At 43.3% G+C, this 62,011-nt stretch overlaps 6 protein-coding genes across 11 annotated transcripts in view; 2 read left to right on the top strand and 4 right to left on the bottom strand.

The window, feature by feature from the left end:
• Positions 1 to 6,017: 6,017 nt before the first annotated feature.
• Positions 6,018 to 11,539, bottom strand: ube2m (ubiquitin conjugating enzyme E2 M). Of its 3 annotated transcripts, none has more exons than XM_079484562.1 (7): positions 11,407 to 11,539; positions 10,895 to 11,104; positions 9,630 to 9,724; positions 8,918 to 8,956; positions 8,422 to 8,525; positions 8,018 to 8,081; positions 6,018 to 7,250 (listed from the first exon to the last, which is right to left on the bottom strand). In XM_079484562.1, exons 2-7 carry the CDS (start codon positions 11,007 to 11,009, stop codon positions 7,110 to 7,112), a joined length of 558 nt encoding a protein of 185 aa, XP_079340688.1. In that variant the 5' UTR covers positions 11,010 to 11,104; positions 11,407 to 11,539; the 3' UTR covers positions 6,018 to 7,109. The 3 variants fall into 3 exon arrangements, with proteins under 3 accessions (XP_079340688.1, XP_079340687.1, XP_079340689.1); XM_079484563.1 differs by having other exon boundaries at positions 6,144 to 7,250; positions 10,895 to 11,021; positions 11,407 to 11,521; XM_079484561.1 differs by lacking the exon at positions 11,407 to 11,539 and having other exon boundaries at positions 10,895 to 11,404.
• Positions 11,540 to 11,572: 33 nt separating this feature from the next.
• fbxl19 (F-box and leucine rich repeat protein 19) lies at positions 11,573 to 30,265 on the top strand. 2 transcript variants are annotated; one of them, XM_079484560.1, is made up of 11 exons: positions 11,573 to 12,291; positions 13,968 to 14,153; positions 14,374 to 14,517; positions 14,591 to 14,677; positions 14,791 to 14,973; positions 15,938 to 15,970; positions 16,050 to 17,206; positions 18,399 to 18,562; positions 18,649 to 18,813; positions 25,685 to 25,906; positions 28,700 to 30,265. In XM_079484560.1, the coding sequence occupies exons 2-11, from the start codon at positions 13,983 to 13,985 to the stop codon at positions 28,855 to 28,857; spliced, it is 2,484 nt and encodes an 827-aa protein (XP_079340686.1). In that variant the 5' UTR covers positions 11,573 to 12,291; positions 13,968 to 13,982; the 3' UTR covers positions 28,858 to 30,265. The 2 variants fall into 2 exon arrangements, with proteins under 2 accessions (XP_079340686.1, XP_079340685.1); XM_079484559.1 differs by lacking the exon at positions 11,573 to 12,291 and having other exon boundaries at positions 13,777 to 14,153.
• A 1,136-nt stretch (positions 30,266 to 31,401) lies between these two features.
• On the bottom strand, positions 31,402 to 38,100 carry btr30 (bloodthirsty-related gene family, member 30). Its single transcript, XM_079484092.1, has 10 exons — positions 37,975 to 38,100; positions 36,000 to 36,618; positions 35,493 to 35,588; positions 34,930 to 35,163; positions 34,488 to 34,653; positions 34,142 to 34,216; positions 34,033 to 34,053; positions 33,666 to 33,692; positions 32,124 to 32,299; positions 31,402 to 32,028 (listed from the first exon to the last, which is right to left on the bottom strand). The coding sequence occupies exons 2-10, from the start codon at positions 36,615 to 36,617 to the stop codon at positions 31,669 to 31,671; spliced, it is 1,773 nt and encodes a 590-aa protein (XP_079340218.1). The 5' UTR covers position 36,618; positions 37,975 to 38,100; the 3' UTR covers positions 31,402 to 31,668.
• Positions 38,101 to 41,010: 2,910 nt separating this feature from the next.
• On the bottom strand, positions 41,011 to 42,792 carry LOC306910149 (nucleoside diphosphate kinase A 1). Its single transcript, XM_079484456.1, has 5 exons — positions 42,703 to 42,792; positions 41,847 to 41,979; positions 41,586 to 41,687; positions 41,392 to 41,504; positions 41,011 to 41,243 (listed from the first exon to the last, which is right to left on the bottom strand). The coding sequence occupies exons 2-5, from the start codon at positions 41,973 to 41,975 to the stop codon at positions 41,126 to 41,128; spliced, it is 462 nt and encodes a 153-aa protein (XP_079340582.1). The 5' UTR covers positions 41,976 to 41,979; positions 42,703 to 42,792; the 3' UTR covers positions 41,011 to 41,125.
• Positions 42,793 to 44,732: 1,940 nt separating this feature from the next.
• Positions 44,733 to 52,386, top strand: utp18 (UTP18 small subunit processome component). Of its 3 annotated transcripts, none has more exons than XM_079484454.1 (14): positions 45,575 to 45,900; positions 45,998 to 46,122; positions 46,258 to 46,353; positions 46,420 to 46,487; positions 46,578 to 46,660; positions 46,778 to 46,903; positions 47,008 to 47,182; positions 48,003 to 48,103; positions 48,610 to 48,700; positions 48,799 to 48,922; positions 49,317 to 49,491; positions 51,813 to 51,955; positions 52,068 to 52,101; positions 52,206 to 52,386. In XM_079484454.1, the coding sequence occupies exons 1-13, from the start codon at positions 45,694 to 45,696 to the stop codon at positions 52,090 to 52,092; spliced, it is 1,539 nt and encodes a 512-aa protein (XP_079340580.1). In that variant the 5' UTR covers positions 45,575 to 45,693; the 3' UTR covers positions 52,093 to 52,101; positions 52,206 to 52,386. The 3 variants fall into 3 exon arrangements, with proteins under 3 accessions (XP_079340579.1, XP_079340580.1, XP_079340581.1); XM_079484455.1 differs by having other exon boundaries at positions 52,203 to 52,386; XM_079484453.1 differs by lacking the exon at positions 52,206 to 52,386 and having other exon boundaries at positions 44,733 to 45,900; positions 52,068 to 52,183.
• Positions 52,387 to 61,201: 8,815 nt separating this feature from the next.
• The window catches only part of LOC306910532 (tripartite motif-containing protein 16-like), a 19,839-nt gene continuing 19,029 nt past the window's right edge, over positions 61,202 to 62,011 (bottom strand). The window contains exon 6 of the mRNA XM_079485120.1: positions 61,202 to 62,011. This exon is cut by the window's right edge and continues 229 nt beyond it. Within this exon, the coding sequence (XP_079341246.1) occupies positions 61,714 to 62,011 (298 nt within the window). The 3' untranslated portion in view covers positions 61,202 to 61,713.

Genomic DNA, 62,011 nt, shown 5'->3' with positions numbered 1-62,011 from the left:
CAAACTTAAGTGTAAAGTTGTCCTCCAGTCTTTTCTTTGCTTATTTATTCATTGTTATTCAAAGATATTTCACAGATTGTTTGACCTTGGTCCCCTGGTTAGGCCTGTTTTTTCCTCCTCCAATGGAGTTTTGGGTTCCTCGCCACCGTTTGTATACTGTTTAACACTGTTTTCCTGGCCGGGGGGGCTGCTTGAATTTTAAAGCTTTATTTCATTAACACTGCATATAGGAATTTATAGTCTGTGTGACGGCCGCACACGAGCGGTAATATGGATGTACCCAAAACACGCACACACATGCATACATTTACACGAAGGACATTCATTTCAGAGTAAGCTTTATTGTGAACTTCTTTTATTCATTTTCATTTGTTTCAGTATGATAGCCACATGAAACACAACATCATATTCATTCATTCATCATTTATTGTTCTGGTTTGAAGTGCACAAAAAATTAGTTGCGTTGTATCTGTTATTTATATCTGTTTTCTAGTTTGAGTTTGAGTTTAAGTTTACCGGTGATCGACATGATCCGCTGCAGCCGCATCCTGGTGTGACGGTAAACTAGAGTCCGGCAGGAACACCGCATTTAGCTTTTTGGTTCCTTCCGGACGTACCATTCACTGGGAGTGGCCCGGGGAGGAGGAAGGAACCTTAATGTATTTATTTCGTGATTTAGTTAGTTGTACATTTATGATATTTGTTTACATGTAGCTTCCTCTACTTTATTTACCATATATCTCTGTTTGATTTTGATTTATGTAGGGTTATATGTTGTGTGTGTGTAAAGTTAAATTGTTCCCCCTCTTAATTAGTAATGGGCCCATCCTTTCCTTTATAAACTGTTGCTTTGTTCATTTGATCTGGGACCCGTTTCAGAAAGCAGGCTTAGTGCAAACTCAAAGTAAATTAACCCCAAGAAAACGGGATACTCTGGGTTTTCAGTTTCAGAACGCGAGGTATATCAAACCCGTGACCGCGGGGTAAGTGAAGCCCGTTTCAGAAATCAAGGTATCTTATACTTAGAGTGAGTAACCATAGTAACCTACTCTGTGAACCTAACCTGGTCTGGAGCAGGTTTTATTCCACTAACCCGAGGTTTGTTACAATCTCCGCCCCTTTTAGAAGCGCGAGCGGTGTTGAAATTGCCTTCGCCGTTTGTTTTTTCATTTCTTTTCCTTAATCGCGCACAAGTTCGTAACACAGACATTAAATGTCCGTTTATTCAGGAACCCGTAGACGAGGAAGCTGCATTCATTCAGAGAGAGTTACATTTACGTCGGGAGAGTATATATGGTGAAGCCACGTTTGGATGTTTTATCATATCCGGAGGATTCTTTATTTGAGCGGCACAGTTTTTCTTTACAGTCCATTAAATATATTTTCCTGTGAGAGCCATCAAAGAGGAGTTTCATAGGATTGCAGGTGAATGGTGAACGTCTTTCTGAATAAGCTGATCAAATAAATGTGCTCTTGCTGCCGACTCTAATAATTCAAATACCCTTTAGGATTTCCCAATGTGATTGGGTGCACATTTAAAAGGTCTCACTCGCCCCGTTCTGTTCTGGCTTCGAACTGCCATCGGTCAGAACGAGAGACGGGCGCTCTAACCACGAGCCTAACGACCGCAGTCCATATTGCGTCTGTCGCTAGAGCATCTCTAGCTGGCCTCCGTTACACATAGCTGGAGCAGGGGCAAGCATGGCCAGTTTTTTGTCTTCTACAGCCACAGTGCTCGGTTCTCATATACTCAAAACTTTCAAGGCCAGTTTATTAAATATATCAAACATTTCCCAGTCAGGCATTCTACTACCAAGAGCATTTAAACTCATCGGACTGAATGATGTTTTTATATTTTATTCTCAGCTGCTGCCATGTTCTTTTTATTGCAGAAGGATTGCACCTACATGACAAAAAATCGTAGGTATATATGTTTATATATACATATATATATATAGTGCCTCCAATTCGACTGGCGAGAAATAAACGGAGCGCTTTTTGTCACGTGGCGTTGCCATGGTGAATCGTGTTATCTTCGCTCAATTGATGATGGCTTTTTAAAGCCGCGATGAACACGAGTAACCTCGAGTAAAGTTACTCAGAGTGGATTGAACTCATTGAAACCAGCTGTTCTGAAACAGAAAACTCAGAGTAGAGATTATCTGAGTAAATCAACTCAGAGTTCATATTTTAACTCAGGGTTGCTTGAACCTCCTTATTGAAACGGGTCCCTGGTCAGTTTAAGTTGTGTTTGTTTGGTTTTGTCTAACCGCTTTGATCTCATTTTCTGTTTGGTTATATTATTTTGTTGTAAGAAATTTATGTGTAAAGTTATTTTTGATTCTTGGGTTCAAATAAAGACGTTTTTTTGTACCAAGCTTGTGTTCCTTGTGCTTGGCTTCTCGGTCTGTCTGATATTTGACCTGTGTTTTGACTTGCATACCCTTACGTGTTTATTTTGTATAGTTGCTTTGTAACAATGAAAATAGTTAAAAGCACTATATAAATAAAGCTGACTTGAGCTTAATTCCGTTGATAAGGGTTTTGTTGGAATCATGTACAGGTAGTATTTCACTCTTGTCTGTGTTAATGAGGAGTTCTGAAGCTAGATGTCATGATGCACATTGTGCTTGTTTGAGATTCACCTTGGCTCGCCTGAAAAGAAGACGAGAGAAGGCAGAGGAGTGAAAAACAGTGCCGGACATAATCGACAGCAATGAAAGAGAACACTCGACAGTGAGAGATATAAACATATATAAGACAAACTCTATCAGACATGTTAAGGCTGTAAGAAAGAGTTTTGATCTTTTCTTTGACAATTGAATACTTAAACATATCAGAACCTCCTATTTAAGGTTTCCAGTTTATCCCAGAAATCAAAGAAGTACATTTAAAACTGTATGTGATATTTATCCTTCTGGAGAGTTCCTTTATTGTGTCACTTCTGTAACTCATTTCCAGAACGCACAGAGCATATTTTTATTTAATTCCTGGACAAAGTGCAATAACTGTGGTTAAATGTCATTTATACTGTTTATAGTATTTAAGAATTCTTTGGGACAACATTAAAAAATGCTGTCAAAAGCAAATAATAAAAAGCTGGACTTATTCAATAATATAAATTAAATGTATTGTTTTGAATTGATTAATATGAATATCATATTTTTTCTTTCTATTGTATTATCTTTTATTACTGTATCCTCTCTTAAAACGGATGTTTTTGAATGTAAACTGTATAGCGTCTTGTTTTGAAATGTTTTTCTCATGCTTGAATATAAAAGCGCTTTTTATCGCAGGTGAAATCGCTTCAATTGAACAGCTGATTATGAGGACATTATGATTCACATATAAATCACTTCAGATAATGGACTTATGGAACACTGAAGATATCAGCTGACATGAGCGTTTGAGCCGTGTCGTCATCGAGTCGTTTCCCATCGTGCTTTTCATCATCGGAGTCGAGAGGAGGCCACGTATGGATATGGAAGGCAATTTAGGCAGAAATGTCTTTAGACGTATGGAAGGCCATTTAGGCAGAAATGTCTTTAGACGTAACGTGTACAGACGCTATAACGCGTGGACGCGTTATTGCGCCTAAAGACGTAATTTCGTGTACAGACGTTAGACGCGTCGATGCGTTATTGCTTGTAGACGCGTAAACCCACAACTTCCGCTGTCAAACTAAGTCACATCAAGAAACGTAGCCCTTACCATATTTCATTTTAGCTACACTTTCCCTTTGACTCTTTTTATTTTGCTTAAAAGCATGGCGAAAATACAGTTTAATATTATTATATAAATAATTAAATTTATAATTACTAAACATAGTGTTTTGTGGAAAAAACTCTGTTTTGTGTACTGGTTAACCAATATCATATGCTGCATTTAGTTTGCATTTCAAAACATATATTTTAACAAAACATATTATTCACACTGCAAAACTGCGTACTGAGCCCCTTTCTCTACTCCCTTTTCACGCTCGACTGCAGGCCTGTGAACGGATCTAACTCCTTCATCAAGTTTGCAGACGATACAACGGTGATTGGTCTCATCAGCAACAACGATGAGACTGCATACAGGGAGGAGGTCCGGCACCTGGCCACATGGTGTTTAGACAACAACCTGCTCCTTAACACCTCCAAGACAAACGAGATCATCGTGGACTTCAGGAAGGCGAAAGGAGGCACACACGGGTCCACATTAATGGAATGGCTGTTGAACGTGTTTCCAGTTTTAAGTTCCTGAAGACTCCCATTTCGGAGGACCTGTCCTGGACCACCAACACCTCATGCCTGGTCAAGAAGGCTCACCAGCGTCTCTTCTTTCTGAGGACACTGAAGAAGAACCAACTCTCTTCAACTATCCTGGTGAACTTCTATCGCTGCACGATAGAGAGCATCCTGACCAACTGTGTCACAGTCTGGTACGGGAACTGTTCTGTTGCTGAGCGCAAGGCACTGCAGCGGGTGGTGAAAACAGCCCAGCACATCACAGGGACTACACTTTCTCCCATTGAGGACATCCAGAAGAAACGCTGTCTGCGTCGAGCTCCCAGCATTCTCAAGGACTCCTCTCACCCCGCTCATAGACTGTTTACTCTCCTGCCTTCCAGTAGGCGCTTCCGGTGCCTCCGGACAAGAACCAGCAGAATAAGAAACAGCTTTTTTCCCAGAGCTGTTTCATTATTGAACTCTGCCCCCCACTGATTCCACTACCTCTCTTACCTTTAACTCCAAGCTGCTATAACATTGTTTACATTGCACTACAGGGCTGCATGCATGACTGAACTGTACACACCAGTACTTCATGTTATCTGCTCTACTGGACTGTTTACACACGCACAGCATCATTTGCACTCTATACTGCTCACTTGCACACCAGGAATATTTAACTGAATGCTCATTTGCACTAATGGACCACTTCCATAACTGCACTAACCTATCTACTGCACTGTAACTCTATTAACTGCATCTAGTCATCTACTGCACTATAACTTCAACAACTGCATTAACTCACCTATTGCACTGCAACTTTAACAGCTAATGTCAATAATCTATGCACACTTAATCACTTGCACTATTGTCTAGTCTAAATTATTATCTGTTCATAGCCACCTGTACATTAATGTTCATAGTGTTAATGTTCATAGTATATATTCATCTGTATATATTGTTCATAGTACAAACCTACTGTCATATTTTCATAGAACATACCTACTGTAAAATATTTTCATAGTCCATGCCCACTGTATAATATTTTATCAATATTGTATTCTGTATTTATTCAAACTGTATATCCTGCACTTGCTAATGTCACTTCTGAGACCTAAACTACATTTCGTTACACTGTACATGTATATGTGTAATGACAATAAAGTTGAATCTAATCTAATCTAAGTGGGAACACTGAGGAGTAGCAGATCACTTGGCTGTTAAGGGGAAAAAACCTCCACATTATCTGACATGCAAAGATGTACACATTCTTGAAAAACGCGTCTGCAATTGTTAAGAAAATTTGGCAAAGACATTGCTTCTCCTTGTCTACTTCTACCGCTTGTATATTGAAATGCTCTCCTTTTCCTTGTCCTAAAATTACGTATTGCTGACGTACCCGGAACTAGGACCATGTTGCAATGCCACGCATAAGGGCACGTCACGTTTAAATGCATTATTCATGAATGACACGTGGCTACGTGAACGATGACGTCACGGCTATATGTTTAATCAATTTTATGCAAATCATTCCGTTTTGGGGCTTACCATTGGCTAAACCAAAACATCTGTACGTGAAATTACGTCTTTAGACCCAATAACGCGTCTGTACACGTTACGTCTAAAGACATTTCTGCCTAAATGGCCTTCCATAGCCGCGGTCAGGCTCGTCGCGAGAGTTTTGGCACACGTCAGCATGACATCAGAGCAAGGCGGAAGTAACTCGGACACTTTTCTAACCGGCATGCATCGTGCGCTGATCGATTCTCAATCAAGCCTATTGTTACGATATCATTCATGTGTCTTGATGGTTTTCTTAGGACTGCACTTAATAAACATATCGTTATGTGAGCTTATCTAGAAGCTACGTTTGACTTAATATTTCTCAGGAAGCTTAGCTTTTAAAGTTCAACAGTGAATATATAGTATATTGCACAAAATATTATCCATCCGATCAAGTAACACACAAATTGCACAGCGCAATGTTTTCTCAAAACAAAGGTCTTGATGTAGCGACACTTTGGTCAACTCATAGTTGTATAAGTCAGATAAAACATTTTATTGATTTGAAACAATCCGCTGTTGTCGTTTACACTAATCTTAAAATGCAGGCATTCAAGTCAATATTTTATTTAACATAATTCATATTGCAGTCATTGTGAACAGCCGGGATTTTAATATACACAACAGAACTGTAACAATTTACGCAACCATTCCATTCCAACCCTGCGCCCCCTCCCTCTTCATGAAAATCCACGCCCGCCCGTTCCCAACCACGAAACTAGAATAAAACACAGAACTCTCTCCCAATCCCGCAACAGCCCGTTTGCATACGAATCCCATCAATGGTAACCGAGTGCAGTCCGTAAGTTTGTCAGGCCTTCAATCAGTCAGCGTTTTCTCCATTGGTCAAATGTGATATACACGACTTGTTGTTTTGCAAAAACTTAAACGAGTGACTATTTAACGCAGCTGAGTATGTGCGATGCAAGGCGGGTTCCCCCGTCACTGTAGCCCAAACAACATCAGTCCTCATGCCTTCATAATGGAATACAAGAGAAGTGTAAATGATTTCAACATGTCTCTCTGGCTTGGTTCACGTCTGTGAGGGGGTGGGGGTAAATTAGCATATGAAGCTCGGCAAAAAAACTAACGAAAAAGAAAAACAAAAATTGGGTACCAGCATCGTGGCAAATACGACTGAATTCTCTGAGCAACAATCACTGACCAGCCTTTCAAAGCCCATTCCTTGTGAACCCACCCGCGCTGAGCCTGTCCCGTGAGAAACCCCTGACCCCCCTCCCCCCCGCTTCTCCTCCGTCAGTGTGTCAGTCAGTATTTCTCAGCGCATGTAAACGATAAATGCATTCTGGGATGTAAGGGCCAGTGGACTCGAGACTATTTCAGACAGCGCTCAAAGTAGGTGGCACCCACGTAGCCTCCTCTCAGAGATCTCTGAACGTTCTGCTCGAAAAGCCTCCGGTTCGTCTGTAGGACCTCTGCTGCCTCTTTGTTTAAGGGATCTTCAGGATTCGGCTCCTAAAATTGGCACACAGATTTGAAACATGAATACAATGACACTTGCTTAACAACCCCTGGCTAAAGGCTCGGAGCTGACATTTCATTCTTTAGGCCATCACCGCTGGTCAGTAATTGGTCCAAGATATTTTGACCCTACGCCTTTCACAGACGATATATAATTATAAAAATACCAATGTTTCGCTTTACTTATTGATTGCAATTAGGATGTTAAGAGACTTCCAACCAGCATGACAAAAAACGTTTTCTTAAGGGCCGTTCACATTGTTACGATAACTGCAACTATAACTATATTAGCATCCACACATTAAAATTTTGCAGAGGCTTTTATCCCAAGCGACTTACACTTACAAAGAATACAGGGAGCAATAGGCTATATGTCATACACACCAGCGGATGATAATGTTATGTTAATTTTAAGATGCAGTGTTCCCTGTTACTACAATGACGTTTACGTTTTAATTCCCGAACATCTTTCTCCAAAATATGACAGTGAAGCCTCTTACTGATGGATGAAGGTGCGATCATGTCCGAACAAGTTCGACAAGATGTTTTATCGTTCATCAGCTGGAACAAATGGTTTAGGATTTAGCTCTCTGAACCCTGCTATTCTCTAGAGTTACAGTTATCACGTGAACGGCACTTTACACTAGCATTATAGAAACAGTTCAACATATCCTCTCGTCCTGATACGAGGGAGGAACATGGATAAAACATTTCTAATACAACCAGAGAATGTGAACCAAGAATCAAAACTTTACACTTACAAGGAACAGATACTGTAGTCCATATATGATGGAGTTGATCGTCAACACTGGCTTCCAGTCTTCTCTGAAACATAACAACAACTCATTTGAATGTGATGAAGACTGAAATCTATTCATCATACAGAAGACTATTTGATTAAAAGATTATTCATGACATGATTTAACACCTTCTACCATATATATATATTGGTACAATCACATGCAAAAACACATCTCACTTTGTCTATATCTATACAGTTTGAAAAAAAGTATCTTTTTTTTCTATACTTATATTGGCAACTTAGAATAAAGGTTATATTGTGATTGACATCAGAGCAGATCGATCTGGTTCATGTATTGATGAAGAACGTATGTAAAATCTCTGAGGGCACTGTTGCCAGTTTTAAAGCGGGTTAGACTTTTACCTCAAAATATTTAGACAGACATTTCCTTCAAGATCAATGTTGGGGTGATAAACCATTGTTTCACATTTGACTTTTGGAGGGTCGTGAGGGTATCCCTGTCCTACCTGTAAAAGAAAAAAACACTGAATCTCAGTTTTTTGTGAGAAAACTAAAAGCAACTGACAAGGGACAAAACATTCTGTATACCGCAAGAATTTGAAGCTAGAAGACTGAAGACACAGATCATTAATACTGAGCAGTGCGTGCTGTCAGATTTGAGGAAATGCAATGACTAAGATGGCATAGATTTGTGCCATCAATTACTGATTTTTTTCTATTAAAAACAGACAAGGGAAGTTAGGTCGACAAACAATATCTACTAAAAACAGAAGACAAAAAATATTTTATTAATCAAACAATATATGAGATAATAATCAGCCAAAGTTGTTTAGAAGACGGCCTCAAGCTCTTTGTGCCAGCAGAAACTCCCTAGCATTCAACAATGTAATGTTTTTACCTTAAAACTGAACACAAACTTTCCTCCTTTGTAGAATCCCTGCAAAATAAACAGAGGAAAGCACGAGTGCATCTTAATATATGTATATCTGATACTTATTCACACTACTGGCAGGATGTTTCCAGCATTTGTTAAGTAAGCTCTGGATTTAGAAACACTACAGAGATTTCCTATTAGTGCATTTTACACACACAAATCTGAGAAAAAAGACCCTTCTCAAAGAAAAAATAATCTGCAACATGATATTTCCAAACAATCATCATTTTAATTTGAAACCAAAATAGTTTACAGTTTCACTACTGAAAGTTGAAATGCTGTTTTATTTCTATTGGCAGCTATAGTTACACACTTTTCAGGTATCTTAAAAAAAAGCCTCTTTTTGTGTCCTCAAAACACTCAATTTTCTTTAGAACAATATTGTTTACATCCTAACCATGAAAACAAATGGAATGATACACGAGTGATGTTTGAGATTTGACTTCAAAAAAAGGCAAATGCTGCAGAACTCCAGATCAGATATAACAAACTCCCATCAAATCACTGAAAAGATTCACTTAACACGTTTGTCTGTGAGATGTGTGTGTGATGTGCACGGCAACACGACTTACAGAAGTTGAAATAAAGGCCATTAAAATGCTTTTGTTTAAACACAGCAGAAGCATCCGAGCATCTGTCATTCTTGTGAAGAAGAGCGAGTGAGTAAAAGTCAAACCTCATCAGGTGAGATGATGAGTTTAAAGTTGAGGAGGTCGTCCTGGTCCGGGAAAACAATCTCACATGTCTTTGGAAGATTCAGCTCATTGATGTCTGACACACAAACGGAGAGAAACGTTAACACTGAAATGAGTGACTAGATTTTCAATGAATAAAAACTTTGGTTCTGTGAATGGAAGGTTTATTTTTACGGCGTATTAATTCAGAGTACTTTTGGCCAATCACACACTCTGATGAGGATTTTCTTCTCCAGCAATAAATGTAAAGGCCGACTGTACGTGTTTCTCATCAGATCTTTGCTGTTTTGAGCGAGAGGGAGGTGATGGAGGAACCGGTCAGGGATGCATGGTTGAACAGTGCGAATGTCCAAAACACACGGCGGCGGGACTCTAACAGACTGATGAGCTTCATGCTTCACACTGACAAGAGGAGCCAGCAGGTGTTTGTCAGCTATGAGGACATGACTGTGTTTCAATGCGACGTGCTCGAGAAAATACAACAGACAATTTGAAGTTTTGTGGCTTGACATAAGAGTATTTTTGCCTTACAATTTATAATCTAGTGTGCGCACCAAAACATGGACAATATTCACACTTAATCCATAACGGATCAACATTTCTATGACATCATTCTGCACTTGAGCAAAGCAAGAGAGAGCCGGGGTATTACTTCCTACACCAGCTGAAGAGATGACACGAGGGCCAGTGAATGATGGGCTGAGTACGGATAAAAGGGTCTGCTAAATCAACTCTTACATGTAAAGCACAGACTCACATGTTCTCTGGTATGAGTGAACTGGGTTGTGTTTGTTGGTTAGGGTCAGTCGGGTTCTTGTGCACTCATTTGTTTATGACACACTTAAACTGATTCATTCTGTGCTGTTTGTTTGTGTACGGACTGTAAAGTGAACACAAACAAACACTGTGCGAATGTGTAGGCCTCAATATTTTCAGTGACATTTCTCACTACTGACTTTCACATTGTAAGCTTTTATGTCCAAGAAATCTCGTGAGAGTGAAAAGTGATGACTTTAGATGTCTAAAGAAGGCAAACATGTTAAAAGCAGGTTGTCAGAAGATATCATGTAAACATTAGCTCGTCCGGCTAACCCTGCAGCCTTAACTCTCTTCATTCACTTCTTCACATCGCCGAACTAAACTGAAAACAGCGTTCACACTGCGCCGAATGTGTCCGTGACGTGACGTGAAATAAATGACTGTTTCGTGGTGTTTACGTGTTGTTGTTGTTGTTTTATTGTCGTACCCTTCTGTATCCGCAGCTGGGCCGCGCTCGCCTTCTTTCCGCCGACTCCCGCTCGCGTTCCCCCGGCAGACTCCTCGTCCTTCTTCTGTTGCTTCAGCGAGAAAAGCTTGATCATCTTCACTCACTTCTGTGCTCAGAAAACAAGCTCAAAATCAACCGAACCCGCAGACAACGCGTGTTGAGTGAGGTGCGGTGTGCGTTTCACAGCAGCTGTGGGGGGAGAGAGAGAGAGAGAGAGAGAGAGAGAGAGAGAGAGAGAGAGAGAGAGAGAGAGAGAGAGAGTCGGTGTGTGTGTGTGTGTGTGTGTGTGTGTGTGTGTGTGTTAGCTGCCTGCTAATGTTAGCTGAACATTAAAGAGCACTGAGACACATCTGCCTGTCCTCACTCGCTTCTCTCTCACTTTATCCTCAATAGAGTTGTGCCTCTGTTCTCTTGAGACTACACCACACTATTCTGAGTCTATCGGACTCTGTTTTACTTCGTTTTGCATTTATTTACCCCTCTGAACTTACCATATTTCTCCGCGGGGGATTTTTATTGATGCAATTGGTGCGGCAATAAAACCTGGAATACACAAAAATGTAAAACATATATATATTTTTTTTATTTAAAACGTAATGTTGTGTTACACTTAATATGATCAGCATGTATTTATATAGTTGGGGTTTGGGGTAGGGCACAGGTGGACCTCATTTCCCATGATGCATTTCACCCACGACGAACACAGCGGGCGGAGCGTCCCTATTTTTCACTCTCCATTTTTTATATTTACCATATTTATTTATTTATTTGATTTCCCAGCAGCGGTATGGAGCGCGTTGGCGTCGGGATTATTTAGCATCAGTATCGTGTGATCACTGTAACCTTACGCGTTATTTTACATGACACACACCTACAGCAGAGCAACACAATAGGAAAGACGAACAAAAGCCACGTTTATCCGTCTCTGCTGTTTTCTCTCAGTCCAGGCGATCATTGAGGAATAACAGGCGAACGCAACCATGTCCAGAAGAGTGTTCGCAGACACACGTGAATGATGATTTGATGTCATGTTTTAGGATTGAATCGCCTGTGAGAGCAGCACATTGAGGAGGGCTGGACCCGGACAGCGCCACAGATCGTCACAGATCTAAACTTCTCTTATCTCGCAACATCGCTATTGATTGTTGATGATAGATGTCGGTACGGTGATAACGGAAGGTGTGTTGTGATGGTGAATGGCGTTTGGAGGAGTCACTCATGTAACGTTAAGCGCGTGAAGAAACACTGGTAGCAGTAGAGACGAGCCTAGAAACAAGGAAGCGATCTTTCTCTCTCTCTCTCTCTCTCTCTTATTTGTGTTTTCGTAAGAAACATCCTTCTAATGCTCGATCAAGGAGTATGCGACTCCACACAAGGTGAGTTGAACTCTCTCTCTCTCTCGCCTGTGTGTGATGTGCTCGTGCGCGGTTAGCTGTGATGTGTGCGTGTGTGTGTGTAATGTTGTGTTTTAAATATGAACATTATTGAGTGTATTTCCACAGCAGTTCTTTCTAAAGGTGCCCACGGCAGTGCTCAAGTTTACAAACACACCAGACTGACGTGAAGCCGCTCAGTAGCGCTGGATCGCATCAGAATGGACCTGCTAACCCATGCTAGCCTTCTGTTATCACACAGAGGAAACTGAACGCTATATTTCCGCGCCTGCGCGTGTGTGAGGAGATATTTGCTTCCCGTGAGATGAATCGTGTGTGGCGGTGATTGTTTATGGGTTTATGAGCTGTTTTTCTGTGAGGTGTAAAGCTGAGCGTTAGAAACGTGCTGGTTAGCGCGAGGTTAGCTGCTCGTGTTAGCTCGTGTGTGAGATGTGATCATAACAGTCATCACAATCACTTCACACTGTCACAGTCAATCTCGTTCTGTAGTGTTTCAGGCATGCACAAAGAACTGATCGAAATGAGCCCCGGTAACCATGGTTTCCACCAAAATGCTCTAGTTACTGTGATATAACATGTAAATGAAAGAGAAGGTGACGTCTATACTGTCGGAAGTGTGTTTATAGAGAGCTGTCAGTCTGCGCGCGCGCGCGAATGACGGGATGATTGACAACACTGTATAATATATTTATATATATTTATATATATGACAACAAAAGTTTGCTTCCTACCAGCCAAACACACGAACAAATAACTGACTGTGTTACTGAATATTACATTGACTTTAATTCATTGAGCAGACGCTTTTATCCAGAGTGAGAGAGAGAATAAACATGTTGTCTTGTGAGCTGTGCTATAAATGTTCAAATTGAAATCTAGACTCCTTGATATTATTACCAATATATTGTATCATTCATTTGTATTTCCTTAAACCCCTGTTGAATGCGTCAGACATCTGAAAAATATCAGTCTATAGACATGTTGTGCATTTAACCTAAGTGATATATATATATACGTATGTTTTTGAGAGATCAGCATTTCTGTGAATTAAAATGCAAAAACCAGAAGCAATAATACCCAGAAATGGAAAAGGGACGGATCTACATAGAACATAAAACGGTGATGTTTATATATTTTATATGGATGTGACAATTCTGAAAGCATCACTTACGCTTGGAAAACAACAACAAAACATGCTTCCAAAACTGTAATGCAGATGACACATGGCTATGTATCTAAACCAACAAACGTTGACATCTGAATCCTCAGTAGAGTGAAAACTCAAGTACAGTTAGGTTGACATTTGTGTTTATATTGACGTGAAGATCTGTACGATATCACTTCCAGAAGGTTAAAGAGTGTTTTCTGCTGTTCACACCACACAGGGTTTCTCTTGGGTCTGTGACTATCCTGTTAGAACAGACCTGTGACCCAGCAGTCAACAACCGTTTAGTGTTTCATGAAACCGTTCATTCTGTCGTCAAGAGTCCAGTGCTCACTTCCAAGTGTCTAGTTTATATCAGGTAGACTAATAATGCCATGATCCAACCCTTCTCAAAACTAGTGGAAGGACTTTAATGAGGATGCAGTAGATGTCCCTTCAGTTCGTGCTTTGGTTGTATGTCAGAGGACGGCTAACCTGTGTGTGCGTCTGTCAGTTGAATGCAGAGGGGATGTCTGGCAGTAAGGCGCTGGGAGGGGCGCGGCGGCGACGGACACGTTGCCGGCGCTGTCAAGCCTGCATGCGGACCGAGTGCGGCGAGTGCCACTTCTGCAAAGACATGAAGAAGTTCGGTGGACCGGGGCGGATGAAGCAGTCGTGTCTGCTCAGGCAGTGCACTGCGGTAAATACACATTTACATTTAGTCATTTAGCAGACGCTTTTATCCAAAGCGACTTACAGATGAGGAAACATTGGAAGCAAATTTAACAACATACACACCTCACTCGTACATAACAAGATACACACCTCACTCGTACATAACAAGAACCCGTCAAAGGTCTTTCCCCTGCACGTGCTAGACGCGAGTAACAAGTGTTTGTCGCAATGTCGTCCTCCTCCAGCCGGTGTTGCCTCACACAGCCGTGTGTTTTGCTTGCGGTGAAGCGGGGAAGGAGGACACGGTGGAGTCAGAGGAGGAGAAGTTCAGTCTGTCTCTGATGGAGTGCACCATCTGTAATGAGATCATTCATCCCAGCTGTCTGAAGGTCTGTGTGAGAACATCGCTGATCTGTGCTCTTTATTCTCTCACACCCGAAATGACCAAACTGTCTCCTGCAGATGGGTAAATCTGAAGGCATCATTAATGATGAGATCCCAAACTGCTGGGAGTGTCCAAAGTGCCACAAGGAAGGAAAAACCAGTAAGGTAAGAACAGGATTACACACGTGTTTGAGTTTATAATAACGGCTAGTTTGCCATTGATGAAGTTAAAGGTTTAAGTGCGTTGCGTGTGACAAGAGTGTTTGTTTATGTTCAAGGATCAGGGAGACGGTTTAGGAAAGAGACGAATGGACAACGGAGAGGTTAGTCGCTGGAAACTGACCGACGATCCGCCACAGAGTAAAAAGAAGCCGCCGTCTCTGGAAGACACGGCCCGTCAGGATGGACATAAGCGCAAGAAAGAGAAAGATCTGCCTCAGGAGAGCGCTTCCAAAAAGAAGGTCAGTCCTGTAGTAGAGCTTCTGGATATTCTGTCTTGATGCTGTGCAATGTTAGAAGCGAAAATAAAAGAATAAAGATGCTAAATCACTGGAAGGGAGGCTTGTCAAATATGTTCAGACTTTGCCCGTAAGGTGTCACTCCTACAAACAGATCAAAAATGTATTCATCTTTCTTAATCTTTACACGTAGGTTTCCGTTTCTGCAGGAGACAAAATGTGAACACTTTCAGTTATGGTTGTGTTTGTGAACATTAGTGGATGCATTCGCTAACGTGAATTAAGAACCTCTACAGAATTTATTCACCAGTCACACAGAGAAAGATCCAGATGTGAAACCTTGTTTTAAGTAAAGTAATGCTTTCTTATTTACATTTACAATCACGATAGCAAAAGATCAAAAAGTACAAGTTCCTTTAAAAGCAGGCTTTTCAATTTGACAGTAATGGTTTCTAATAATTGAATAATTTCACTAAAAACAAACATGAAAAGACTGTGAAGATGTTTGGTGGAAAATGAACATCCTATAAACATACATAAATAACAATTTTCAGAAGTTGTACTCATTATTATAACAAGAATATGCAATATGTAACTACTACATTTCCCTCGATGTTATTTAAGTAAAGGTAATAGATTAGAAATGAGTACACATTTAAAAATATAAGAATGAGAAAACTAATCGCTTCCAGCTGCCAGTGAATGTCAAAAGTGATTGGGTTATCATTATGAAGTGTGACATGTGACACTAGAATCACTCTGATCAAAGGACGTAAGGAAAAAAAGATTATTGTTTTGTGCTAATGAGGAGATGAAAACAAAAGTTTTGGAAGAGGAAGTTATGTTTCTACATGGAATGTTTTTGTTTTTATTGATGCTGTTTTGTCTGGGCACAGAGTCAAAAAACAGAAATGAAAGCTGGCAGAATAGTTTTGTTTATGCACGCTGTCTGTGTTTTGTTGAACAGATCAAGGGCGCCCGTGATAAGCACCTGAAAAAGGTATGTTTGTAATATTCTCTAGACGTATTGTTTAAATTGACCTTTGACACTCTTAACAGCACTTCTCTTTTCTCGGCAGAAAATGAAACCCAACTCCTCTGACTCTTCTGAAGCGAACGGACCAAACTCGTCTTCAGCTGGTGGCCACAGTTCCTCTGGAGGATCCGCTGCAGCACAGGCCTCATCTTTAACTCCCAGCCTTGACCAGCGCTCTCATCACCGTGAGAAACTGGAACGTTTCAAACGCATGTGTCAGCTTTTTGAGCGAGTGCCAAACTCCAGCTCTTCCTCATCGTCCAGTTCTGAAAGTGACTCCGAATCGGTCTCTGAATCACCGTCTCCTGCCGCCGCCTCCGAACCGTCCTCTCCGGCCCCCACGTACGGCAACAGCAGCGCCCGCGAACGCAGTCGGCGTCTGGCAGAACTGGGCTTTAGTGCCAGTGAGGACTCTGAAGGTGAAAGTTTCGTTGCAGAAAAGGAACTAGACAACACGGACGAGGCCCAGCCACAGCGGCGTCGGGGAGAGGCGGCCCACAGGGTGCGTAAAGTGGTTATTGACACGGAAGCTGATGATGAGGAAGGCTCAGGGGACCGCACTCGCAAAACTGCCACGCTGGCCCCATCGTCGCCTCTGTCAACGACCCAAGCACCGCCCACCGGACACGGGCTTACGTCAGAGGGTGTCTCCTCATCCAGACGCACTAATGGACAGGAGGCACGCAACGGCCGCACGCGGGCGGGCGGTCGAGAAACTCAAGAGAAGGAGAATTCCAACAGCGGTAGCGGCGCTAATCACCGGCATGGAGCCGCAAAGTCCGTCCGTGGCAGCAAGATTCGCAGCGGAAGCCGGCAAGGCCAGAACAATCCCTCAAATAAGAACGCAGGTACGACAGCGGTGGGTTCCGGGACTGCGAATGGCAGTAGTGGCACATCTAACCTGTCGAACCCTGCCGGTGGCTCGCTGCCGTTGCATCGCTCTCAGCAGTCCCGCTTGGCACCCACACGCTCTCAGCTGGTGAAGCGTAGTCCTGCTGCTGTGCCCTCGCCTCCGAGGCCTGTACAGATGGAGCGGCACTTGGTCCGTCCGCCACCTGCCTGCCCTGAGCCGCACTGCTTGCTGTTGGACGGCGGTGCTTCGCATGTGTTGCCGAGGGAGGTGTGGCTTCGTGTCTTCCAACACCTCAATCAACGGCAGCTGTGTGTCTGCATGCGGGTCTGCCGTACCTGGAGCCGCTGGTGAGATAGCATGCCATCTAAAACATGATGGCTGGGCAATCTTACTATAATATCACTACAATAGAACAGTGGTTCTCAACCTTTTCATGGCCCAGTAAATCCATTTAAAAATCTGTCCCCCCCACTGTACATTCTGGATAGATAAGATAATGTGTAAAATATGTTAGATATAGTTTATATAAAGAATATTTGAAAGATATACAGGTATATGACAGATTGATCTGAAGAGATCAAATTATAAATGTAACAACCCTGCTGATAAAACAAAAGAAACCATCACGGCAACTCTAGTTAAATACCATCATAATTGATACGCTCTTGAAACTGATATAATATACTATAATATTTGATTATTATGATTGAACGAAAACAAGTTCATATTCCTATACATTTAAACAACACAATACTAATGTTTCACGTGTATTTAAAAATCTGTAAATCTGATAAATGAGGTACTTACTGTAGGGTTAGGATTTGGATAAGTTACATGTAACTAAGCATCATTTATACTAAATACTATAGTTCATACATGTAACAAGGGCATCGTAAAATAAAGTGTTATCAGCTTTTCTTACGTCGGGGGACTTCTGTTTTTCTCAGAAGTATTTTATAGGACTGCCGCAGTAAATCTTATTCACTGGAAAAACATTAACAAATGAGTGTTACACATCAATGATCCAAGCGTTATCTCTTAAACAGTAAGAGACTAAATCAGCATCTTGTCTTGTAGGTAGTGTTGTGAATTATCCAAAATCATCATCTCTGCACACCATGATACACTTGTATGTCAATACTATGTTGTCTATATTGACATATATCGCTTTGATTCACTATTTTATACAGATGTGTTCTTCAACAAAACATTATTTTAAGAGTTGAAGCATCAATGTTGTGAGTAGTCACACATACCAAACACTAAAGTTTGTTGAATGTGTTGATTTTCAGAACAAAAGCTAGTTTAAAAAATGCCTTTTGTTTTTCCAATATATTTAGTTTTGGCCAAGAGTACTGTGGTCCTGCGTTAACTGAACTTAACAAAATATCAAAGCCAAGTTTTTCAGATGTATTGAATGTGTACGCTGACATTAAAGGGTATATATTGTGTGATATACAGCTATTTCTTTATTGCTCAGTGTCTTTGAGAAATCTCTGACTCTGCGTGTGTGTGTGTGTGTGTGCGCCTGCTTTACAGGTGCTGTGATATGAAGTTATGGACACAGATTGATTTGAGTCGACAGCGTTCCATAACTCCCATAATGCTGAGTGGTATTATCCGTCGACAGCCGGTGTCTCTGAACCTTGGCTACACTAATATCTCTAAGAAGCAGCTGATGTGGCTGATAAACCGTTTACAAGGTAAAGAACACCTGTGGAGGTCATGACTGCTCAGTGACACACGTCTGTATTTGTTGATGAAGAGAGAGTTGTGTTTCGGTCCTCAGGTCTGCTGGAGTTGAATGTGTCTGGCTGTCCGTGGTCATCTGTTTCAGCGCTCTGTCAGTCTGTGTGTCCGTGCCTCCGGCTCCTGGATCTCAGTCGGGTGGAGGATCTCAAAGACTCGCACCTTAAAGAACTGCTGGCTCCGCCCTCTAATGACACACGCTCAGGTCTTTGCTCTCACTTTCACACTTTTACAACGTTTATACATGCTGCTGTGTAGGGTGTGTTATCATGCATGCGTGTAGTATGGATTCATATGTTTGTGTGAATTCATGCGTTTGTACGGTGTGGATTTAAGCGTGTGTGTGTACGATGTGATTCATGCATGTGTGTGTGTTCGGTGTGGATTCATGCATGTGTGTGTGTTCGGTGTGGATTCATGCATGTGTGTGTGTTCGGTGTGGATTCATGCATGTGTGTGTGTACGGTGTGGATTCATGCTTGTGTGTGTGTGTGTGTGTACGGTGTTGATTCATGCGTGTGCATATGCTCTGGATTCATGTACGTGTGTACGATGTGATTCATAAGTGTGTGTTCGGTGTGGATTCATGCATGTGTGTGTGTTCGGTGTGGATTCATGTGTGTGTGTGTGTGTGTACGGTGTGATTCATGTGTGTGTACGATGTGATTCATGCGTGTGTGTTCGGTGTGGATTCATGCTTGTGTGTGTGTGTGTGTGTGTGTGTGGTGTTGATTTATGCGTGTGCATATGCTCTGCATTCATGTACGTGTGTACGATGTGATTCATGCGTGTGTGTTCGGCGTGGATTCATGCTTGTGTGTGTGTGTGTGTGTGGTGTTGATTTATGCGTGTGCATATGCTCTGCATTCATGTATGTGTGTACGATGTGATTCATGCGTGTGTGTTCGGCGTGGATTCATGCTTGTGTGTGTGTGTGTGTGGTGTTGATTTATGCGTGTGCATATGCTCTGCATTCATGTACGTGTGTACGATGTGATTCATGCGTGTGTGTTCGGTGTGGATTCATGCTTGTGTGTGTGTGTGGTGTTGATTTATGCGTGTGCATATGCTCTGCATTCATGTACGTGTGTACGATGTGATTCATGCGTGTGTGTTCGGCGTGGATTCATGCTTGTGTGTGTGTGTGTGTGGTGTTGATTCATGCGTGTGCATATGCTCTGCATTCATGTATGTGTGTACGATGTGATTCATGCGTGTGTGTTCGGCGTGGATTCATGCTTGTGTGTGTGTGTGTGTGTGTGTGGTGTTGATTTATGCGTGTGCATATGCTCTGCATTCATGTACGTGTGTACGATGTGATTCATGCGTGTGTTTGGTGTGGATTCATGCTTGTGTGTGTGTGTGGTGTTGATTTATGCGTGTGCATATGCTCTGCATTCATGTACGTGTGTACGATGTGATTCATGCGTGTGTGTTCGGCGTGGATTCATGCTTGTGTGTGTGTGTGTACGGTATTGATTCATGCGTGTGCATATGCTCTGGATTCATGTACATGTGTTCGGTGTGGACTCATGCGTGTGTGTGTACGGTGTGGATTCATGCGTGTGTGTTCGGTATGGATTCATGCTTGTGTGTGTGTGTGTGTGTGTGTGTACGGTGTGGATTCATGCGTGTGCATATGCTCTGGATTCATGTACATGTGTTCGGTGTGGACTCATGCGTGTGTGTGTACGGTGTGGATTCATGTGTGTGTGTGTGTTTACGATGTGATTCATGTGTGTGTGTACGGTGTGGATTCGTGTGTGTGTGTGTGTGTGTACGGTGTGGATTCATGTGTGTGTACGGTGTAGATTCATGTGTCTGTGTGTACGGTGTAGATTCATGTGTGTGTACGGTGTGATTCGTGTGTGTGTACGGTGTGGATTCGTGTGTGTGTACGGTGTGGATTCGTGTGTGTGTACGGTGTAGATTCATGTGTGTGTACGGTGTAATTCATGTGTGTGTACGGTGTGGATTCGTGTGTGTGTGTGTGTGTGTACGGTGTGGATACATGCGTGTGCAAATAGTCTGGATTCATATGTGTGTGTGTAAGGTGTGATTCATGTGTGTGTGTGTGTGTACGGTGTGGATTCATGTGTGTGTGTGTACGGTGTAGATTCATGTGTGTGTGTGTGTACGGTGTGGATTCATGTGTGTGTACGGTGTGGATTCGTGTGTGTGTACGGTGTAGATTCATGTGTGTGTACGGTGTAGATTCATGTGTGTGTACGGTGTGATTCATGTGTGTGTACGGTGTGATTCGTGTGTGTGTGTGTGTTTACGGTGTGGATACATGCGTGTGCAAATAGTCTGGATTCATATGTGTGTGTGTAAGGTGTGATTCATGTGTGTGTGTGTGTGTGTGTACGGTGTGGATTCATGTGTGTGTGTGTACGGTGTAGATTCATGTGTGTGTGTGTGTACGGTGTGGATTCATGTTTGTGTATGGTGTGGATTTGTGTGTGTGTGTGTGTGTGTGTACAGTGTGGATTCATGTGTGTGTACGGTGTGGATACATGCGTGTGCAAATAGTCTGGATTCATATGTGTGTGTGTAAGGTGTGATTCATGTGTGTGTGTGTGTGTGTGTGTACGGTGTGGATTCATGTGTGTGTGTGTACGGTGTAGATTCATGTGTGTGTGTGTGTACGGTGTGGATTCATGTTTGTGTATGGTGTGGATACATGCGTGTGCAAATAGTCTGGATTCATATGTGTGTGTGTAAGGTGTGATTCATGTGTGTGTGTACGGTGTGGATTCATGTGTGTGTGTACGGTGTAGATTCATGTGTGTGTGTGTGTGTACGGTGTGGATTCATGTGTGTGTATGGTGTGGATTCGTGTGTGTGTGTGTGTGTGTGTGTACGGTGTGGATTCATGTGTGTGTGTGTGTATGGTGTGGATTCGTGTGTGTGTGTGTGTGTACGGTGTGGATTCATGCTTGTGTGTTCGGTGTGGATTCATGCTTGTCTGTGTGTGTGTGTGTGTGTGTGTGTACGGTGTGGATTCATGCAAGTGCAAATAGTCTGGATTCATATGTGTGTGTGTACGGTGTAGGTGTGTGTGTGTGTGTGTACGGTGTGGATTAATGTGTGTGTGTACGGTGTGGATTCATGCGTGTGCAAATAGTCTGGATTCCAATATGTGTGTGTGTACGGTGTGGATTTATGTTTGTTTGTGTGTGTGTGTGTGTGTGTGTATGGTGTGGATTCATGCGTGTGTTTGTGTACGGTGTGGATTCATGCGTGTGCAAATAGTCTGGATTCATATGTGTGTGTGTAAGGTGTGATTCATGTGTGTGTGTGTGTGTGTGTACGGTGTGGATTCATGTGTGTGTGTGTATGGTGTAGATTCATGTGTGTGTGTGTGTACGGTGTGGATTCATGTTTGTGTATGGTGTGGATTTGTGTGTGTGTGTGTGTGTGTGTGTACAGTGTGGATTCATGTGTGTGTACGGTGTGGATACATGCGTGTGCAAATAGTCTGGATTCATATGTGTGTGTGTAAGGTGTGATTCATGTGTGTGTGTGTGTGTACGGTGTGGATTCATGTGTGTGTGTACGGTGTAGATTCATGTGTGTGTGTGTGTACGGTGTGGATTCATGTGTGTGTATGGTGTGGATTCGTGTGTGTGTGTGTGTGTGTACGGTGTGGATTCATGTGTGTGTGTGTGTATGGTGTGGATTCGTGTGTGTGTGTGTGTGTACGGTGTGGATTCATGCTTGTGTGTTCGGTGTGGATTCATGCTTGTCTGTGTGTGTGTGTGTGTGTGTGTACGGTGTGGATTCATGCAAGTGCAAATAGTCTGGATTCATATGTGTGTGTGTACGGTGTAGGTGTGTGTGTGTGTGTGTACGGTGTGATTCATGTGTGTGTGTACGGTGTGGATTCATGTGTGTGTGTACGGTGTGGATTCATGCGTGTGCAAATAGTCTGGATTCCAATATGTGTGTGTGTACGGTGTGGATTTATGTTTGTTTGTGTGTGTGTGTGTGTGTGTGTGTATGGTGTGGATTCATGCGTGTGTTTGTGTACGGTGTGGATTCATGCGTGTGCAAATAGTCTGGATTCATATGTGTGTGTGTACTGTGTAGATTCAGGTGTGTGTGTGTGTATGGTGGATTCATGCGTGTGTGTGTGTACGGTGTGGATTCATGCGTGTGTGTGTACGGTGTGGATTCATGCATGTGCGTGTGTGTACGGTGTAGATTCATAAGTGTGTGTGTACGGTGTGGATTTGTGTGTGTGTGGATTCGTGTGTACGGTGTGGGTTTGTGTGTGTGTGTATGGTGTGGATTCATGCGTGTGTGTGTACGGTGTGGATTTATGTTTGTTTGTTTGTTTGTGTGTGTGTGCGTGTGTACGGTGTGGATTCATGCGTGTGTGTTCGGTATGGATTCATGCTTGTGTGTGTGTGTGTGTGTGTGTGTGCGGTGTTGATTCATGCGTGTCCATATGCTCTGGATTCATGTACATGTGTATGGTGTGGATTCATGCTTGTGTGTGTGTGTGTGTGTGTGTGCGGTGTTGATTCATGCGTGTGCATATGCTCTGGATTCATGTACATGTGTATGGTGTGGATTCATGCTTGTGTGTGTGTGTACGGTGTGGATTCATGCTTGTGTGTTCGGTGTACAGTGTAGATTAATGTGTGTGTGCAAATAGTCTGGATTCATGTGTGTGTGTGTGTACAGTGTAGATACATATATGTGTGTGTGAGTGTACGATGTGGATTCATGTGTGTGTGTGTGTGTGTGTGTGTGTGTGTGTGTACGGAGTGGATTCATGTTTGCATGTGTGTGTACGGTGTGATTCGTGTGTGTGTGTGTACGATGTGGATTCATGTGTGTGTGTGTGTACAGGGTGGATTTGTGTGTGTGTGTACAATGTGGATTCATGTTTGTGTGTGTGTGTGTACAGTGTAGATTAATGTGTGTGTGCAAATAGTCTGGATTCATGTGTGTGTACAGTGTAGATTCATATGTGTGTGTGTGTGAGTGTACGATGTGGATTCATGTGTGTGTGTGTGTACGGAGTGGATTCATGTTTGCATGTGTGTGTACGGTGTGATTCGTGTGTGTGTGTGTGTGTACAGGGTGGATTTGTGTGTGTGTGTACAATGTGGATTCATGTTTGTGTGTGTGTGTGTACAGTGTAGATTAATGTGTGTGTGCAAATAGTCTGGATTCATGTGTGTGTGTACAGTGTAGATTCATATGTGTGTGTGAGAGTGTACGATGTGGATTCATGTGTGTGTGTGTGTGTGTGTGTGTACGGTGTGGATTCATGTTTGCATGTGTGTGTACGGTGTGATTTGTGTGTGTGTGTACGATGTGGATTCATGTGTGTGTGTGTGTGTACAGTTGGGATTTGTGTGTGTGTGTGTACGGTGTGGATTCATGTTTGCGTGTGTGTGTGTGCAAATAGTCTTGATTCATGTGTGTGTGTACGGTGTGATTCATGTGTGTGTGTTTACGGTGTGGGTTCATCATTCGTGTGTGTGTGTACGATGTGGATTCGTGTGTGTGTGTGTACAGTGTGGATTTGTGTGTGTGTGTATGGTGTGGATTCATGTGTCTGTGTGTACGATGTGGATTCATGTGTCTGTGTGTACGATGTGGATTCATGTGTGTGTGTACGATGTGGATTCATGTGTGTGTGTGTGTGTGTGTGTGTGTACGGTGTGGATTCATGTGTCTGTGTGTACGATGTGGATTCATGTGTGTGTGTGTGTGTGTGTGTGTGTACGGTGTGGATTCATGTGTGTGTGTGTACGGTGTGGATTTGTGTGTGTGTACGGTGTGGATTTGTGTGTGTGTACGGTGTAGATTCATGTGTGTGTACGGTGTAGATTCGTGTGTGTGTACGGTGTGGATTTGTGTGTGTGTACGGTGTGGATTCATGTGTGTGTGTACGGTGTGGATTCATGTGTCTGTGTGTACGGTGTGGATTCATGTGTCTGTGTGTACGGTGTGGATTCATGTGTCTGTGTGTACGGTGTAGATTCATGTGTGTGTACGGTGTGGATTCATATGTGTGTGTGTGTGTGTGTGTACGGTGTGGATTCATGTGTCTGTGTGTACGGTGTAGATTCATGTGTGTGTACGGTGTGGATTTGTGTGTGTGTACGGTGTGGATTCATGTGTGTGTACGGTGTAGATTTGTGTGTGTGTACGGTGTGGATTTGTGTGTGTGTACGGTGTGGATTCGTGTGTGTGTGTGTGTGTGTGTACGGTGTGATTAATGCCCGTGTGATTTGTGTGTGTGTGTGTGTGTGTACGGTGTGATTAATGCCCGTGTGATTCGTGTGTGTGTGTACGGTGTGGATTCATGTGTCTGTGTGTACGGTGTGGATTCATGTGTCTGTGTGTACGGTGTAGATTCGTGTGTGTGTACGGTGTAGATTCGTGTGTGTGTACGGTGTGGATTTGTGTGTGTGTACGGTGTGGATTCGTGTGTGTGTGTGTGTGTGTACGGTGTGATTAATGCCTGTGTGATTCGTGTGTGTACCGTGTGATTCATGCGTGTGTGTACGGTGTGATTAATGCCTGTGTGATTCGTGTGTGAACCGTGTGATTCATGCGTGTGTGTACGGTGTGATTAATGCCTGTGTGATTTGTGTGTGTGTGTGTGTGTGTGTGTGTGTGTACGGTGTGATTAATGCCTGTGTGATTCGTGTGTGTACCGTGTGATTCATGCGTGTGTGTACGGTGTGATTAATGCCCGTGTGATTCGTGTGTGTGTACGGTGTGATTCATGTGTGTGTGTACGGTTCGATTCATGTGTGTGTGTGTGTGTGTGTGTGTACGGTGTGATTCATGTGGGTGTGTGTGTGTACGGTGTGATTCATGTGTGTGTGTGTGTGTACGGTGTGATTAATGCCGTGTGATTCTTGCGCGTGTGTACGGTGTGATTCATGCGCGTGTAGGATTGGTGCGTGTGTTAACGGTGTAATTCATGCGTGTTTGTGGATTCGGTGTGGATTCATTCGTGTGTGTGTGTGTGTTTGAATCCACACCGAATCGATCTGTGTGGTGGGACATGTTTGAGATGAACTGACTGTAAGTGTTGTTCACAGCTCATGGAGAAAACCGAGGTGGACGTTTCCAGAATGTGACAGAGCTGCGGCTGGCTGGTTTGGAAGTGACAGATGCTGTGTCCCGGCTCTTAGTGCGATATCTGCCTCATCTGACCAAACTGGACCTGAGTCATTGCTGCCACATCACAGATCAGACCATCTACACACTGACATCACCAATGTCACCGCTCAGAGAGAGTCTGACACACATCAACCTGGCAGGTACACAAAAAACCAGTGCACTTCATCATTCAGTCGGTAGGGCTCCTCACACTTGAAAGGGTTATTCTAACAGAATCCTGGGTAGACACAGAATCCTGGGTTATCTGCTTCATGTTTCACACTGCTTACACTTTATCCAGGTTATAAGATATAACCCTGGCTATTCATAACCTGAACAGTAACCAGTTAACATTCCTATTTGTATATTATATTGGAAAAATACTGCAGCTTCAAACAGGCTGAATAAAAATAGTGCGTGGTCTCTTTAAATAAGCGAATTGTTCTACGTCAGAGACAAGAATATGCCAGCCTCGCAAATCCTTTTTGGCTGTTTTTAAATAGTAGTTCACTGTAAAATAAAATCCATCCATCCATCCATTTTCTACCGCTTATCCGGGGCCGGGTCGCGGGGGCAGCAGTCTAAGCAGAGATGCCCAGACATCCCTCACCCTAGACACTTCCTCTAGCTCTTCCGGGGGGACACCGAGGCGTTCCCAGGCCAGCCGGGAGACATAGTCCCACCAGCATGTCCTAGGTCTTCCCCGGGGTCTCCTCCCGGTCGGACGGGCCCGGAGCACCTTCCGGGGAAGGCGTCCAGTAGGCATCCGTAACAGATGCCCAAGCCACCTCAGCTGACCCCTCTCGATGTGGAGGAGCAGCGGCTCTACTCCGAGCTCCTCCCGGGTGACCGAGCTTCTCACCCTATCTCTAAGAGATCGCCCAGCCACCCTGCGGAGGAAGCTCATTTCAGCCGCCTGTATCCGGGATCTTGTCCTTTCGGTCATGACCCAAAGCTCATGACCATAGGTGAGAGTAGGAACGTAGATTGACCGGTAAATTGAGAGTTTCGCCTTGCGGCTCAGCTCTTTCTTCACCACGACGGACCGGTACATCGACCGCATTACTGCAGAAGCTGCACCGATCCGTCTGTCAATCTCCCGTTCCATCCTTCCCTCACTCGTGAACAAGACCCCGAGATATTTAAACTCCTCTACTTGAGGAAGGAACTCTCCACCAACCTGAAGTGGGACAAGCCACCCTTTTCCGACTGAGGACCATGGCCTCGGATTTGGAGGTACTGATTTTCATGCCAGCCGCTTCACACTCTGCTGTAAACCGTCCCAGTGCATGCTGAAGGTCCTGGTTTGAAGGGGCCAACACGACAACATCATCTGCAAATAGCAGAGACGAGATCGTGTGGTCCCCAAACCTGACACCCTCCGGCCCCTGGCTGCGCCTAGAAATTCTGTCCATAAAAATTACGAACAGAACCGGTGACAAAGGGCAGCCCTGCCAGAGTCCGACATGCACTGGGAACAAGTCCGACTTACTGCCGGCAATGCGAACCAAGCTCCTGCTTCGGCAGTACAGGGACCTGACAGCCCTTAGTAAGGGACCACAGACCCCATACTCCCGAAGCACCCTCCACAGGATGCCACAAGGGACACAGTCGAATGCCTTCTCCAAATCCACAAAACACATGTGGATTGGTTGAGCAAACTCCCATGAACCCTCCAGCACCCTGTAGAGGGTATAGAGCTGGTCCAGCGTTCCACGGCCTGGACGAAAACCACTGTTCCTCCTGAATCTGAGGTTCTACTATCGGCCGTATTCTCCTCTCCAGTACCCTGGCATAGACTTTCCCGGGAAGGCTGAGAAGTGTGATCCCCCTATAGTTGGAACACACCCTCCGGTCCCCCTTCTTAAAAAAAAATGTTCATGATAATTCATTCACTAGCCGATGAATAAGGGTGTTGTCTAAGCCAAATAACATGTCATTTTCAAAGAAATAAAAAAAATGAAATACACAGCTTGCTCTGCCTCCATGTATCCCGTCCACGACTTCACGTACTCTGTAATCACGTTGGTGAGGTGACGTGAGCAGAAGTTCCGTCCCAGTGCTTACACATGTGGAGAAAGAAGACCGTTCACAAGTTCTTGATGTTGAATGACTCATTATGTCTTTGTGCAACATTATTGTTGAAAATTGTCAGTTCGTGTGCATATCAGGGATGTTGAAACCTTTAGAAATCTCGGTCACGCGTGACCTTTACAATGTGATTGCGTAATACGGAAGTTGTAGACGTGCATCATGGAGGCCGTGCAAGCCATTTATTCTATAATGAAGTCTATAATTTTTTTTTAGTTTTCTTAGAAAAATAATTTTGTCTAGACAACACCCTTATTCATCAGCTGGTGTCGTGTAGAGCCGTTTGAAGCTGCGATGACACTGAAATCTGGATCTGAACCAATAGCCCCCCCGTTTAAGTGCTTTATATGGCGAAGCTGTAACCCTGGAAACCTCATAAGACTCCATTTGTTTTCCACAGAAGAAATAAACAAACGGATGACGTTTGGATGAGTGAATTTTAACGTTTAAGCCTCCTGGGACGTCTCTTACTGAAATAAAAAACTGAAATGATTGTTCACACAGCGCTCAGATTTGCTTTGACCGCACACAGCTTGTGGTATTGCAAAATGCAGCGCTATCCTTGCTTCAGAGCAGGGTTTTATAACCCCGGGTAAATGCAGGGATAACCCCGCTTCCAAATTACAAGTCTGGAGCATTTGTTTACCCGGGGTTGAAAGCAGGGTTTACAATGCCGATAAGCCGGGGTCAAGTGCAAAAATAGGCACCCAAAATGTTAATGAACAGCCAAAGCAAAGTGTGTGTTTTTATAGATTTGTTTAAAGAGAACCACATTTATATCCAAATATATCAGTCGCGTAACACATATGTCTTCATCATCAAATGTGAGACTGATGTTAAGTGAGTGTGTCTGTGTGTTTCAGGTTGTGTAAAGGTGACGGATCAGTGTCTGTCTCTGTTGCGCCGCTGCGTGTCGCTGCAGAGCGTTGACTTGCGTTCATGTGGCACGCTCGCCCCTGACATCTGCCAACTGCACTGCTTCCCCTCTCCTGAAGACAGACTGCTGCTGAAGAACAGCTAAAAACACACTACACAACACACACACACACACTGACGCTCTTACTCCCTGGATCGGACAAATCAAATCCATGTACATATATAAGTGTGTGTGTGTGTGTGTGTACATTTGTAGTTTCCTGTAAATTATTTACCTGTGTACACAGATCCCGCCCCCTCATCCTGAAGTCCCGCCCCTCTCCTCTGCCGAATGTTGAATTTATCCGAGCGTGTGTGAATGTGACGGAGGTGTCATTCCTGTGTGACAGCTGTCACTCTCTTTAGCGCTGCTGTTAACATGTAAACAGTGTTGAAGCGTTGGTGACGGAAGTCTTCTGTCCGTGGGTCATGTCTCTCTTTGGGTCAGGGCGATCGGCTCACGCTCGCTGTGTCCACGTGCCATTCACAGTCTGCTCTCTGCTTTCTGTTCCTCTTGTGTTTCTATAAGCTGAAAGTCTGAGGGCTTGTCTTTGATTTACTGTCTTCATTAAAGCTGCTGACCCGCCGGCGTCACTCGTGCAGACTGCCGGTGTTTTCGAAGCATGGTTCAGTGTCCCAGACTCGGAAGTATTATCACAAAGCCCAAAGCAAGCACGGATTGAACCGGACTGTATGATCCACACGTCTCGCAGGACGCTCACAACTCTTCTGTGATATCACGTGCTCGCTGACATCGCCGTCTGTTTCTTCCTAAAGCAGCTTGTGTTCAATCTCCTGCAGCTTCCAGAATGCGATGCATGTGGACATCTTGCACTGACTGTATTCCTTGCACACTTTCATTCAGTATTGGGTCCAGTACATCACGGCAGTACGGGAAGAGACGACAGAATTCCATTGCGCTGTTGTAACTCCACAGACGGCATCCTCCCTTAGAAGTGAACTCAACTCTTACAAAAGACGACGACGATGATGTAGTTGCAACTGCGAAACCGAAATGTTGTTGACACCATATTGATACAAAATCGTGATGTTTTATTTCATGTACATGTTAGGTATCATGTTCAGTGCCGTTTAACTGGAGTTACGTCCATCTGAAATGACCTGTGCGTAGAGAACGGTTACATATCAAACACTGACTTGAGCAAATGTTTGTAGTTTCGAATGGAATCTCAATGAAGCAGTCAGATGAAGTTTCACTAGGTGTTAATTATGGTTCCTATTTCATCTTGATGGGTTTCGGCGGGTTCAAAGGCCACGTTACAGAAATGCCATGTCTGAACTGAATCGAGTATTGGGTTTGGATCCATATTACTATTACTATCTTGCCAAAATGTCCTTTTTTCTTTTTTTCTATTTTTTGGTTTTTCATATTTCTTCCATTGCATTGATCTAAGATAGATAAAACAATGAGAAAAACAGAAACTCAAGGCAGCTACTATAAGAGTGACTACTGTAAAATGTCTAACTAAATAAAGACAGTGGGGTTGTTTTTATTTGCTCTCCTGTCGTGTCTCTCCTGATGCTATGATACAGATTTCAGTGCTATTATAAAAAGTCATAAATATGATTATTGTAGTTGTAATATTGTTTTGAAGCTATTTCTATCTACATGCACCGCGGGTCCCCTTACATGGAATTAATCATGTTGTTTCTACAGTAGCCCTAAAGGGACAAACCGTTCTACAGGAAGCGTTTCGTTAATATTTAATCTCAAGCAAAGAAGCAAAAACGTGATGACATCATAGTCCTGTGTCAGCCGACTCAGCCCCATAGTGCTTTGAAAGGGAGGGGAGGACTGCGATTCACAACCTCACACATAGATGGACCTTTGAGTCGTCGAGGTTATAGGAATATTTCAGCAGTTTTTTTAGTCTCACACAAGCGTTAGAAAAGTGTTTAGTGCTCTCACTGAAGGTACTGAAGCTTATCACTCAGAAAGTTTGATATAGAGACACAAGTGCATCTGGAGATGACAAATATACACATTACACACATTCTTCAGAAAGATCGTTCCTGTTAATGGCTGTTCACAGCAAACATCACAATTTCACATACACACAGCCCTTTATTGTACTTGATTCTCATCCTAGACAGACTTGGAGTTTGATGAGTTTTTGTGCAGTCGATGTTACAACTTCATGAGATTTGTTTCCATGACGACACTCTGGTCCTTAAACCTAGGGGTTCCCAAAGTGGAGGTCGCGACCCACAGGGGGATCGCAAGATCATTTCCAGAATGTAGTATTCTCATTAGAAATAGTGTAAATATGAAAAAATATTAGTTAAATCCATCAGCACTCCAATTTTAAAGTTTGATGAAATTCAACCATCTGTGGTAATATTTCATAGTTTAAGTATAACAAGTAAAGTAATCGGTAACTCTTAAATCTGGCACTGTTATTTTGGGGTCGCCGGCTTTGGAACCCCTGCTTAAACCTACAGTGTGTGACATTCGGCTGGTTTTTAACACAAATTACACCAATAATTGTGAGGTGGTTACATGAATGTGAAGGAATTGAAAAAGACTCTTATTTAATCTTTCAGTCAATCGTAGTTATTTTGTTTTATGAAATAATATTATAAACCGGATTTGGATTTAAAAGCTGTGGTGAGATAAAACAAAGATCTTCGTGTTTGCAGCTGAAGCTCAAATTATTTTTATTCTTTTAATGTTCGTTACATTGAGTTGATATAATCAGAATCATGTTTAAAGGAGTAAAGGCTGTGGGGGTGAGCTCATCTTCAACATACGATGATCTGTTATATGCCAAAGATGAAGGGAATTGGGTTTTCACAAAGCACCACTCCTTCAGTAACTTACACGTTCTCCAAATCAAACTCTGAAATACAAAGGGGAGTTCTTGATTCTTTCCGTCTTTGAGACGTGGGAAGTTGGTCATTCGGGGACACTGACAGACACAGACATTAACACCAGCGGTACGTCTCTATCACCGCTGCCAAACAGCGGGAAGGTTTTCTCAGAGGACTCTACTGTGGTAAATGAATAGAGCTCTGAACCCGTCTTGGCATTATAGAAGATGAGCTGACCCTCCTCACAGTCCAGATAAACACCGACCCGCCGCAGACGACCGCTGACTTTAATCTTGACCGGAGGAGCTGTGAGAGCTCTTAACTGATTCCCGCTCCACCAGATGGTGTAGTAACCGCCGTCAGGACTCATGTCAAACAGACCTTTCCTCTGAGACGATTCACGCACCGCTCCTAACTTCCAGTCCTTATTCTCACCAACATTCACCTGAAAGTCAGAAATCTTTTATCTCTTCACAGGGTCTGTTGTTCACTAAAGTAGAATAAATGCTTTTCATGATTGTGTTCTGAAAGATGTTTCACCTCCCAGTAGTGTCGTCCTGACTCAAAGCCTTCTTTAGCAAGCACACAGGACCAGACGTCGAAGCGCTGGACGCTGTTTCTGTAGAACTGCAGCTTCTCACCTCTCTTCAGCTGTTTTCTGTCGTCTGACAGGATGAGGAACGGGTAAGCCGTCACCGGATTCAGTGATATGTCCTCTGAAAGGAAGGAATTTGGCATTTTAATGTTGATGTACTTGAAACGCAGCAATGTCTATTGCAGGTTCAGATTGAATGCAGAAGCCATCCCTGATAGCACACAACATCTGCCTTACGTCTATTTGACCTCTGCAATTACATCTGAAAGACATCTGCAATACATAGTTTGGACTTTTGGTCTTTGGACATCATCAAATGCACCTCTTTCTCTCGCCACTGAGCTTTAAGTGCATAAGTTAGTGTTATCGTGACAGTAGTAGCAAAAGTCAAGGCGGTAAGATTGTGAGTGTACATTTTAGTGTACAGGTACAAATACTTACTTTACAAGGTCACAAATTAAAATCCACACGCTCTCAAGTTTTGCTACCGATTAACCTTCATGCTTTAGAAACACACGACGGCTGACAGAACATGACCGATTCCATGTAAGGGGACCCGCGGGGTATGAGATAGAAACAGCTCATTCTAAGATAATAAAAACATAACGCTTCATTGTGTGAGCTCTTTAGAAACCGTGGATATTAAACACTGGACCTTTAAAATCAACTACATCAAAGCATTTTGTCCATAAAACTGCAGTTTACCAAATATGCTGTTTACCACATCATAACCCTGTGACCAATCACGTTCACAGATTTCTGCCATAGATATGACGGGCCTAATTAGCATATTCATGAATCTGCATATACTAAATGAACTAAGGTTACATTCAATCATTTTAAGGCATCAAAAGTGATCACAGGAAATGGATGGAGCGCAAAGGGATCAGAAAGTGTTGAGCAACGGCACTGAAGTCAGTGTTTGTTATGATGTGTAGGGATGCATTCATGTCCTATATAGAGTCAATATGAATGCTGAATATGACGGTGGAAATCCTGAAATGTTGAGTCCTAAAACATATCAAGCAGAAAAACTAGTGTCTTCAGTTCCTGACATATTACACTCAAGTGTTTAATATAACACACAACCCCTGTTGAGAAATATGACCATCAAACATAGAATGAGTGTTATTTACAATAAACAAATGAATGATAGATTGAATAAATAAAGTGTGAATATTCATTCATTTAAAATATGTTTAATGTTATTCAAATATACATATGTGATGTTTTTTCTTTACAATGTGAACATTTGGGGACTTTTTTTGTTTTATCCACAAAGTCAAATGCGAAAATGTTGGAGTTCAATCTTGTAATAGTCTCAAAACACTTGTAATAAATGCAAATCTCTCCTTTTATACTTCTGAATGTTTAGAAATGTTCAACCAATAATATTTAGACTGTTTTACCAATGGCATGTATGGTGTTGATAATAAACTGCTCTTTAAACATTAAGAACTTAAATGATAAGAATCAATAATACTCACCAAGAAAGCCTTTAATCTTTTTGTGACCTACAAGACACAAATGTACACATGTATGTAAGTTAACGTTCATCTCTAAATCACTCCGCCACACAACATGAAGTTTATCTCATGACACCGAGTACTGCAGAAAACATCCGACTGCATGACCTCTAACACCTGCTTCAACACATCCAGATGAGCACGGTGAGAGAACAGTAAAGGACATTGACAACACAACGGGTCGTGTCGTGAAAATAAAGCTGCTCTTGATTTTAATAATGTGTCCAGATCAAACAAATCCTTCAGCAGCAAATCTACAGAATAATATCATCAACAACAGATAATACACATCAATGAACATATCTGCTGCTGCTGTGCACTTCCATACCTGTCTTGATCTTCCGCAGATCTATAAAACATTCAGAAGTAGAAGAAAAGAAGATCAATATTCCTTCAAAGATAACCATACAGATGTTTGTACCTGATTGTTTGTTTACCTTTTAATGACCAGTGGTCTTTCTTCCTGAAGAATTGAACACTTGTCATACTTTCGCTCGCCGTCACACCCGACACTGTCACACACACACACACAGAACGATCACACATGAGATCAACTATAAACGACATAAGTGAGATATAAAGGAGAAAAAATGTCTGTGATGAGAGTTTGAGAAGAGCCGTCAACAGTGTGTCAAACTGAGCTCAGATTGGTCTCGTCTGACATCAAGAGTCAATATTCTCATCACATCCTCTCAAATCCTCCAGACTACTCAAACAGTCTCATTTCTTGATCATTCTCTCGGAGGTTTCCTGAGCTCTGGCGGAGCAATAACAATATCTCACCCGAGCGTCTGCGATGTACTTCACCGTGGCGGATGTCATCCAGTCTCTCACGGATCTCTCCTAAAGCTCTCTTCACATCTCCGACAGAGAAGTGTGACGTCAGATCCTCCTCCAACTCATCATGTGTGTCTGTGTCCTGAACGGGACGGTTCATCTCCTCAAAACTCTGACAACAAACACAACAAACAAACAGACACAGTGTGTGTAAAGACAAGATTGACTTGTTGATTTTATGCATTGAATGGGCAGTTTTGTGTGACCTCAACACATCTTTTAACCCCAAATATTATCCTGCTACTTATTTGACCAGAAAACGAAATCACGTTAAATAAAGTTTTAGTTTAGTCTTAAAAAACCTGCGTCCGTTTCAGGCATTCTCACCTGATAGAGCAAATTCTGTAAAAATGATCAGACAAATGTGTGAAGAATGACAGGAATATACCTTGAGGAAGCTGATGTGATCTTCAGAGACGGCCTGAGCCTCCAGTCCATCTTTCCGCTCTCGCAGTTCAGTTAACTTTGATTCCAGCTGAGAGACCATTCTCTGTCCTCGACCAATCACAGCCTCCTGTTTCTCCTGGATACCGCCCACCAGCTCGCTGCGGATCCGATCCACAGACTGTGTGATATCAGACAGAAGCTGATCCACTTCAGACAGCTCTGAGTGAGCACAACTCTATCACACACACACACATGTATGTTTTAGTATCTGCGTTGTACAAACTGTATATTTATCCCCTAACCCAAGCCCTAAAGCCAAAGATCCTAGAAAACTTTTTAAAACATGATAATCGTTCTGTACAATTTATAAGCGTTTGTGCCCATGGGACCTCGGTTTTGGTCCCCACAGGGACACGAGTCCCCATGAGCAGGTGTGTATTCAGGTTTAGGTCCCCACTAACCAAGTCCACACACACTTCCATTAGAACAGGAAATCATCAGATAATCATACAGGTTGCTTTAATGTCTGACAGCACAAACTCCATCAAGATGTAGAACAAATACCTGCAGGGTTTGTATTTTACTCTTCAGCTCATTTAAGTCCACACTTCTTCTTTCAATACACATCTGAACGTCCAGCTCGGTTTTCCCCAGAAGTCTCTACGAGATGAGATGAGAAAACAAGGCAGGATTTTGATCCATGAGGCTCTTTGTGTTCTTCAACTCTCACTAAAAGACTTTTTGCTATTTAGATTTTTTGTGCTTTGTACAGAATATAAGACGTTCAGATACTTTTGTACGTTCCATACTGTGTTTTGTGAATTTCTCTGGATTGTTCCATTGTCAATAACAGGTTATTATATCAAATGTTTAAAACTTTTGAAAGGAAATATTTTGCGGACGAGACATACTGGCCAATATCTCAGATTTATGATTGTGTGTGCATCAAGCATATAGAAGAGGATGTGAATCTAGTGATCAGAAATCAATCAGAAGCTCTTGAAGGTAAAAGAAAAACGTGATGAGGAAACACTACTGGTTGGTTGTTGTAGAAGAGAGATGAGATGTGACCTGTTTGTAAGCTCTCTCTGTCTGTACGGAGACTGTGGTGTGTGTGCGGTGCTCCTCTAACACACAGATAGCACAAATACACTTCTCATCTGTCCGACAGTAAACCTCCAGAAGTCGTCCGTGTTGAGGGCAGGTTCGACCCCGCAGGGCCTCGTGAGGGTCCAGCAGCTGATGGGATGAGTAGAAGGACGTCTGGTGATGTGGCAGCACGTGAATCTCGCAGTATGACGCAGTACACGTAAGACATGAACTGACGGCTTTCTGTTTCTTGCCGCTGCAGATGTCACAGAATATTTGCTCGTTCGCATCGGTCGGTGAAACTCCAGCTGAAATGGATTTCTGTCGCGGCTTTGGTTTGGGCGGCTCACCGTAGCGCTTCTCTCTGTATTTTTCTGCGATGTGAGCAAACACACGGTTGATGCTGAGTTCAGGTCTTTCACCGAATGGACGTTTACACAGCGGACAGGTGCAGACTGAACTGGAAGCCCAATAACCACCAATGCAACTCTGACAGAAGTTATGACCGCAGGGTGTGGACACAGGCCTACTGAAGATCTCCAGACAGATGGAGCAGGTCAGCTCCTGTTCAGAGAACAACTCCACATCAAACTCTGCCATCCTGAAACACAAACAATATATAATTTAACATAATAGAAACGGAACCACTGACGGAAACAAAACAGAGGCTGCTTCAATCTGCAAGAACTTTACAGAACACACAATTATTATACAACAGTTCTTTCTGGTTCTCGAATCTGATTGGCTGAGAGCCATAGGCTATTCCACCAGTATCACCACAGAAACCGCATCACTGTCTCTATCACTCTAACACCAAACTAACTCTCACTTATGAAAGTGAAACAGTAAAGAAACGCATCTTTACATTTAAAAACAGTGGAAGGTGCTGCAGTACAATGGGATTAACACATTCTCAGTGAGTGTCCATTTACAGTCTATGTCTCTTTATTTCACACGCTCGCCCTGCCTCATTATTTCTCACTAATAACTCCACTGTAGTAGCACAGCCCATATTTTAAAAGACGTGGCGGTTTGAGATTAGTACCGGTGGTATAACTGTATGCTTGGCTGGAAGAAAGTAGTTCCCAATGTCCTTTAAGGGTTCTATAGACACTTCAATGTTGTTCCTGATTTATCAGGCTCTGGCCAGTTGGTAATACCTAGTATTTCAAGAGCTTGTAGAGATGCAGCGGTAGTGCCAGAGGAGAACAGGTTCCCCTGGTTGGGTCCAGTTTCTCCACAGGTTAATTGTTCTCCACTGGAGTTTTGGGTTCCTAAGTCAAACCAATCCAAACTCTTTCATGCTGATGTGAGAAGGTCATTTCATCATACACGTGTCTGATTATAAATGTGCACGAACACTGTGTAAGATGCAACGAGTTGCACAATTCCAGAAGAGACACACACACACACATCTTATAGTACATGTGTTATGATGCGTTATGATCTTTGTGCTGGTATGTGTCTGTACTTCATCCACAACAAACAAACCAACAAACAGAAAATGAAGCACTTAATGTGATCACTGGTAGTCCCATCACAATTCTTTTATCAATTACACTGAATTGCAGTCTATTCTGTACATGTCTATGGAATGCTTCATTAAAGAATGACAAACTTTTTTCCATTTCAATGAGCTTATTCTGAAACATCAAGAGTTTCCCGAGCGAATTTGTTTCTGGTAGACTTTATAAAACCAACTCATCATATAAAAATATAAATAAATTCCAATCTGTAACAAACACACATACAGTAAATACATGTTATGTTTAAGGATAAGAATCTCAGGACAGTATGTCATTTGAGGGTTTTTAAACACAGAAATGTAAATCTAGCCTTACTGTAGATTTGTTGCTGTCAGAACATGAAAGCACAGAATACGGCGCTGAAGTGAGACTTCATCAGATCTCAAACACAAGCACAACATTAACAAGAACATCTGCTGAATCTCACCTACCTCAGTCTTGTGTTCTTTTGTTGAGTTTTAATCCATGTCTGGTCAGTGTACAGCCTTCAGTGTAAACCTGTCAACACACACACACACACACACACACACACACACACACACACACACTCAGAGGGTGTGGCCGGGCCGGTAATGCAGTCGGGTGAGTCTGACAGGCTGTGCGGGTGTGTGTTTGTCCACGAGATACACATGACATATCACACAACAACACAAGTGTGGGGATTGATTGGAAAAAATTGGGAAATTTGACTTGTCTTTGCTTAAACACATTTCTTGAAATGATTCCCCCTTTTCTCGAAACTCTAAACACAGATCCAAAACTTCTCAATTCCCTCAACATCCTATTGTCAGGTCAAAATGAAGCTCTTTCTCTAAACCATTCAAATTTGCTGACAAGGCAAACATTTCCCCCAATATATTACAATATACAACACAAAAGAGTGCAGATATAGAGCAAAAGGCAACAAGGAGCTTTAGGAGAAAGTTAAACGTTATACTACTGCAATGTGATCTTAGATGAAAGTAGATGATCTTACAAGACAAGAAAAGTTAAAAAACCAAAGAACAATAAAACTGGTCATGCCACACAATACAGAATACAACTGCATAAAGAACATTTACATTAGCAGATGCTTTTACCCAAAGAGACTTAAAGAGCAGATAAAGGAAACAATACAGTCAAGTGACTTGTCAATAGAAGGCCATGTAAGAATATGGCCCAATCAGGTAAAAGATTTTCTTTACTGTAATTAATCATTTCTGACTTCTGCAAAAAGATAGTTTCACAAAGATCTTGCCAGATCTGACTCCTTTAATAACCATACCAATAAATAAAGAATCGCTTGATGTCATGATCAGCAAATTGGGAACTATTTTCTCTAATACATTACAAGCTGTCGCACCTATGAAGTAAAAAAAGATTAATGAGAAAATCATAGCACCACTCGCGCCCTTAAAAGAGAAACACGTAAACTAGAGCGCAAATGGATAAAATCTCAATTAGAGGTCTTTAAAATGGCGTGGAAAGAGAGTGCAAACTGTTATAGAAAGGCACTAAAAGCAGCAAAGGCTGAGCACCTTCGTAACCTCATAGAAACCAACAAAAACAATCCAAGGTTTCTATTTAGGACAGTCGCTAAATTAACAAATAAACAGACACCACCTGACCTGGCTATTCCGCCGCACCTCGGTAGCAATGAATTCATGAATTATTTTATAGAGAAAATCGAAAACATACGACACAGAATTGTAAAAACTCAACCTCCAAATCTGTCCTATGAATTAGCACCAACCATCGCTCCAAAACAAAGGCTCCAGCGTTTTTCACCTATAAAACCGGAAGATTTAATTCAATTTATCGCAACTTCTAAACCTACAACTTGCAATTGAGCCCATTTATCAACTCGTCAATTAATCTAGGCCATGTCCCAGGACCCTTTAAGATGGCCGTCATTAAGCCTCTAATCAAGAAACCAAACTTAGATCCAAATGAACTAGGAAACATCAAAGATATAAAACATTGGATGACCTGTAATTTCCTTCTTTTAAATTCTAATAAAAACAGAAATATAAAGTTACCCCAACAAATACAGTAAAAGATCTAGACGTTATATTAGACAGCAACCTGTCATTTCGAAATCACATCTCAAATGTCACAAAAACAGCCTTTTTCCACCTAAGAAATGTTGCCAAATGATGAAATATTCTGTGTGTTGCTGACGCGGAGAAGCTTATTCATGCATTTATGACCTCAAGACTTGACTACTGTAATGCGCTACTTAGTGTTTGTCCTGCATCACCAATAAACAAACTATAGTTAGTTCAGAAAATACCATCACATAACCCCAATGTTATCAACCCTTCACTGGCTTCACATTAAGTATCGTAAGTAAGCTTCTCCGCGTCAGAAACACAGAATATTTCAACATAGGTGGAAAAAGGCTGTTTTTGTGACATTTGAGATGTGATTTCTAAATGACAGGTTGCTGTCTAATAACACGCCTAGATCTTTTACTGTATTAGTTGGAGTAACAGTACATCTTTCAATTTTCAGGTTACAATCCACAATATTTGTCTTATGTGTCTTTGGTGTGGGGTTTTTATAAATTGGTGTTTTGTTCTGAGAATGTGTTTATAGTTGTGAGAAAATGGTGAATTGTAAGCAATCAAGAAAAACTGTAATGCTTTCATTGAATGACAAAGAGAATCAAACGTTGAGTTAAGATGAGGCAGATTCTAATAAAAACACGTTCAGAATGAACACATCCAGTGAGCAACCTGCTGTGCGGCGTGTGTACCCACAGAACATCAACAATCCCATCACACAAACTCCATTAACACATTCTAGATGTTCAATTAGTTGTGTATAATATCAGAGCATCAATGAAAGAAACATGAGACTGAAGCTGAATAAAGTCCTGGAATCCGTTCATCTAGACCAGTGGTTCTCAATATGGATGCACAGATTTTATTAAATATATAAATGTATCAAATCTATGCAATCAAACATCAGGAAAATATTACCGCCGGCAAAAATGATGTTCCAGCAGTGTATAACTGAATGTGTTATTGGTTTGATTACAATTCAAGTCTTTATTTGGGGACCGCAAAGCAATGCACTACACAAAGCAATAAACGTCTGAGAACCACTGATCTAGTAGAGAATGTTCGGACACCTATTACTCTTTACAGAGGTTTGACAGGGATCCGCAGCTGGTTACTTCATACTTGCATTCAAATGGGCTATTTACACAGAATTGTGTCAGTTTTCTCAATTAAATTCAGCACCGTGGGAATTACAGGCATTTGAGTAAAATGCACACGCTACTGGAAATGTTGTATTTGAACGGTTGAGTGAAAGCATCCTGGTGATCTCTGAATGCTGACTGAGGAACGTCATGGACACTGGTATTATAACGTCACGTTTCACAGTGTAAATCACCACAGTAAGCAAATGTGGCAAACTGGTGTTAAATCAAGAAGTGTTGTGTGATGAAACGGTAGAAGAATGACCACTGCAGAAAGAAATCAGAGACGTATCGTTTATTCAGACAATTGCTTCAGACAAGAGAGCGAGAGATCACACATGTGTAACATGTCCAGCGGTAAGTGCAGAGAGTCAACACGCATGCGTGGTCAGAGTTCACTCATAGATCCAGTTTTGTGCGCAGCTCTTGTAAGACACCAGCTCTTCAGCGGTGAACCACAGACTGATCTCTTTATTGGCACTGTCCACGGAGTCACTACCATGAATGATGTTCCTAAAACAAAACACAACATCTCAACTGATGCATTATACATGAGCGTCAGACACGCGTGTTCATTATGGATTGTGAAATGCGGCCAGTGCACGTTCTGTATAAAACCCCACTGGATGATGTTTTAAGTACGGTTACACAACACGCTTACCGGCCCACTTCAATACAGAAATCTCCTCTGATGGTGCCGGGTTTAGAGTCGGCAGGGTTGGTCTCTCCGAGCATCACTCTTCCAGTCTTGACAACATTCAGACCCTCCCACACCTAAACACAGAAAACATTTCCAGCAAAAACAGTCATCCACTGCAAGTCCTGAAGGTGGTCGGTCACGCTGAAAACACTCACCATTGCAAGAACAGGCCCAGAGTTCATGTACTTGACTAGTCCAGCGTAAAACGGCCGGTCTTTCAGATCAATGTAATGCTGTTTCAGCAAGTCTTCAGAAGCCTGACACATAAATGACACAGACGTTTAGATCACGTACACCAATCTGAAGCTCAACGTCAGCCGCACATGTTTTTATCTGCTAGCATCATCACACATATTCACATCCAGTGATTTATCAGGAGGCTTCTTAATAAAGGGATCGTCCAGAACTCTACAAACCTGCTGAAACTTCATAGCCACCAGTCTGAAGCCCTTCTGCTCAAAGCGCTTGATGATCTCTCCGATCAGACCTCTCTGAACACCATCAGGTTTAATGGCGATAAAGGTGCGCTCGCTTTTTGCAGCCATAGCACTGAAAGAGAGAAGACATGATGCACATTCAGAATCATGACGTCACACAATCAGAGCATTAATGATTACCATAATAAACCCTATTAAACCATCACGTTGTGATGACGGGCACAATAAGGTGTCCAGCATTGACTGTGTAGGGCATTACCTCGAGCACTTGAATAAACTTTACACATGACAGCTGAACGCTTATGTTTGTAATTCTGTGCACGCGCGCTTAAAACAAGCAGCTGCTGCGTTCAGAACAGCGGCCATATTACAGCGCACGCGCACAACACTGCTCACAAAGACGCACATTTGACGATTAAACACCTCCACGTGCTCACATCACGTCACAGCGTTAGCATGTGCCGTTCATCTTTATATAGAGAGAATCTATTTATAGAGAGAGAGAGAGAGAGAGAGAGAGAGAGAGACACAGACAGACAGACAGACAGACAGACAGAGAGACAGAGAGAGAGAGAGAGAGAGAGAGAGAGAGAGAGAGAGAGAGAGAGAGAGAGAGAGACAGACAGAGAGGAAGTCGCGACACTCGAGGCCTGGCGCGCGCGCTTCTACACCAGCAACGTCGACAAAAGATCATTTCCACAAGTAAAGACTGATCGACAAAAGCTAAAGTTACACAACATACACATTCAGTCTCCGACATGAAGCACACACATGAAGACACGCAGACAGGCAGGCAGACAGGCAGACAGACACACAGACAGAGAGACGCACACACCTTACGGGTGAGATGAGATGACGTGACGCTGAAGAGACGAACAGAAGAAGACGGAAGAGCGCGCGCTGCGTCAATATATAGACTGAGCTGGTGGGCGGGGCTGAACTGGGACGACGCCGACTGTACCCTACACACTTCGCAGTCAGTGTAGAGCACTCTGAAGGGTGCACAGCATTAAAGACACAGTGTTAGAGTTCTTCATACTCTGATTGGGAGGAACAGCAACTATAAAACCAGGCTGAGAAACAAGAAACACTTGAGATGAGATCCTACTGAGATAACAGAGCCCTGAGATGATTTAAACAATATAGAGAATTCAGACGATACAGTAGGAGAAGGGTTTTGTGTCCATCCTATAGAAGTCAACAGGGACCAATGAGTCTCAGGCTACCAATATATTTACAAATATCATCTTAAAAATATATCTAAACTACGTCATATGCTGTCATCATCAGATGCAGAGAAGCTTATACATGCCTTTATGACATCAAGACTAGATTACTGTAATGCACTATTAGGTGGTTGCCCTGCAGGACTATTACAAAAACTCCAACTGGTCCAAAATGCGGCAGCTCGAGTTCTTACACGTACAAAAAAGTATGAGCATATTAGCCCGGTTCTGTCAACCTTGCACTGTTTACCTATAAAGCATCGCATTAACTTTAAAATCTTGCTTATTACCTATAAAGCCTTGCATGGTTTAGCTCCTCACTACTTGAGAGAACTTCTTACGTATTATAGTCCATCACGTGCACTACGCTCTCAGGCGTCAGGTCAGTTGGTAATACCTAGAATTTCAAAATCAAGTGCAGGCGGCAGATCCTTTTCCTATCTAGCGCCTAAACTTTGGAACAGTCTTCCCTGCACTGTCCGGGAGGCGGACACACTCTGTCAGTTTAAATCTAGACTAAAGACGCATCTTTTTAATCCTGCATACACTACACTATCATAATATATGTATTTCAAAGATCTAGGCTGCACTAGTTAGATCAGGGGTCGGCAACCCAAAATGTTGAAAGAGCCATATTGGACAAAAAATAAATAAAAAACAGCTGTCTTGAGCCGCAAAAAATTAAAAGCCTTATATAAGCCTTATAATGAAGGCAACACATGCTGTAAGTGTCTATATTAGCTTTATTACCCCCCTAGTATCAAAATGATAAGTAGGCTACAAATACAAAATGAGCATTCATGATTAAATGTTTATTTTCCCCTGCATCGCATCCTGGAGAGAATGACGCACCACGTGACTACTCTGCTGTACGATGGTGCTTTAGGTTTAACTTCCATTATAATTTTAATGTATTATGTTTCGTTGCATTGATGAAATTAAAGAAATACAATAAAGAAATCAGATTTTTGATGTCATTTTTACTTTAGGATTCGAAAAAACAACAAAATGTGCAACGTGGATATGCATCCTGTAATTTCAGACATCCCCATGGAAATAAAATGCAGTCCTCTTCAATCCTCAATAATACAATACAATCCTCTTCCCCCAAACTATATACTATATACTGACAAAAATCAGTATCATCTGTGAACTGAACGTTTTCCCACGCTTTATTATCTCCCGGGTTGCAACAAAACTAGCAGCAGTAGTGGAGTTTGGAGATGCAATCCACTTCTTAAATTTATCTTTGCGCTCCTCTAATTTTCCACATTGGCAATGAAAGCAAATGATTCGGTCCAAGAACTGTTGAATCATCTGTTCTCCTCAACTATCTTTCTATTTTTCCCCTTGGGATCCATGGTCCATGACACACCCGCCGGTTTGTTTGTTTGTCTGCAGCCACCGGTCTGGCATCATGCGCGCCGCCGCCGATCGGACAGAAACGCGTGTCGCAGTATATGACGTAAATCTTCGTTGACAGAAATGTTGAAATTAAATATTATACACATTTTTACAACGTTGAAAAACTTTAAGAATGTTTGTCATGTTTTTCCTCCTACAGAAATTATATTTAAATTTTCATATTTTTGAAAAAGCTTCAGGGAGCCACTAGGGCGGCGCTTAAGAGCCGCATGCGGCTCTAGAGCCGCGGGTTGCCAACCCCTGAGTTAGATCAACCGAAAACAGGGACACTTCCAATAACAACTGATGCATTTGTTGCATCAAAGAGTGCAGAACAGTACTCTACTCTCAGCCAGTCTTGTCTCATTGTTCCAAGGTTACAAGAGCGGAGCGGGCAGGGCGCAATCCATTCCTAGACCTGACAAATGCTGGACGAAGGAAGTGACGTCCCTACAAAACTTCAGTCGCTATTAGATTATTAATGATAATCTTAAATCTAACTTTTTTGTTGTGCAGCACTGTTGAGCTTGTGCAGAGGCTGCAGTTTTTGTCAGAGAGGAACTGGAATCCCCTGGTTAGGCCTGGTTTCCCTCCGAGGTTTTTTTCCTCCTCCAGTGGAGTTTTGGGTTCCTCGCCACCGTTTTCATACTGTTCTGCACTGTTTGCCTGGCCGGGGGGGCTGCTTCAATTTGATAGTCTTATTTAATTAACACTGCATATAGGAATTTATTGTGTGTCTGATATTTGACCTGTGTTTTGACTTCCATAACCTTTTATGTTTTACTTAGTCATTTTTTCTTGTACAGCTGCTTTGTAACAATGAAAATTGTAAAAGTGCTTTATAAATAAAGCTGACTTGACTTAACATGTGTTCTGCAGACCGAGTACATGATGACAGACGGATTATTCCTTTAATGTGACTCTCAACAGAATACGGAAGCATAAGACCGGAACATATGTAGAAAATATAATAATGATAAACTCAAATACAATAAGATGATTCCTGACCTTAAGAACAATATTAACAGTGTACGCTGCACTTATAACCAGCAGGTGGCGGTAACGCGCCTCACAGCTGTATTCTCACCCGTTCACACGTGTGTCGAGAGCGTGCAGATCACGAGCGGAAGTGCGCGGCAGATCCACTGAAAACATTCCGCGTGTCTTGTATTCAAAGCGAATGTCTCGAGCTCACGATGTCTTTACTTTACAAACAGAGACAGAACGCGAAGCGGCGTTTGAGTGAAGAGTCGGATCCCGCCGCGCGCGTCGCGGAGGAGCGCAGTAAACAGCAGAAACACGCGGCGCTATGCGCGACGCTCGGCGAGGACGACGCGTCCGTTCAGCTGCTGGAGGAGCTCGTGTTCGGCGCTGACGAGAGACTGACGGAACGACTCGATCAGGTTCGTACACTCGCCATATTACTGCTAAACAGATGGACACGTGTTTGGTTAATACGGTACATGTTTCCATGATGTCATGTGACGTGTGTGTCTACAGAAGAGTGACGCGCTGCTGAAAGATGACGTCTGCAGCTCTTCTTCAGAGGATGATGAGGACATTCATGAACAGCCTGCGAAGAAAACACCTGCATGGGAGGATGAAGATGATGACGTGGAAGAAGAGTAAGAGAGCTCAGGACATTTAAAGAAAGCAAACACGATTTCATGTGTAGAGAAAGATCGCCTTCATGACTTCATGTTTGAATGAAATCTGCAGGTATATTTGTGATGTAATCTTTGTCATTTCCTGTCGGTCAGTGTGGACGTGACGCATCGGTATCGTGTGGACTATAAAAAGAGCGAAGAAGAAACGACGATGAGCAAACAGAAGCTGCAGCGACACTTAAAGGAACAGTAAGTCACAGCGAAAGAAAGATGAAATGAAATCATGATGGATCCAGACATTCACTTGTTTTATAGGTTTCAGAAAGCAATGGGCGGAGCACCGAGCTGGGCAGAGGTGACCGTCAAAACAGCGAAGAAGAAAGGTAATGGAGACCTTCAGACCGGTGAATGTAAATGTGGTCCGTTATCATGAGTCACAATCACAGTGGTGCTGTTATATTTCTCCTGTGAAGATGAAGATGAAGATGATGAGTTGATGCAGCGGACGGGAAACTTCATCGGCTCATCTGACAGTCTTCCAAAAGGAATTATTAAGGTGTCTGCTTGAAATCTGCTGACTTCACACACTGGGATGAACAGAAGTGTTTTTCTCTTCTGTATGATGAATGTGAACGAGAGTAACCGTGTCATCTGTTTTTCTCACCGTTTCTAGATCAAAAAGTGCTTGAATGCCAACAATGAACGTCCAGGTGACGATCGACTGACCTCAGTACAGTTTCACTCGTCCGCTCAGATTGTGATGACGGCCGGTCTGGATTGTTCTGTATCACTCTTTCAGGTATCTGTCCGTTCAAGGCGCTGAATCGATGTTTATATCACAATGACAACAGCAGGACACCTCTCATCACAAACACATCATGATAGATTGACTCTGTGTAACAGGTCGATGGCAAGACGAATCCAAAGATCCAGAGCATTCATCTGGAGAATTTTCCCGTGAATAAAGCTTCATTTAGTGCTGATGGAGAACACATTGTAGCCACAGGATTGAGAAATAAACTCTTCTACATGTACGACATGATGGAGGGCAGAATCCTGCCTGTGACGACTGTACGAGGTACAACACGACACCGTTACTTTACTTTCATATTGAACAACAGTGAGTTTGTGTGTGTGTTCTGGTGAAATACTGAATGTACGGGTGCATCTCTATTCATTATAATAACATGTAAAGGTCAATATGTTTTGTCACTCATTTCAGAAAGTGAAAGCAATATATTATATCGATTTATTACACAGAGGGAATAATTTCAAGCCTTTATTGGTCATTTTTACATTTGGTAGAAAATGAAAACCCCAAATTCAGTGTGTCAGAAAATGAGAAAATAACATAAGATCAATAAAGGATATTTTAAACAGAAATGTTCATGTCTATGCCCTCAATACTCTGTTTGGCTCCTTTTGCATGTATTACTGCATCAATGCGGCGTGGCATGGAGTCGATCGGTCTGTGGCACTGCTCAGGTGTGATGGAAGCCCAGGTTGCTTTGATAGCGGCCTTCATGTCATCTGCAGTGTTTGGTCTGGTGTCTCTCAGAGTTCAGGAGGGGCAGTAACACCGGGGTCATTGAAGCAGCTGTTGGTACCTTTGGCACTGTGGGCAGGTGTCGAGTCCTGCTGGAAAATGAAATCAGCATCTCCATAAAACCTGTCAGCAGAAAGAAGCATGATGTGCTCTGAAATGTCCTGGTAGATGGCTGCGCTGACTGTGGACTCCAGAAGTGCCAAAGGTACCAAAAGCTGCTTCAATGAACATGGTGTTATGGTGCTTGACCGGCCAGCAAACCCGCCTGACCTGAACCCCACAGAGAATCTATGAGAGGAAGATGAGACACCAAACCAAGCAGAGGGTCGATAAACTCATTTCTTTCTCTTAGGTTTAAATGAGCAGAGGGTGAAAGACTTTGAGTTATCTCCAGATGGAAAGTATCTTCTCCTTTCAGGATCATCAGGTTATCTTCATCTCATGACCATGAAGGTACGGCACACAAGAGGACACGTAGAAATGATGATCACTGAGTGAATCAACACAAAGAACACAAGAGAGACAAGAATACAGTGTCAGCAGTCGCAGCAGTGAAAATGTGTAAAGAAAGAGATCAAGATGAGAGACAATCACACAAAACATCATGTCTACATGTCTTCACAGTAATGACAGCATGTGTTTCGTTGCAAGAATAGATTATGAATAATCTTGCCATTTATATATTGATCTCATACAAATGTAACCTCTCTGATGGATTTATAAACTTGTATTGTATAATGTTGATGATTTATATAATATTATCTGATATAATCGAAACGAACCTGACAGTGACCAGCTTCCAACTAAAACTCTCACACAGTGATTGACAGGACATAAGTAAACTGATCTTGTTTCTTCAGCTGTTTGAATGAATGAATGTTCGGTTAGTTTAGCTGATCTCGTGATGTGGGTGTTTTAACAATGAAGTGTTGTTGAGTGAAATGTGCTGTGTGTTTCAGACTCGAGAAGTCATTGGCAGCATGAAGATGAATGGGAATGTGTGTTCAGCAGGTTTCACTGCAGGTAGCAATAAGATCTTCAGCAGCTCGGGTCAGTTTTATCAGAATAAATCCTTCACATTCAATGAGATTTCAATGGCCAAACTCGAGCACTGGATGTGGTCTTGATGTTGTGTTGTTGTTTCACAGTGGATGGGGATGTGTTTATCTGGGATGTGAGGAGCAGTAAATGTTTAAAGAAGTTTACAGATGATGGATGTGTAGGAGCCACATCATTGGCTCTGTCACCAGATGACATGTATCTGGCCTGTGGGTGAGTAAACATTAAAACACTCACGAAATCGCTCCGACTGATTATGTATGCCATATACAGGCTCAAATGACAGTGACAGTACTGAATAAATCATCATCTGCTTTGTTTGCAGTCAGCATTAGGATCTGATTTGCCTGAAAGATTAGTTCACCAAAACATTTAGTAAGTTCAGATGAATACAAATGAAGAACCTCTGTAGGTGTGTAGTGTCAGTGAGGAGCGTCATCATGATATACAGCCTTGATTAGAGTCATTCGCCGAATCAGAATGTCAGAATGTCTTCTGAAACCAAACTGTAGCATCTTACATTAGCAGTGCCTCATATTCATCTCTGCATAAGTTACTTTTTTCTGCACAGTCTGTTAAAGATTGTTTGTCTGTGTTTTATTTGTAGGTCTCAGTCTGGTGTGGTGAATGTGTACTCTCAGAAGGATTGTCTGCAGAATACTGAGCCCAAACCTCTGAAGGCCATCATGAATCTGGTGACAGCTGCCACGTCTCTGTGCTTCAATTACAACTCTGAGATTCTGGCTGTTGGATCCAGAGCGGATGATGAGGCCAATCGACTGGTGCGTGACACAGTTTACCCCAAAACCCTGTCACACTCTCAACCCCGAAACATAATGTCTCCAAACCCTGAACAATCTTCAAGTCTTTCATACTTTTTGCCCATATCACCTATGGAAGTCCAGGCACACTTCAAATCACCTATAGAAGTCACAGCACACATCAGATCACCTATAGAAGTCACAGCACACATCAGATCACCCATAGAAGTCACAGCACACATCAGTTCACCCATAGAAGTCAAAGCACACATCAGATCACCCATAGAAGTCACAGCACACATCAGATCACCTATAGAAGTCACAGCACACATCAGTTCACCCATAGAAGTCACATCACACATCAGATCACCTATAGAAGTCACAGCACACATCAGTTCACCCATAGAAGTCACAGCACACATCAGATCACCTATAGAAGTCACAGCACACATCAGATCACCCATAGAAGTCACAGCACACATCAGATCACCCATAGAAGTCACAGCACACATCAGTTCACCCATAGAAGTCAAAGCACACATCAGATCACCCATAGAAGTCACAGCACACATCAGATCACCTATAGAAGTCACAGCACACATCAGTTCACCCATAGAAGTCACAGCACACATCAGATCACCCATAGAAGTCACAGCACACATCAGATCACCCATAGAAGTCACAGCACACATCAGATCACCTATAGAAGTCACAGCACACATCAGATCACCTATAGAAGTCACAGCACACATCAGATCACCCATAGAAGTCACAGCACACGTCAGATCACCCATAGAAGTCACAGCACACATCAGATCACCTATAGAAGTCACAGCACACATCAGATCACCCATAGAAGTCACAGCACACATCAGATCACCTAGAGAAGTCACAGCACACATCAGATCACCCATAGAAGTCACAGCACACATCAGATCACCCATAGAAGTCACAGCACACGTCAGATCACCCATAGAAGTCACAGCACACATCAGTTCACCCATAGAAGTCAAAGCACACATCAGATCACCCATAGAAGTCACAGCACACATCAGATCACCTATAGAAGTCACAGCACACATCAGTTCACCCATAGAAGTCACAGCACACATCAGATCACCCATAGAAGTCACAGCACACATCAGATCACCCATAGAAGTCACAGCACACATCAGATCACCTATAGAAGTCACAGCACACATCAGTTCACCCATAGAAGTCAAAGCACACATCAGATCACCCATAGAAGTCACAGCACACATCAGATCACCCATAGAAGTCACAGCACACATCAGATCACCTATAGAAGTCACAGCACACGTCAGATCACCCATAGAAGTCACAGCACACATCAGATCACCTATAGAAGTCACAGCACACATCAGATCACCCATAGAAGTCACAGCACACATCAGATCACCTATAGAAGTCACAGCACACGTCAGATCACCTATAGAAGTCACAGCACACATCAGATCACCTATAGAAGTCACAGCACACGTCAGATCACCCATAGAAGTCACAGCACACGTCAGATCACCCATAGAAGTCACAGCACACATCAGATCACCTATAGAAGTCACAGCACACATCAGTTCACCTATAGAAGTCACAGCACACATCAGATCACCCATAGAAGTCACAGCACACATCAGTTCACCTATAGAAGTCACAGCACACGTCAGATCACCCATAGAAGTCACAGCACACATCAGATCACCCATAGAAGTCACAGCACACATCAGTTCACCCATAGAAGTCACAGCACACGTCAGATCACCCATAGAAGTCACAGCACACATCAGATCACCCATAGAAGTCACAGCACACGTCAGATCACCCATAGAAGTCACAGCACACATCAGATCACCCATAGAAGTCACAGCACACATCAGATCACCTATAGAAGTCACAGCACACATCAGTTCACCTATAGAAGTCACAGCACACGTCAGATCACCTATAGAAGTCACAGCACACGTCAGATCACCCATAGAAGTCACAGCACACATCAGATCACCTATAGAAGTCACAGCACACATCAGATCACCTATAGAAATTGCAGCACCTCTCTTGTTAATAAACTGGATGATTGAAAGTCATAACTTGGCTCATCACATGCTAATCCTTTATACTGAAGTTTGAGAAATAACAGCATTGATGGTTTATTTCTGATGCATCATTAATAATGCTTTCAAGATCTTGCTGATTTTTGTTTCTCTAGATTATTCTGTGAAATCAATACTAATATCACATGAAATCGTCATTGTTTGATGTGTTGAAATGCTGTTGAGTTTACGGCGTATGTAGTTTGGTGAGAGTCCTGTCATTTGTCCCTATAGGTTCACATTCCCAGTTTCACAGTGTTCTCAAACTTTCCACTTATGAGGAAAAAGACGATCTTTCAAACCCGCTGTGTGGATTTCTCTCCGAGGAGCGGCTTCTACACTGTGGCCAATAATAAAGGCCATGCGCTCCTGTTCAGGTGAAAAACAATCATTTTATGCTTTTATCATTGATTTCTAGTCAGTTTTGTGGTATACAAATCATGTTGATGTTATTGTAATCATTTATATTCTCTCTTTTTTTTTGTTCAGACTTCTGCATTATAAAAGTTTCTGAGTTTGCTCTGTGAGTGACATCTGTCATCATCAACGACTTTCATTCGATTTGTTTTTATATGTTTAACATAATAAATTTAACTCAAACTTTGTGGCTTTGTTCATCTGAAGCAGTTGCTGGAAGTGTGTCGGGCGTGTATCAAAATACCATGTGCTCTCCTCTTTGTTTGTATGCTGCTTTACAGTGATAGCTTGTCTGCGCGTGATGTCACTTCACTGTGTTTCTGTAGGGAAGGACTACATAACAATTCACTTGCAAAATAAAATTGATCTTTTGCATCATTTGTGTCACCACAAGGATGTACAGAAAGTCATTGTTCATAAGTGGTCAAAATGCAGGAAAAAGTGACTTTGAAGAATCAACACTGCAGCTGTGTCTGAACCCTGCAATGATGTTGTTGTTCGCTTTGCGGTTTTGTTCAGTTATAGGCAGGTGTTCAAACAATGATTACTTGAGCTTTACACAGTAGAGAAACAGCTAATGTACCATCAACAGCATGTGTAAGTTGTCTATCACAGAGCGGAGCACATTACCCCTGGCTTGCACAGGTTTATGTACTCTTATTTGCGTAATACTGTTCAAATTGTTCTTCATTAATATCTGCATACAGTGGATTTAGTAATGAGCTGAAAATGAATTAATAGATAAATGTACAAACAAACACATTCATCAGTAGATGAATTAATGAAACAACAGAAATAATCAAAAATGATCATGCTCGTCAGTCTCAGACTGGTCAATGGGTTGAATTCAGTTTTGGCTAAGACGGCTGCATGTCCAAATGAATCATGCATTTGCATGAATAAATTAAAAGTAATTTCTTATCCGCTGTAGAGAACATAGTGAGGGCATGTAAGGGAAAGTATATGCTCTGATGTAATCCACGGCCATGTTCGAATGGACTTTTATATATCTAGTTCACTGGAAAGAAAAGTTTTAATATAAATGCGCAGGGATATGACAAGATTCCTGAAATCAAAGTACAACCATGTGAATGAATGCAGCCTCTCCATGTACTGAATCCTCTATAAAGCACATATGACATAGTTGTCAGTGAGACGTTCTCTGTGGGATCTAATTTGTGTCATGAATGACTATTAATGAATGAGTTATAACACTTGTGCTTTAAAGGGGGAGGAGTCGAAATAAACTCTGGGTTTACCAGAGAGAAGCTGCTCCTGGGGCCTGTACCATGAAGCTGGTTTAGGTGGTTAGCCAGCTATGTTTCAGTTTAGTTTGTGCCAACCCTGAGTTTTAGGTACCATGAGAGTAGCTCGGCTTTATTCGGTGTTCGTCGCCATGGTATCTTACGCTGCACGGCTAACCTGCTCCGGGGCAGATTATGATCTAGATTCAAGATCTCAGACTGAAGTTTGACCAATCAGCTGTGAGCAAAGAAACATATAGATGACGTAACTGACTCACACTGCGTGTTAGAATGGCTAGTTATTTTTTATACTGTTTAATAAAATAAAAATATAAAATAAAATATTGGTTACTATTGTAATGTTAGGATGGCACTCGTAGGAATAAGGACCATACACACGCACGTCTGTGTTAACTCGTAGTCGTCTTTATTAACATTTCACAGGCCATGGCATTACGGATGAACCCCGTACTACTACCGTAGTCCCCGTCTTAAGCGGGCAGTACATAACGTGCAATGATTACCGTAATGACCATCACTACAACTATATAGGTAAAATCAGATTTTACAGATTTGCTGGCTTTCCCTTACACTCAAATGAAATTCAATATACTTACTTATATTCCACTTTTATTGTATCACATGTATTTGCATTGCAGTTTTTACATTCTTGTCTGTGGTGCAGAACATCTAGGAACACTTTCAGTTTCACTGTATAAGAACATTTTTCTTTGTCCTCAACCGTATAGTTTTTATTAAGACTTCAATGAAATGACTGACCTGGTTAATGGCGCAAAGTTTATTAAATGTAAAGGCTTATGTATTCTGTTGTAAAAGCAGGCCATTTTATTAAGTGTAATTCTTATATTTTCTTCCGCTTCTCTGTGTTGCAGAACACACCGCTATTTTATAATTCTGAGCTCCGTCTTCTTTCTGCAAGAAATAAACTAGTTTTTATCATATCAGACTAGAAGGAGACCAACATGCAACCAGTCCGTGTTATTTTTTGGGCAACTTGTTTGACATGAACCATCAGTACACGGTGCATGTTTCATTGATTTTAAACATGTAAGATGTCAGAGTTCCCTTTCGAGAGCGGTCACTTCGACATTGCGGAGACCGCATATGAAACTCCTCCTCTTTTTCACTTTTCCTGAAGTCCTATAGGATAACGCCAGTTAAAAAACTGGCCAATTGTCGCAAGACATACACAGTATGCAAATACTGACGAATCTAGACAGTATAAATACAGTGCATGAGACGACAATACCTCAGAATCTTCTTTTTCACGCTGCCATCGTTGAAGACGCAACTGGATACTTCTTCACCGCATCCGATGGCTTCTTTCTGTCGTCTCTGCGCGGGCCCCATCGGCCCGCAGGATACTCACGAGCACTGCATTGCCTGCCTGGGCTTTGCCCATGCGGAGGATGCACTCTGCGAGTCCGATTGCGCGCACTGTGCGGACCTGCCGGCGCGTGTTTTGAGGACTCGCAGGAACATTGCTCGTGGACTCATAGGGTCGAGGCTCACCGCCGCCAACGAGCCGCTGGTGAGTCCACCCACTCCACGAGGTGGCGGCGACGACCCGGCTCCGGGCCCCCGTCCTCTGCCGTCACCTCATTCCCCAGTCCTCTACGTCGACGAGGTCCTTCGAACTCCACGAGGAGTTCGTCAGGGTTCTCGAAAAAGCTGTAAGCGAGCTCGACATCACCTGGGATCCACCTGAGATGCCGGCGAAGAGTAAGCTCGACTCCTGGTACTTTCAGGCGAGTCGCCGCCAGGCCACGTCGAAAAGGAGTTCGCCGTTCTTCCCAGATGTCCACGAGCACGTGGTGAAGACGTGGTCAGCACCTCAGTCGGCGCGCGTCCACGCTGCTACGCCGGCCATGTTCGCCCACGTGGTCTATGGGGTTTATGGTCGTCCTCCACCGTCATCTGTGGCTTACGCTGGCGGATCTAAAGGACGACGATCGTAAGTCCCTGCTCAACGCGCCGATCACTCCCTCCGGCCTCTTTGGTGACGTCGTGGAGTCGGTAGTAGAGCGTTTTGGTGAGGCGCAAAAGCGCGCCAAGGCCATGAGTCACGTGCTGCCTCGACGCTCTTACCAACCGTCTCCGAGAGCCCGCTCTTCATCCGCGCCTCACTCCTCGCAGAGACCCGCCAAACAGCACGCGGCTCCCGCACCGGCTAGTCGAGGTCGCGAACCGGACGTCCGTCCTAAACAATGGTCGGGCCCAGCAAAGAAGAGGTACGGGCCGAAGAGAGGTCCACGCCACGACGGCGGAGCGTCATCGGCTGCCAAGCCGTCGTCCTGACGGACCTGGGAAGAGGAGGAGAGAGTCTGTGAGCGTGCCGGCGGCCCCAAAGCGGCCCCAAAACTGTTTGCAACAGTTTTCCCCCGCGGTTGCGGGCGATTATTGCAATGTTGTAAGTGTTGTTTGTGTGAATGCAATAAAAACACATACCTGTTCACAGAAGGAGCTTTTTCCCCCTCACACACACAATGCTGCGTCCCTTGCCCTGCCACGGTGCAGCGCGAAGCCGCAGCTAGTCACAACTATAACCAGCATTCCCTCGTCCACGGACGCTCCCGTGGACGAGGGACCGCTGGAGTCTCACGCGCGAGATATTTTCCCGCCAGTGCATTTAGCCTCGCTGGGCCAGCGCACTACCCTAAACGGTCCGATGACGGTAACCCCCGATCAGATTCGGCCGTTATGTCTGTTTCTGGACGCGTGGAAAGCCATCCCAGGCATCTCTCTTTGGCTGCTAAACGTGATAGAACACGGGTACTCCCTGCAGTTCAGGCGCAGACCTCCCCGCTTCAGCGGTGTGGTCCCGTCGCTTACGTCAGCGCAAAACGCACCTGTGCTAAGGCAGGAAATCCGCAGCCTGCTCGCGAAGGGATGATCGAGCGTGTCCCCCCGAAAGAGTGGGAAAGCGGGTTTTACAGCCGGTATTTTGTAGTGCCCAAGAGAGATGGTGGTCTGCGTCCGATTCTGGACTTGAGACCCGTCAACCGAGCGCTTCACAAGCGAGCGTTCAGAATGACAACTCTAAAACAGATCCTGGCACAAGTGCGTCCCGGGGACTGGTTTGTTTCCGTAGATCTGAAGGATGCGTACTTCCATGTTCAGATAAACAAGCGCCACCGAAGGTTCCTGCGATTCGCATTCGAGGATTCAGCGTACCAATTTGCCGTCCTCCCATTCGGGCTGGCATTAGCTCCGCGCACATTCTCGAAGTGCGTGGACGCGGCGCTTTCCCCTCTCAGAGCGAGCGGAATGCGCATTCTCAATTATCTGGACGATTGGCTGATTTTAGCCCACTCTCGGAAGGCGCTAATCGGTCACACGCAGATGCTGCTTGGTCACTTGGCATCCCTGGGGCTGCGCGTGAACATGCAGAAGAGCAAACTCACGCCGAGTCAGTCTATAACGTATCTGGGGGTATGTTTCGACTCAGTGGAGATGCGCGCTCGTCTCTCCCTAGAGAGGACGGAGTCCATCTCTTCAGCTCTACATTTGCTCAGGCTGGGCCGGTCTGTTCCCCTGAGGGAGTTCCAGAGGCTTTTGGGTCTCATGGCATCGGCGTCGGCGGTCTGCCACCTAGGTCTTCTGCACATGCGACCGCTTCAGTTCTGGCTGAAGGCTCGGGTTCCATGGAGAGCATGGTCCTCGGGTCAGGCGCGAGTCCCGGTTACACGCCGCTGCCTCGACGCCCTGAGTCCATGGCGCGACCCGAGCATGTTCAGTCGGGGAGTTCCCCTGGGGCTGGTGACGAGACGCACAGTCGTTACGACGGATGCATCGTCCTCGGGATGGGGCGCGGTGTGCGAGGGCATGCCGGCATCCGGCCTTTGGTCACAGTCCCTGAGGAAATGGCACATAAATCGCTTGGAACTAAAGGCGGTGTCTCTAGCTCTTCATACTTTCCAGTCGAGGCTGGAGCAGAAACATGTTCTGATTCGCACCGACAACATGTCCGTGGTTTCGTACATAAATCGCCAGGGAGGAATCCGTTCCGGAGCTCTTTTCAAACAGGCGGCGGATCTCCTACTGTGGGCGGATCGGCATATACTCTCTATCAGAGCAGCGCATATCCCCGGTCATCTGAACCGCGGAGCGGACATGCTTTCGAGGGAGGGTCTTCAGCACGGGGAATGGAGGCTTCATCCCGACACAGTCCTGTTAATTTGGGAACGCTTCGGGAAAGCGGAGGTGGATCTATTCGCGACAAGCGAGAACGCACACTGCCCGTTGTATTTCTCGCTGATCCACTCCCCTATGGGGAGCGACGCGCTGACGGGGCGTTGGCCGGTCGTTCGGCTTTACGCGTTTCCTCTGGTGAAGATTTTACCCCTAGTGCTGTGCAAAGTCAGAGAGGAGACGGCGTCGGTGATTCTCGTCGCTCCGTTCTGGCCGAATCAACCATGGTTCCCGGACCTGAGGGAGTTGTTGACGGCACCGCCGTGGCGGATTCCCCTCAGGAGAGACCTGTTGTCCCAAGTGAACGGCACGATTTGGCACCCCAGCCCGGAGTTGTGGAACCTCCATGCCTGGCCGCTTCGGGGATTCTAACTGCACTCCCTCAGCGTGTGCTGGATACTATTTCGGAGTCTCGCGCACCGTCTACCAGACGTTTATACGCTCTAAAATGGGGGGTGTTTGCTAAATGGTGCAGCAGCAACAATATCGACCCGGCTGATTTCATTCGTTTTGGGATAGGCGACTGCAGCGTCACTCTCCGGCCAAAATCGGGTTATGTGCCAAAGTCCATGTCTACCCCTTTTAGAGCTCAGGTCATTTCCTTGCCCGCCTTGTCTTCCGAGTCGTCAGACTCACAGGATGCTGACGCTCAGAGAGCGGTATGCCCGGTAAGGGTATTGCGGGCTTACATAGATCGCACGGCCGGGTTTCGGCAGTCGGAGCAGCTCTTTATTTGTTTTGGTGGGGGTACTAAAGGCCGGGCTGTCTCAAAACAGAGGCTCTCTCACTGGGTAGTGGACGCTATTACCTTGGCGTACGAAAGCCAGGGTCAGAACTGCCCCTTCGGTATCAGAGCTCATTCGACTAGGGCTATCGCCTCTTCGTGGGCCTGGTCTAGGGGCACATCTATTCAGGACATATGCTGTGCAGCTGGCTGGTCTTCTCAGAATACTTTCGCCAGGTTCTACAGATTGGATGTGTCCTCGTTGGCTTCTCAAGTCCTCTCGGTGAGTGCTGATTAAGCTTATCTTCTACCTTGTAAATGTATTGTGCTACACAGTTGTTGCCGCATTGCTGTTTACACTGTGCTTGGTGTACTTATGTTCGTTATTATATCGCCCGGGTTTCCGTGCTGGTTCTACTGCTGTGGTGTCTGCCCTGTTCAGCGCAGCCCGCTGCATTCGTTGGGTTTGGATATGCAAATTCGACAAAAGACCAATCTAGCAGTTCATTGGCGTGCTCAGTGATCTAGCAGCTCATAGGCCGGTTTCAGCCAATCAGCGGTTAACGCTTGGGGCAACCTCGCGAATGGTTGGTTTGTCTGCTCCGCATACTGTGTACGTGTTATCCCAGTTATCGGGCTGTTTTTGCTAGCTCTCACGGCGGGATTGTACTACCGTTCCATATGCGGTCTCCGCAATGTCGAAGTGACCGCTCTCGAAAGGGAACGTCTCGGTTACTTTCGTAACCTCGGTTCCCTGAGAAGCGGGAACGAGACATTGCGGAGAACGCCGTGTTCGCTGCTTATCTCTGGTCAAGCGTTCTATCGTAGATTCTGAGGTATTGTCGTCTCATGCACTGTATTTATACTGTCTAGATTCGTCAGTATTTGCATACTGTGCATGTCTTGCGACAATTGGCCCGTTTTTTAACTGGCGTTATCCTATAGGACTTCAGGAAAAGTGAAAAAGAGGAGGAGTTTCATATGCGGTCTCCGCAATGTCTCGTTCCCGCTTCTCAGGGAACCGAGGTTACGAAAGTAACCGAGACGTTTACAATGCAGAAGCGGTGCGTGTCATTTGCCTGTGAAATTAGCTGTTTGCAGCTTTAACAAATTGTACAGAAGTTCAGAAATATATGAGAATGAACTTTATTTGCACGCGACTCCTCTCATGTGTACTCGGAAGGGAAATGATGAAGCAGATGTAAGGTTAACTGCTTCTGATGCCTGAATGGATGTTTTTTGTCCGCGCGCATGTTAAAATTGCAATATGTGGGAGCTTCAATGAACATTGTTGTAATATTTCTGTACCCATGCCTTACATAAAAAAGTTGCCCGCAAGGACACGGACCCCTTGTAGTTCCACCGAGGACCCCGCGGATCCTGTTTGCCTACAGCACTACAGTAAATGTGTGTACTATATAGTCTTTTAACTTGCGCATTAAAGCAATCAGCGGTGTTTCTGAAACACTTCTCTCTTGCATAGACAGCAGAAACATATCAGTCCATGGCTGAAATTCATGTTTGTGTTCATATTGTGGAAATCGCTTTATCCATTTATAATGCGATTGGTTTAGCCATGCTGACGTCACTCGTTCATGTGCACGCACGCAAACTAATCTTAGCTTCAGGATCAAAGCTTGAGTTGACAAAGAAACTCCATGAGCTGCTTCATGGTACCAACAAAGCTTGATCACGTTGGTTTGGTTTTGTCAACCCAAAACTAATCCAACTACCCTGAGTTTGTTCAGCTACATTCATGGTACAGGCCCCTGGTGAGGTTCACAGAGTAAGTTACTATGGTTACTGACTCTCAGTATAAGTGTCCTCTCTTTAGTTAACTCGCTTTCTCTGGTTTTACAAACCTCACATTCTGAAACAGAAAATCCCTCATTTCAGGGTTAAACAGAGTTTTCACTAAACCTCCTTTCTGAAACAGGCCCCTGGTGGCGCAGACGCAGGTTTAAAGCTGCTCTTGTGTAGATGTCGATTGGGTGAAGTAGTTATTCATCAACCATCTTGATCACAGGCAAGAGTTTCCTTTCAGTAGAAAAATCACATCTCTTCATAACGTAAGGATCACGTCCAACATGTGTTGTGGTTTTCTGTTTATACCTCTCTTGTAACTACATGGACTTAAATCCATCTCCATCATTCTGCTATTCACTTCCTGTCATACATCTGAATTTCACATGTTATCAGAACCACACGACTGCAAACAAGCTACTGTATCCCAAATTGTTAAAAATAAATGAATAAAACTTCCTGGAGAACTGAACACATGCTTGTCGCCCATGAAACCTGCACAAGTCATGTGTTTCCTCAGACATCCATTGTTTCCAGAATCCTCACCTTCAATATGTGCTCAAGAAAGAAGACAAAGAAATAATGATCATTGATGTACTCCAAGCACTCCACAAGCCAATACGATCACACGCCGTCTGACATCACTTACACTGATGATGTGTGCTCTCTATATCATCTTATCAATTCACTTCAGAAGACAAGTGTGCATGAGCTGTCTGTCAGGGCTGTGTTGGCAAACATGAAAAAGAACTGATGGCTATTTCTGTGGAAGAGTCTCTAATTTGGAAGAGCCGCTTAATTCTCTAGCGGTTAACAAGCGAATCCATCACATCTGTGCCACATAAATTAGATGTGAAAAATATGAGGTCAATAGTACAGTATAAACTCACACATGACTTATGATCACAGTGATCTCCTCAGGAACAATGATGTATAATGAATCATCATATAAAGTCAAACACATGTGAGGATTAAACACATTGAGTGAGCGGAGCCGGGACACACGGTTGACACATAAAGTCAGCGATAAAAGTTCTTATAAAGTGAAAATCATCATCTATAAAGAATCTCTGACAGCTTTGTCTTCCTGCCTGAAGTGAGAAATGATGATTTGACACGTGTCTTCACCTCCAGTACAGGAGTTACACCTGGATACAAGAGTTTATGTTTCTCAAATATTGATCAAGTAAAACAAATTCATACTGTAAAATAAAAGAACTGAAGGCCTTTAGAAAGAATCATTTATTCTCTTTGTGTCTTTTGACATTATGCATAATCACATCTACATAAAGTAATAGTGTGAAGAGTAAAGATCTGTAAAGAGATTATACAAAACCATTCTGAAAGATTTATACCACCATGATTCTCACCTATAAATAATAAAGATGATCAAGTTCAAAGTAAAACAGTGACCTGATAACACCAGACATTGTGTTCCAACACCATCTCAAAACTCACTGACAGAGATGATGTCATTTATGTTATAACTAAACAAACTGTAAGTTCATCTCATGTTGTGTATGTGATGATAATATCGGCTTTGTCTTATATTGTAAAGAACAAAAACAAAAAATCTGAAAGAACGTAATGACTCTATCAACCCTGAATTTGATCATTTGTAGCTTTAAAGGATTTCACATTTGACATTAGAATTGTTATCACACCTCATATAAGCAGATTTTTCTCATGTTAATGGCTGACATGTTATGTGTGTCGTGTGGAATCTCTGTATAATCTATAGATCACACAGTTTCATTGATGAATTCTCATAAACACTAAATCCAGGATAGAGAGGTTGAGTGAATGTGGTGCTGATGCTGTGGATGAGGGTCATTGTGTCAGAGACGCTGTAGAAGGACAGAATTCCTGCTCTCTCATCCACATACACTCCTATTCTATCAGATCGGGGCTTTACAGGGAGATTAGTATTGATCTTATTGTGATAGAAAGAGTAACTGGAGTCACGACAGGTCAAACTCCAGGACTGATCATTACATCCAAACAAACACTCTTGACCATGTCCCTTCCTCATG

This window comes from Barbatula barbatula, assembly GCF_947034865.1.
Source record: "Barbatula barbatula genome assembly, chromosome: 21".
Taxonomy (NCBI): domain Eukaryota; kingdom Metazoa; phylum Chordata; class Actinopteri; order Cypriniformes; family Nemacheilidae; genus Barbatula; species Barbatula barbatula.
Note: the sequence above shows the minus strand (reverse complement) of the source record. Positions and strands in the feature narration are given on the sequence as shown.

Excerpts from the sequence above, each read along its gene's own strand:
- ube2m (XM_079484562.1), bottom strand. The coding sequence starts at position 11,009 with ATGATCAAGCTTTTCTCGCTGAAGCAACAGAAGAAGGACGAGGAGTCT. Across the intron at positions 8,082-8,421 it reads GTCTGTCTAAATATTTTGAG|AGAAGACTGGAAGCCAGTGT; the intron begins GTAAAAGTCTAA and ends GTTATGTTTCAG. Across the intron at positions 7,251-8,017 it reads GACTACAGTATCTGTTCCTT|GAGCCGAATCCTGAAGATCC; the intron begins GTAAGTGTAAAG and ends TGCCAATTTTAG.
- fbxl19 (XM_079484559.1), top strand. The coding sequence starts at position 13,902 with ATGTCCCTTCAGTTCGTGCTTTGGTTGTATGTCAGAGGACGGCTAACC. Across the intron at positions 14,678-14,790 it reads AGGAAGGAAAAACCAGTAAG|GATCAGGGAGACGGTTTAGG; the intron begins GTAAGAACAGGA and ends TTTATGTTCAAG. Across the intron at positions 18,814-25,684 it reads CTCTAATGACACACGCTCAG|CTCATGGAGAAAACCGAGGT; the intron begins GTCTTTGCTCTC and ends TGTTGTTCACAG.
- btr30 (XM_079484092.1), bottom strand. The coding sequence starts at position 36,617 with ATGGCAGAGTTTGATGTGGAGTTGTTCTCTGAACAGGAGCTGACCTGC. Across the intron at positions 34,054-34,141 it reads AGACCACTGGTCATTAAAAG|ATCTGCGGAAGATCAAGACA; the intron begins GTAAACAAACAA and ends AATGTTTTATAG. Across the intron at positions 32,300-33,665 it reads AAAGATTAAAGGCTTTCTTG|AGGACATATCACTGAATCCG; the intron begins GTGAGTATTATT and ends CCTTCCTTTCAG.
- LOC306910149 (XM_079484456.1), bottom strand. The coding sequence starts at position 41,975 with ATGGCTGCAAAAAGCGAGCGCACCTTTATCGCCATTAAACCTGATGGT. Across the intron at positions 41,688-41,846 it reads TGGCTATGAAGTTTCAGCAG|GCTTCTGAAGACTTGCTGAA; the intron begins GTTTGTAGAGTT and ends TTTATGTGTCAG. Across the intron at positions 41,244-41,391 it reads TTCTGTATTGAAGTGGGCCG|GAACATCATTCATGGTAGTG; the intron begins GTAAGCGTGTTG and ends GTTTTGTTTTAG.
- utp18 (XM_079484454.1), top strand. The coding sequence starts at position 45,694 with ATGTCTTTACTTTACAAACAGAGACAGAACGCGAAGCGGCGTTTGAGT. Across the intron at positions 46,123-46,257 it reads GATGATGACGTGGAAGAAGA|TGTGGACGTGACGCATCGGT; the intron begins GTAAGAGAGCTC and ends CCTGTCGGTCAG. Across the intron at positions 51,956-52,067 it reads GGCCATGCGCTCCTGTTCAG|ACTTCTGCATTATAAAAGTT; the intron begins GTGAAAAACAAT and ends TTTTTTGTTCAG.